Genomic DNA, 72,089 nt, shown 5'->3' on the forward strand with positions numbered 1-72,089 from the left:
GAGGAAAAATACCTATGAGCACAGATAGTTGGAGTTGGGATGGGCAAGAGCAGGAAGCAGGGTGATTTGAGAGCAAGACTCCTTTTCTGTTCTGTATATCCTAATCCTCTATTCAGAGAAATTTCTCAGTGATTTGGCAAGACTGTTATTTGGATTCAGATAGTTTTTATTGTAGGGACGACTCTGTGCATTCCAGGATGTTTTAGCTGTATTCCCTGGTGCTAGTAACACCTCCTCCAACCAAGTCTTGACACCCAAAACATCTCCACGCATCACTAAATGTTCCCTGAAGAGGGTGTGGGGGAACACTGCAAGATGAAAATTACAACAAGCCTTCCCCAAAATGGAGACCCCCACATCTCATCTGCTCTAGTCTTACCTTTAAGTTCCTGATTATCAAACAATTTGTTATTCTTAATGCTTCTACAGAAACCAGGTTGCAGATGCTACCACGACGCCAACCTGACTTCCCTGGGCAGACAACCTCACCAATATGTCCTGGAGCCCCACCTCTCCAGACCCCTGCCCTACTAGGGAAAAAGAGACAAGCTGGGGGTATGGATCGACCTGCCAACACTCATGTCCAGCAGAGAAGCAATTACAGAAGCCAGACCTCCCACCTTCTATACCCCATAAAACTCCTGGGTCCATACTCACAGAGGGATAAAGAATAGGGAAGTTTCCAATGGAGAGGATGTGATACAGAACTCTGGTGGTGGGAATTGTGTGGAAGTCTACCCCTCTTATCCTATGATCTTGTTGATCATTATTAAATCAATAAAAAAAAATGTATGTTTGAGGTAGCAATCTTAGTCATCATGTGAGCAGGCTGGAAAGATACTCTCCTGCACTTTACAGATGGGAGAGATGTAATCCTATGACATTAAATGCTCTGAATTCAAAATTTAAATTCTGCATCACTGTTATGGTATTTTAGGCCAAAACAGAAGAACACAGTCTATTGAGTGCTTTCTTTAAAATATTTTGGTAAAATGAACAGTATGACTTTTGTTCCTTATCTGAGGGATAATCAACCAAATAACCACACAGAGGATGCCTAGAGAAAAGTGAAATGCAGTCATGCAAGCCAGAGTTGATTTCAGGTTTAATTCATTAGCTGTAGGAAGAATGGTTTGAAGGAAAAAGTATCTGCTCCTGTAGGCACAGAGAAACAGGGCAGCATATGACCAAGTGACTCTAATAGCTCTGAGGTCTGCCCACTAAATTGTTATGGGGAGACAAAGGGAAAGTAAAATGGACAAAGGCCGTAGTACCAACCTAAGGAACACTATAAAACCAAAGTCTTAAAAAAAAAAAAAACTACAGGGAGTAGGGCGTTAACGTAGTGGGTTAAGCGCATGTGGCGCCAAGTACAAGGACCAGCAGAAGGATCCCGGTTCAAGCCCTAAGGCATTCAAAGTCGAGCGGTTTCTAGATTCCAGGAAGAGCTGGAATCCTAAAGAGATGGGAGATACTGGGAGGAAATTCACCGAGGTCAGCTGAGTTCTACAAGTGGCACAAACAGAAGCTATTAATTTTCACTTGTCATTTCACTGGCAGTATAGATGTCAATACACAAATACACACACACACACACACACACACACACACACACACACATCCTGTTTCTAGCTTCTGAGGATTTTTACAACCTCAGAACTCAGATCTGTAGACAGTGGAAGCCAAACAACGTTTCACATGTGTAGTAGAATTTGGGGTTAATGAGCTCGAGGCTAGGCTATGCAACCAATTGTGCACTGACCACCACTCAATGCCAGCTTAGATCCAGTTGAGCATTATGAATGAGACGCTTCATTCACTGAAAGAACTACAGACCCACAAAAAGCAAAACTTGCTCAAAAGTGGTCAGTTACCAAACTACATCTCCCCTGTCCCTTCAGCTTCTTACCTCCTAAAGACAAATCTTTTTTTTTTTCCAAGTTACAAAAAAATAGTTTATGGACAAAGTCATCTTTCACAGTAATACATAGAAGAATAAAAATAGCAACCAAAAGATAAAAAATAAGATAGTATATAAGAACTAATACATCCATTAGCTATAACATTAGATTAAAAAAAAGTAATGCTTCTGGGGGCCAGGTGGTGGTGTATCTGGTTAGCACACAGATTAAAGTGTGCAAGGATGCAGGTTCAAGCTCTTGGTTCCCACCTACAGGGTGAAAGCTTCATGAGTGAAGTAATGCTGCAGGTGTGTCTCTCTTTATCTCCCCCCTCTATTTCTGTCTCTATCCAATAATAAATAAAATATTTTAAAAAGTAATGTTTCCAAAGCAAGCAAGCAAACAAACAAAACAAAAAAAAATGTGGGGAACTTGACATACAAATAAATAATAGCAATTGGATCATTTGGGGCAATCATTAGTTAATAGCATTTCTAGAAAAAGTGTTTTTCAAAATTTTAGCCTCCTTAGACTCATCTGGAGAGATTGTTAAAACATTAACTGCTGGGCCCTATCAGAGTTTCTGATTCAACAGTATTGGGGTAGACACCCAAATTTGTATTCCTAATGAGTTCCCATATGAAGTCCAGTAGTACTGTGAGAATCACTCCCACAGGACACTGAACAAAACTTTTAATAATCATTTTCTGAGTGGTGAGCATACACATTATCTTTTTACTTATAAAATGTATGTTTTTCACTTGGACTAGAGTTGGTGTACTGCACCAAAGCAAAAGACTCGAGTGTGAGGGGAGAGTTCTGGTCTTGGAATATGATGGCAGAGGAGGACCTAGTGGGGGGTTGCATTGCCAAGTGGAAAACTGGAAAATGTTATGTATGTACAAACAAAATGTTATGTATGTACAAACCACTGCACTTTACTGTCAACTGTAAACCATCAATCCCCCAATAAAGAAATTTAAAAAGTATGTTTTTTGGCCACTTGGGAAGACAAATCTTTTTTAAAAATTATCTTTGTTTACTTATTGGATACAGACAGCCAGAAAAGGAGAAGGAAGGGATGATAGAGAGGGAGACAGAAAGAGAAAGAGGGACACCTACAGCCCTGCTTCACCACTTATGAAGTTTTCCCCGTTAGGGACTGAGAGCTCAAACCTGGGTCCTTGTGCACCGTAACGTGTGTTTAACCAGGTGTGCCACCACCAGGTCCCCTAAAGACAAAACCTAAATGGCCAGGAGTAATAAGATAATAGGAGGATATAGGATAATAACACAGGCCTATCATAAATTCTTGACAGGTTCCATGTGCAGAAAAAAACACTGTGATTTAAGACATAACAAGAGGTTTTTCTATCAAGGAGCGCCACCTTTATTAGCTGCCATCATAAATCCAAGTTTTGAAAGCCTTGTGAGCTGCGGAAGTATTACTCTGTGGTGCACTAGACTTAGATGCCTGAGGCTCCGGGGACCCTAGGTTCAATCCCAGACACCATCCTCTGTCAGAGGAGGCAGTGCTCTGGTATTTCTCTCTCTCTCCAAAATAATAAATTAATACATAATAAAAAAATTTAAACAAGTCTTTAAAATAACAGATAAAGCCAAGAAGACAGCACCATCAATAGCACAACAGACTTTCATGCATGAGGTCTCAGAAGACCCAAGTTCAATCCTCAGGACCACCATATGTCAGAGCTTAGCATTACACTGGTCAACCTCTCTTTCTCAATGTAGCTCATCCTGAAAAAAATAAATACAACATTTTTTTAAGGAAAAGGTTTGCTCTCCAAATACTACTTATTTGTAACAAGAATGTTTCCTGCAATTCTACCACCCTATCTGTGACCCATAACCACAATATAACCCGTGATATTAAAACTGGCAATTTATCAGGTGAACTATCAAATGACAGAACCCCCAAAGCTATGGAGACAAGGACTGGAGAGTTAATTGAAGAAAGGAAAGAAGTCTGGGAAGGGCATAATGGTTATGCAAAGTGACTCTCATTCCTGAGACTCCAAAGTCCCAGGTTCAATCCCCCACACCACTATAAGCCAGAGCTGAGCAGTGCTCTGTTTGAAAAAAAAAAAAAAAAAAAAAGAAGGAAGGAAGGAAGGAAGGAAGGAAGGAAGGAAGGAAGGAAGGAAGGAAGGAAGGAAAGAATCCATAGACACAAAAGAAGTCAGCCTACTGGGACTGGAGCTGTTGAGGCCCCATAACCAGAACCCCAAGGAGCCAAGGGCAGCAGCTGAATAATAAAACATTGTGTATAAGGCCTAGGCCTTAGAGTTCAGTTTGAAAGCTGTATGTAATGCACATGTAATATAACATATGTAATAAACACATAAGCCCCAGGAGTTATTTATGCCTCAATTCTCATTTCTATGTGTAGACTGACACCTGCCTTCAAAGTAATCGTGTTCACTGAGAGATGGCTACTACCATGCACAAGGACCAGGGTTCAAGCCTCCTTCCCCACAGCTTCAGGGTAGGGGAAGCTTGATGAGCACTGCAGCAGTGCTACAGGTGTCTTTCTTTCTCTCTCCCTCTCTTCCTCCCCCAACCTTCTCAGTTTCTGTCTGGTGAGGAAGTAAGAAAGGGAGGAAGGACTGAAGGGACAGGAAGATGGGGGAGAAGGAAGGAAGGAAGGAAGGAAGGAAGGAAGGAAGGAAGGAAGGAAGGAAGGAAAGAAGATAGAGAAGAAGATGGGCAAACAGAATCAGTGGACTCAGCATGTGGGCATCAAGCCCAGCAGTAACCCTGGTGGAAATATAAACAAACAAATAAATAAATAGATGTCATTGAGAAAGTTGTAACTTAGTAGGTGTCTGGTGCAAATTGGTTTCCTTTCATTACTCATGCTAATATTACCCAAGTTAGCCCTGTGCTGGATCCTCGAGTAAGTACCCTTAACCCTGAGATGATCTAGGGCCAAGCCACTCATAAGTAAATGATTCAAAGAAAAATGGGCAGAGCATGTTTGAATGTTTAGGGATTCAATAGAATGTGGGGACATTCATCCATAGTTTATGTAAAACAGCCAACATGCTAGAGAAAGTCCCAAGTCCATCACTACAGTTTTGGAATGCTGAAATCTTAGACCTAAATGCCTCACTCTGCTCAGAACAGATTAAATTTTTTAAAAAATAGTAAAATCAATAATAATAATAATAATAAAAGCCCAATGAAGAGAACTTCCCAGGGAGATTCTAGTCATAAAGATAGCCACTAGGGGGCGACTGTCTCCCTTCTCAGCAGAGAGCCAAAGTCCCCTAGTTGACTCACCAAACCAGAACATTCCCTGAACAACACAAACTTCCATCACCAATGAGTTGAGCTCTATAGGCAGCAACTGCCACTAATGTACTAGGAAACGAATCCCAAAGTGACAGGTTATTTTTTCCAAAGTCATTCGGAAAGTCTAAAACAGACATGATAAATAAAAAAAAAATTTAAACCTTTTTATTATCTTTATTACTTATTGGATAGAGGCAGCCAGAAATCAAGATGGGAGGGGGTGGGTAGAGAGAGATAGAGAGTCACCTGCAACACTGCTTCACCACTCACAAAGCTTTCCTTTTGCAGGTGGAGACTAGGGGCTCGAACCCGGGTCCTTACATACTGTAACATGTGTGCTCAACCAGTTGTGCCACCACACAGCCCCCAATTTAAAAAAAAAAAAAACTGTAAAGAGCCTTCTTATAACCCACTAATACTGTCAATTATCCAGCAATATGTTTTCATAGTCATAATATTTTATTTTTCATGGTAAAAAGTGGCAGTTAATGGTTAGTCGGTTTTGTTTGTTTAATATTTATTTATTCTCTTTTGTTGCCCCTGTTGTTTTATTGTTGTAGTTACTGATGTTGTTGTTAGATAGGACAGAGAGAAATGGAGAGAGGAAGGGGAGACAGAGGGGGGAGAGAAAGATAGACACCTGCAGACCTGCTTCACCGCCTGTGAAGTGATTGCCCTGCAGGTGGGGAGCCGGGGCCACCAACCCAAATCCTTCTGTTGGTCCTTGTGCTTTGCGCCACATGCACTTAACCCACTGTGCTACCACCCAACTCCTGTTAGTAGTTTTAATAATGATGTACTAGTGGCATTACTCATCAAAGCGATAATATCTTTGTGTACTTTTCTTTCTTTTTTTTTTTTTAAAGTTTCCCAATAATCCGGTGAGAAATTATACTAATCCAGGTTTCTGTTGAGAATGCTAAGGTAGAGAGAGGTTAAATGACTTAAAAAGCAGTGTGGATGCTTTTGAAGGCAAGATAATGTTCTTTAAAACAGGGCATAGTGCTTGCATTTACAAAGACAGTACTTATTAGACGGCATAACGAATACTCCTTAATTATCAGCAAAGATAGAACATGTTGTTTTTCTCATATTGAAAAGATGGAAGATGCCAACAAATCATTAATATTTTACATAAACTTATCTCCAAACTACTGAATTCAAAACAGATTGCCAAAGTCACTGGAGCTTGATGCTTTGGTAGACTTGACCAAACTTTCAAAAAAAAAAAAAAAAGCCTACAACTATAAAGTATAAGCTATCATATTCACTCTTTAAATTACATTAAATGCATATTCAAATAATGTAACTGGGTCAAGTCATTGATTGTATGACTAACAGATTGATTCTTGATTAATTACTTTGCCTTTCTTAAGACAAGTCTTCAGGGGCTGGGTAGTGGCACACCTGGTTGAATGCACATATTACTATGTGCAAGGACCCAGGTTCAAGCCTCCAGTCCCCACCTGCAAAGGTGAAACTTTACAAGTGATGAAACATGGCTTCTGGTGTCTCTCTGTCTCTCCCCCCTCTCAATTTCTGTCAGTCTCTACCCAATAAATTAATAAAGATAATAATAAATTTTTTTTTTTAGAAAAAGCAGTGTAGAATAGTAGCACCGATTACAGAGTTTAAGTCTCAACTTCCTCACTGAATACTCACTCAATATCCATGTGAGAGGTGAAGTAATTCACCTCTCCCATTCTTTTCCTCATGTATAAAGTAATAATAGCACCTACTGCTTGGGCTGTTGTGAGAATTAAATGAGCGAATGCAGGTGAAGTGCATACCAGAGCTTGGCACGCGATTAACACTTAATGCGTATGAGTCATTCTGTGACCCAGTTCCATGCTTATTAATTTCTACAACAATTACTGAACTGCCATTGTGCCAGGCTCCATCTTGGGCAGTTGGGGAAAAAACAGTGATTATACAGTTTATTAGGAAAGACAGACAGTTGTGATCCTAGTAAGATGTGATGAGCTTTCTTTTTTCCTGTGATGGAGTCATGGCTGTATAATTCTACTACTCCCAGAAGACTCTTTAAAAAAAAAAAATGTTTTCCTAGATAGAGGGTAAGAAACAGAGAGGAAGACAGATAAGGAAAGACACCACAGCACTGCTCCACCATTTATGAAGTCTCCCCCATGGCATGGTGCTCTCCTGTGGTGACTGGGGGTTCAAACCCAGGTCCTCACACATGTTAAAGTGTGTGCTCTGGCAGAAAAGCCATCCGCTGGCCCTCAAATGTGGTAAGTCTTATAGTCAAGGAAGTAGGTGCCCCCTAACACTTGGGGAGAAAGGTGAGGGACAGGTAAGTGAGGGGTCATCCCAGAGCCCAGAGCAGAGACACATGTAGCACAGCAACTCTGAAGCTATCTTCAAGATTTTTGGGTAAAGAAGGCTAAGAATTTTAATTCCTTGTCCTAACTCTCAGTTGTTCTAGGGAAATCGTTTAATCTCTGGGTTTTCATTTCCAGACCTATAAAATGGGTGGGGTAGATAGCATAATGGTTATTTAAAGAGACTCTCATTCCTGAGGCTCCAAAATCCCAGGCTCAATCCCCCACATCACCATAAACCAGAGCTGGGCAGTGCTCTGGTAAATAAATAAATAAATAAATAAATAAATAAATAAAATGCCAATCTCTAACAGAGGAGACTCTCTGACTGAGGCTCCCAGGTTCAAGCTGAGCAGTGTACTGGTAAAATAAAAAAATAATAATAAAATGCCAATCTCTTATGGTTGCTCTAGGACATAACAGATGACTTGGCAAACGCTAGAAGAAGAAACAGATGACTCTGTTGGCTTCCACGGTATCTGAAGAGTTTGCAATGGCATGGGTACCTGGGAGAGAATGGCCAGGGGGATAGCTCAGCAGGGGGGGACGCAAGACTTGTATGCTGAGACTCCAGACTTGACACCCTGGCTCTTCTCCCTGTGCTCTATCTGCCCATCTATCTTGCTCTGTCTGTCAAAAAATTATTCAAACCTAGCAGCCTGAAGGGTGGCACAGTGGCTAAAACATTAAACTCAAGTTTGAAGTCCTGAGTTTGACCTCCAGCATCACTATGCCCATGATGTGTTGGTTCTCTCTTACTAATAATATAGGGAAGTTTCCAGTGGAGGAGATGGGACATGGAACTCTGGTGGCAGGAACTGTATGGAATTGTACTCCTGTTAACTTACAACTTTGTTCATCATTATTAAATCACTGATAAAAATTCAAAATAAATAAATAAATAAATATGGCAGTAAGCTTCATCACTTCACGCCTCTTCTTAGAAGAGATCACCCAGGTGGGGGTAGATAGCATAGTGGTTATGCAAAGAGACTGTCATGCCCGAGGCTTCAAAGTCCCAGGTTCAATCCCCTGCACCACCAGAAGCCAGAGCTCAGCAGTGCTCTGGTGTTTCTCTGTGTCTTTCTCTCTCTGCATCTCTCTCAAATATAAAATAAAGAAAAGAAAATAAATATTAGAAGAAGAAGAAGAAGAAGAAGAAGAAGAAGAAGAAGAAGAAGAAGAAGAAGAAGAAGAAGAAGAAGAAGAAGAAGAAGAAGGAGAAGAAGAAGAAGAAGAAGTAGAAGAAGAAGAGATCAACGTAAGGGTGGTAGTGCAGTGGGTTGTACCCACATGGTGCAAAGTGCAAGGACCGCATAAGAAGAGATCACAGATCACGGTAAATGAATGACAGAGAAATAGTAGGGACTTCCGGGTTGGTGAACTAGCTCACTGGGATGCTAGTGAGCTAGCTGCTTTGCTCTTCCTCACACTGAGGTTCAAGGCTGACCCCTACTACAGTGCAGAAAGCTTCAGTGCTATGTCTCTTTCTCCCTTTTTCTTCCTCTTCCTTCCTCCCCCCCCCCACACTTCCTTCTGTTTCTTTAATAAAAATAAAAAACAAAAAAAACTAGAGACTTTCTCCAGAGAATCCTGGAACTATAAATTACCTTCAAACTCTTAGTTAATAGTTTCTGAACTCTACATCACTAAGGACAACTTTCATTTGCCTATCCCAAACTCCATGTTTTCAAAGATGTGATCTACTCCCTTGAATATACTGAATTAAACATGTGTCCATCCCTTTTCTTCTTTCATCAGAGAGCATTTCACACCTGTAGAAGGCAAATGCTACTAGACAGAACTGATAACACACCAACCAAAGGAAATTCAAGCGCCCCATTCCATTCGTGGGAGAGAACTGGAAAGGACACAAATGAGCAAAGGTTTAGGCAAGCCTCACATTATTCCATTCCTACTGTCAAGATTTCAACTCATAATTACACCTCAGCACTGTCAGCTTGGAAACTGTTGTCTAATTAAGTAGTTGAAGCATTTCCCCAGGAGAAATGCTTGCTCACCGGACATTTGCCTGGCACTGAGCAGGGAGTCCCCATCCCTGTCTCCCATATGTGGCAGGGGGGTGATATGAGGGTCATGGGCAGGGGACCAAGAGGCTCACCTGTAGGAGGCTGTGACTTTGGTGGACTCAGGCACAAGAGAATGGGGCAGAGCTGGGAACTTGCTGAGAGTCACGAGGAGCCTGCGCACGATCACAGCTCCTGGTCTGTGTCAGCTGATTCCACGGCCACATCCTGAAAGCAGCAGCCTCCCTGGGGTGGCCCACTCAAGGAGATGAGGAACTGCGCCCCTCTACCACCTGTCGCAGCAATACAGACTCAGGAAGAGGTGCTGGCCACTGCACTGGGCCTGCTCTTCAACCGCCAATGCAAGGCACGCCCCCCACTCCAGGTGCGCCCCCCACCCTGTCTGAGCCCGGAGCCAGCGTGAGGCTGGGTGGGAACACAGGGCCTTCTTGCAGGCAGTGAAGCCACGGGTGTGATCATAGGTAAATTGGTGACAGACAAAAAGTTCCAGGGGCTGAGGAGCTCGGGCAGTGGTGCAGCAGGCTAAGTGCACAAAATACCATGCTCAAGAACCCAGGTTCCAGCAGCCTCTCCCCACGTGCTGAGGAGACACTTCACTAGTGGTGGAGCAGGTTTGTGGTGTGTTTATTTTTAAATTTTAAAATCCCTCCACTAGAAACCTGTAGTTCTCACAAGGTCAAAGATATGGGTTGACTATTATTTCTTTCTTTCTTAAATGTATTGTTTTTTTCACCACTTCCATCACCAAAGGTCTGTGTCCTCATCCCCACCCCCAGATAACCACTATCATTCTCCCAGTCTTGAAAATAGGTTGATGTTTTTTTATACTCATATACTCAATTCTCTATATTCCGCATATGAGTGAAATCATTCTGTAGTTGCTCTTTACCTCCTTACTTGCGTCATCTTCTTCAGTGCCATCCACTTTATCCCAAAGGACACAGTATCATCCCTTTTTATTGCTACATAATACTCTGTTGAGTATATGTTTCATAACTTTTTGATTCAGTCACCTGTCATGATAGGGCATTTTGGTTGTTTCCAGGTTTCTGCTATAATGAACAAAGCCGCTATGAACATGGGGGTGCATATGTCCCTTTAAATCAGTGTTATTATCTCTTTTGGGTATATGCCTAGTAGTGGAGGTGCAGGGTCATGTATATCTTTAAGGATTCTTCGTACTGTTCTCCAGAGTGGCTGCACCAGTTTACATTCCCTCTCAATTTCTCTGTCTTATTCAATAAAATAGAAAGAAAAAAAGACTGCCAGAAGTGACCCTGGTGGTAAAATAAAACAAAAAAGTTCCAGCCAGTTCTCACAAGAAAGCCATACATGACTTTTCAAGACTCACTGTGATGTTTCCTGCAGTGTGTGTTGCACAGGGGAAAGGACCCTAGCTTTGAGTCTAGGTAGCGGGCAGCCCTGTGTGCCTGGGCAGGCTGTTTGTGCACAGTATCCAACAGAGTCATCCTGGGTTGCCCTAGGAGAGAGACCTGGATAACCAGCTCCGGACTCCCCTGCTCAGCCACCAGGACATGGCCTAGGCAGTGCTACTGCATCTACCATCTGGAGGCAAAGACTCTGCAGTTTCTTCTTGTGCTCCCTCTTCAGAGAGGGAAGAGACTGGCTAGAATCTCTGTGAGGTCCAGGGCAGCCCAAGAGCCTCAGCCCATGTGGGTATCTACCTTGTGCTTGCCTGCATGTCGGGGTCCTAAGCAAGCTTTCTCTGACACAACTGGAATGTGGAGTTTTTGCTTTGAACTACTACTATGTGCTTCACAGAGGACACAGGGCTTCCTTGTAAACTCCCAAACACCCTACTTCCCACCCCTCAAGGGGCCCCTCAACTCTCACAGTAAGCCTTCGGTGGTTTACCAACAGCCCTCAGCATCGCATTACCTCTTTGCTGAACACAAATACAGAGGCCAGCTGGTGGTACACCTGGTTGAGTGTACATGTCACCTAGCACAAGGACCCACCCAGGTTCAAGCCTCTGGCTCCCCACCTGCAGGGCAGTCGCTTCACTAGCGGTAAAGCAGGTCTGCAGGTGTCTGTCTCTCTCCCTGTCTTCCCCTCCTCTGTTTCTCTCTGTTCTATCCAACAACAGCAACAAAAATGGGGGGACATGGCCTCTAGGAGCAATGGATTCTCAGTGCAGGGACTAAGCCCCAGCGATAACCCTGGAGGAAAGAAATAAAATGAAGAATCTGATTCATCCAGGAACTTCTCATCCTCACGATGTCACTGTGAAATGTGTCACTTGGTTGTTTCTAAGGCCAAATACATGTGAACAATTACACAGTGTGGCAGGCAGACTAGAATAAGGCCTCCGTGCCACCCCACCCCAAAGGCATAGATAGATATTCTAACATATCCTAATCACCAGCACCTCTAAATATGTGGCAAAAGGGACTGCATGAATGGATCTTGGGACCGAGTAATAATTACCTTGCTTTATATGGTGGTGGGTCAAATGTAACCCCAATGAAACTGCCCCCAACAAAGGCCAGGGTGGGGGGAGGGGAGGGGGCTTGTTAGGAATTACTGAGTAGTACCCTGAAAATCAACAAATTGGGTAGAATTTAACTATCAGTAGTTAGCTAGCATTTAATATGCTAAAAAACTTAGTTTGGAAAACAAAAGGACAGCTGTTAGAGACTCCACCTCCTGAAGGGTTTACTCTGCATGTAATCAAGGATACTTAAGATAACCAGACACTTTGTTTTAGGACGAAATTCACAGAAGGACCTTCATGATCCTGGAAGACAGGAGGAGGGTGGGGGGATGGGCTACAGGAAGATTTGAGGCCTCCCTACTCTGAATCCAGGTCCTGGTTTTTCCAGGCCTCCCTGAGTAAACTTGGTCTCCCCGAGCAGAGGAAGTAAAGGAGGAGGCTGCCTCCTTGGAAATTTCAAATAGCAATATTCGAACATTCCCCCCTCCCCCCCCACTTTTTCTTTTCGAAAGCTGTGACAGTCTTTGGCTTTCTGTCACCAGGACCCTCATTCAGTTTCAGCAGATAACTTTTTTTGGGGGGTGGGGGGCAATGACACAGTGGTTCACTGGTGCATCCTGTAGAACACATATGTTACTATGCATAAGGATATGAGTTCAAACCCCCAGGCCCCACCTGTAGGGGGAAAGTTGCTTGTGTGTCTTTCTCTCCCCACTCCATTCTCAATTTCTGCCAAGGACTATTTGGATATTTATAGCATCAGTCAAAAGCCATACAAAATTATCAACTTAAATACTAATCCAGGGTTGTGTGGTGGCGCATCTGGTTGAGCACACGTTATAGTGTGCAAGGACCAGGGTTCGAGCCCCCAGCCCCCACCTGCAGAGGGAAAGCTTCACAAATGGTGAAGTAGAGCTGCAGGTGTCTCTCTGTCTCTCTCCCTATCACCCCCTTCCCTCTCGGTTTCTGACTGTCTCTATCCAAATAAATAAATAAAGATAATTAAAAAAATAATTTAAAATAAATAAATACTAATCAACCTTCAGAATACTCACCCCAGGTCTATCCAGCTTCAGGCACTGTTCATGAACCCTAGGCAGCCTTAACCACTAGGCTTACCATATGTAGGATTAAAGAAAGATCAGAGTAGTTATTTCTCTGCAGGTAGGCAGGTCGAGTAGATGAGCTCCATGCCCAAATCCTGATCATGAAACTCATCAATCATGCCATTTACTGTTCCTTAGCTATTGAAATGTTGGGTATGTGAAGTCAAATTCCTTTCCTTCCTCTTCAAGTGGAGTTCTTTCCACACTGAAGGGCAGACAGAGGTGAGGAGGGAACAACAGAAATAATGGGCTCTCTATCAGGTCGCGAGGACAAATATCTTTCAATTCCCCTGCCAGATCACTTTCCCAGAAGTTCAAAACATATCACACATGTGGGCCAGTGAACTAGCTCACTTGGACAGTGTGCGGTTTTGCCATGTTGTGGCCCAAGTTCCAGCCTGGCTCACACCTCACTGAAGGAAGCTTCCTTGCTGTGACTCTATCCCTCTCTAAACAAACAAAAGAACATATGACACATGCTCCAAACATCATCTTCTACTGTACTGGTGCAACAGGAGGCATCTGCTGGATGTCAGAGTTCATTTTTGACCTGCATTTGCTTAAGGACTAGGAAGACAGCATCTGTTCATATCCATGTGTTGCAGTAGTTCTGAAGAATGCCTCTCCTAAGTCTATTTTATTATTGCTTCTTTGAATTTATTATGGGTGGAATGGAAGGCTGACACTTGCTTCCTGCCACCTTCCCAAAGCTCATCACACATTTTTCTCAACAAAGAATTGAAAAGAAGAGCATGATTATTCAGGTCAATTAAATGTTTATTGAAAGCAAAACATGTTAGGTAAAGAGAGAGGTAGAGAAAAAGAGAGGAAGGAAGGAAGGAAGGAAGGAAGGAAGGAAGGAAAGAAGGAAGGAAGGAAGGAAGGAATGATTCAATCCTCTCTTCCCCTCCAAGCCACTCATGACAACATAACTACCTCCATGTGTCCCTCTCCTTTTATTTCTCTCTCTGAGTGCTGGTGGAGCTGGAGTACAGAGCCCTCTTCTCTTCATCTTATCACTTTTCTCCCACAGGAGATGAAACACATTTTTATATTGTTGGTTTTTTGTCTTCTTACCAAGTAATATATATTCCCTGTAGACATTTTAAGACTTCAAATAATAAACAAGCAAAGTAAGATCTGTCATAATTCCTTCTCTACCCAACACAGCTTCTTTGATTCAGATTACATGCTTTTAATCTTTTATATGAATTGCATACTATCTAGGTTTTTTAAACTTTTTAAATTATTATTTTTTTTTTTTAACCAGAGCACTGTTCAGCTTTGGTTTATGGTGGTGTGGGGGACTGAACCTGGCACTTTGGAGCCTCAGGCATGAGAGTCTGTTTGCATAACCATTATGCTATCTACCCTCTGCCCACTATCTAGGTTTTTGAATGATTTATTTACTAGTGAGAGAGAGGGAAACTAGAGCAGTACTCTCATGTATTCACTGCTAAGGATTGAACTTGAGACATCATGCTTCTAAGTCAGGAACTGTACCTCCTGTGAAACCTCCCAGGCTGCACTAAAAACTTTTTAAGAATTATCTTCTAGGGGTCAAGCGGTGGCACACCTGGTTGAGTGCACATGTTACCATGATCGAGGATCCCGGTTCAAACCCCTGGGCTCCATTGCTAGAGGGGGTGGGGGGATGCTTCACAAGTGGTGAACTGGTGAACTAGTGGTGCAGGTGTCTCTCTTTCCCTCTCCCTCTGTGTCTTCTCCCTTCTCGATTTCTTTCTGTCTATATATAGTAAATAAAAATAAAACATTAAAAAAATAATTATCTTCTTAGACCAGGAACATTGGTTAGCGTAGAACTTGCATCTTTGAGGGCCCAGAGGCTGCAGGTTCAATTCATGGCACTATTCTCTCTTATTATGCCTCCTAAAATATAAATTCCAAACCACTTACTTTAAAAAGATGAATTATCCTACAAATCCTGTTATACAACTACGTTTGCAATTTAACAATACAATTAGAATATTTTGTCACATGATGGAATAATTTTCTACAACATATTTTTTTTAATTTTTTTCCCTTTTGTTACCCTTGTTGTTTTATTGTTGTAGTTATTATTGTTGTTCTTGATGTCATCGTTGTTGGATAGGACAGAAATGGAGAGAGGAGGAGAAGACAGAGAGGGGTGAGAAAGATACCTATAGACCTGCTTCACCGCTTGTGAAACAACTCCCCTGCAGGTGGGGAGTTGGGGACTCGAACCGGGATCCTTACACCAGGTCCTTGTGCTTTGTGTGTACTTAACCCACTGCACCACCGCCCAACTCCCTCTACAACATATTTTAATAGCACAGAAATAATACAGTGTGCTAATGTACCATTTGTTTTTAAACAAAATCCTATTTTTGGATATCTACTTTGTTCTTAATTTTTTATATTATGAGCACAGGTTGCCCTGATGTTATTTCTTGTTGATTCAACTATATTTTGCACATTGTTAAAGAGATGTCTAATTTTCAAGTATGCTTTTTTAGCATCTAAAAATACCAGCTTAAAATCAAAACAAGGAGAAGAAAATATTCTTTTTTTCTTCTTGGTCACTGCACTTAAGATATACCTGCTACAGATACTACTGTGGAAGAACTGAAAGCCAAGAGATATCTGAGCAGGTAGGGTAAGTGGCTCGTCATACACACAGCCCAGCTCCACATGGGAGTCCTAGAGGTATCCTGATACTGTGGAGCCGTTCCCCTTCCTCTGCCTCTCCCTTTCTACCCCTCTCTGGATGAATGAAAAAGTTGGCCGGAGGCTGGTAAAATCATGTATGTGTGATATCCCAGCTTCACACAGTGAAATAATTAATTTAGAACAGCATTTCTGGAATGAAACTGCTAGGTTTAGAAATTATTTTTTTAAGGTTATTTTCCTTTATTTATTTATTTAATTTATTTTTCCTTTTGTTGCCCTTGTTGTTTTTCATTGTTATGGTAGTTATTATTGTTGTTGTTATTGATGTCGTTGTTAGATAGGATAGAGAAAAATGGAGAGAGGAGGGGAAGACAGAGAGGGGGAGAGAAAGATAGACACCTGCAGACCTGCTTCACCGCCTGTGAAGCGACTTCCCTGAATGTGGGGAGTCAGGGGCTGGAACGGGGATCCTTATGCTGGTCCTTGAGCTTGACGCCAACTGCGCTTAACCTACAGCACTACCATCCAACTCCCTAAATTATGTTTTTTAACCTCCAAATAAAATGAGAAAAAAATTAAATTATGTTTCTGAAGACTGTCACAATTAAGAATTCAGAATTAGGGCTTGGATAGTACACTGCTTTGCCATGTGTGTGACCCAGCTTTGAGTCTGGTTCCCATGGAAACTTCCATTTTCTCTCTTCCTAAACTCCCCCCCCACAAAAAAAAAAAAAGAATTGAAGAATTTTGAAGTTAAAAAAACAAAAGAAAAGGTGAAAGGATCAGAAAGTTCTAAGGAACAAAATATGAGTGAAAGTTCCAGAAAGTATCTATCCATCTATCATCTATCTATCTATGATCTATCTATCCATCTATTTCCCTTTCTCCCTCTCTCTCACACCACTTCTCTTACTCCCACCACCATCTACACCTCCTAGCAGTTCTTTTGGGAAGAGACAGACATAAATCATTAATAGTCCACTTTACTGGACTCTGAAGACAAAGGAATGAAGAGTAGAAAGTCTAAAGGTGGGTAACATTTTTAACATTTTTAAAATGGGTATAGGACACAGCGATTAACACTCACAGAGTGACTATACATCTATAATCTTTCATATATATATATATATATATATATTTTTTTTTGCCTCCAGGGTTATTGCTGGGGCTCGGTGCCTGCACCATAAATCCACTACTCCTGGAGGCCATTTTTCCCCCTTTTGTTGCCCTTGTTGTGGTTATTATTGTTATTGTTGATGTCGTTTGTTGTTGGATAGGACAGAGAGAAATGGAGAGAGGAGGAGAAGACAGAGAGGGGGAGAGAAAGATAGACATCTGCAGACCAGCTTCACAGCCTATGAAGCTACTCCCCTGCAGGGAGAGCCTGGGATCCTTCCGCAGGTCCTTGTGCTTTGCGCCACGTGCGCTTAACCCGCTGCTCTACTGCCCGACCCCCCACATCTATAATCTTAATTGAGCCCAGCTTAACCTACAAGGTGGGTATTATTTATTCTTTCTACTTCACAGTCTGTTACTGAGACTCAAAACAAACGAACAAACAAATGACAGCACCAGGAAGGTACTCCGTGAGTATGGGGGCAGTGAATGGTTCACCCAGGGTGGGCCTCAAACAAGAATCCAGATCTTCTAATTCCCAATTCTCTGCTCTTTACCTGACTTGCTGCTGCCTACTTGGGCAACGCAAGCCCCACCTCGAGAAGGAAATGCAAATGAGTAGATCAGTACTTATTCTTTGCTTTAAGGAGTCCTGTCCTTGGGGAGGAAGGATATTGCTGTGCTTGAGTACATGAATGTGAATTGACCCCATGTCAGATGCTTTTTCGTTACAAAAGAGAAAGACTTACAGAAGCCAGGCCTTCTACCTTCTGCAACCCTCAACGACCCTGGGTCCATGCTCCCAGAGGGTTAGAGAATGGGAAAGCTACCATGGGACGGGGTGGGTTATGGGGATTGGGTGGTGGGAATTGTGTGGAGTTGTACCCCTCCTACCTTATGTTTTTGTTCACTAATCCTTTCTTAAATAAAAAATTAAAAAAAAAAAAAAAAAGAGAAAGACTCTCAGTGCTGGCTTACAGGGTGAGGGACAGCTCTCTAAATAGCCCAGTCCTAGCTGGCCTCTTTAGGCTGACAGCATTTCCATGGGGCTAAAAGAGAAACACATTGCTTTGCAATCAGCTATGAGCTGACTAATGTGAAAACAGCTTTGGATTTTGAAATTTTTACAGGTCTTGATGACCTAGTAACCATTTCACTTTTTTTTTTTTTTTAAATTGCCATCAGGGTTATTACTGGGCCTTGGTGCTGGCACTATGAATCCACTGCTCTCAGTGGCCTTTTTTTTTTTCCTTTCTTTCATTTTTTTCTTTTTCATTTTTATTTGATAGGACAAATAGAAATTGAGAGGGGATGGGAAGATAGAGAAGGAGAAACAAAGAGAGATACCTACAACACTGCTTTACCACTCCTGAAGCTTCCTTCTAACAGGTGGGGGAAGACTTGAACCCGGGTCCTTACATGTGGTAATATATGTGCTCAACCAGATGTACCAATGTCCAGCTCTTAACTATTTCATGTTTTTTAATTTCCTCAAAGTAAGGTATTTATAGACAACAATATTAAGTCCTGACTATAACTCATGTCCTGGTATTAAAATTCAATTGCCTCGGTTCCAGGGTTTCCCAACACTGTTGAGTCTGTGGACTCCAGACTCTTACGTGAAGATCAAGTACGCAGAATGGAGTTGTTCTGAAGGAAGCTGAAGTGGGTGTAGGTAATTAGAGACTAATGGGGACCAGGCAAGTCTACTTCAGTCCTTGGTTCACATCACTTCAAGCCCAGCTAGGAGAACAGAAACTACCTTGGTTGTTCTCATAGAGAAAATAGAATATAAATGGTGTTGGAGCACTGAAAGGCAAATAGGGAATACCAAGATAACACAGAAAGGAGATAACTTCTCCTATTAGTGCAGGGGGGTGAGGATATAAGGGAAAGAGGGTACAGTTTTTGTTTGTTTTCTCCTCCGGGGTTATTGCTGGGACTATTTGCCTGCACTATGAGTCTACTACTCCTGGATGCCATTTTTCCCATTTTGTTGCCCTTGTTGCCATTGCTGTTGTTATAGGACAGAGAGAAACTAAGAGATTAAGAGAGACTGATAGACACCTGCAGACTCTGCTTCACCATTTGTGAAGTGACCCCCCCTGCAGATGGAGAGCCAGGGGCTCAAACCTGCATCCTTATGCCTGTTCTTGTACTTTGAGCCATGTGCACTTATACCGCCCACCGCCTCCGGAGGGTACAATTTTGAAAGTCTGTGAAGTTGGAAGAGTTGGCCTGAGTTCAGGACAGGGAGCACAGGGAACATGATACCTCTGACATGATGATGATGATAAGACTGGTTCTGAGCCAACCAATGAAAATGCCAGAAATTGAGAAGCTAAAGGACCTTTACTGTGGTGCTGTAGGTGTTGACAATGAATACATATGAAGAACCAAGTCCCCCTTTTCTCCTTCTGCTTTCTAGCCTCTCCCTAATGTCCCTAATTCCCTGTTGATGGTTCTCTGTAGGTGCCAGCTGGTGGGGAAAGGTGGTGTATGGCATTGTGGAACAGGGAATCTGAGGGAAGGGTAGAGCAACAACAGCTTCATAACCAGTGTGACACCTCAGACCACAAGAGGGAACAAATATGAGAATAAGGGAGGCTCTGTCTTAAATTGTCATGACTGCTGGCACAATAACTCAGATTCTGTAGTTAGTTGTTGCTCTGTCTTTACCTCAGAAAGACTGACATATATATATATATATGTCACTCTGTCTCTATCTTAAATATATATATATATATATATATATATATATATATATATATATATATTTAAGATAGAGACAGAGTGGCCAAGAGATAGTGAAAGAGATAAGAGATCACAGTACCAAAGCTTCCTTTGATATGGGGGAGCAGGCTTAAACCGGGTCATGCAGATGGCAACATAGCACACCATTCAAGTGAGCTGCTTTGCCAGGCCTATGTGACATCATGTTAAACTGAGCAGAATGCACAAGTTGGTGTGGGTAGCTTGTGAACAGGAAGACCAGGGCAGTGGGCAGAAGAAACAAAGGCTCACCTTTGAAATGTCTCCTTCAGCCATGTATTCTGGACCAGTATAACTGTTAAGTGAAGACTGGTTCTCTTCTTCATGCTTGTTCTTTCTCTTAGGCAAATTTATTTTCTCCTCAGTAACTTACTGAGTAAAGCCCATGCAGAGAACAGATATGCCAAGCAAAACACCTACCGGTACCAAGTATATTAAATGTGTGTATCACTGACCTCATTTCTCAGATGGTAGAAATGAGAATTCTCTTTTTTTTTTTTTAATTTTTTTATATTTATTTTATTTATTTATTCCCTTTTGTTGCCCTTGTTGTTTTTTATTGTTATAGTTGTTGTTGTTGTTGGATAGGACAGAGAGAAATGGAGAGAGGAGGGGAAGACAGAGAGGGAGAGAGAAAGATAGACACCTGCAGACCTGCTTCACCGCCTGTGAAGCGACTCCCCTGCAGGTGGGGAGCCGGGGTTCGAACCGGGGTCCTTATGCCGGTCCTTGTGCTTTGCGCCACCTGCGCTTAACCCGCTGTGCTACAGCCCGACTCCCAAGAATTCTCTTATTAGTATTGTCAGTCATTCATTTGTTCAGCAATATATTTTACAATATTTTGAACATAAAAATTTTTTAACGTATAGGGCTTACATGTACAGCATTACAATCTGACACAATGTGTATATACCGCACTGTGATCCCCACTCAAAGCCTACTTTCATTTATCACTGGACAATTGACCCCATGCATATATTTTCTTTGTTTTGTTTCTTCTTTTTCAATTTCAGTCTATAACTTTATATTTCAACACTGTGGGACCTATACCAGTTACATACAGAGATCCCACACACTCTAAAGACACTAAAATCTCTCATTTCAAACACTGCAAATAAATTAGACATCACCACTTATAAACTTATTTTATTTTTTATCTTTATTTATTTATTGGATAGAGACAGCCAGAAATCAAGAGGGAAGGGGTTGATAGAGATGGAGAGAGAGACAGAGAGACACCTGCAGTCCTGCTTTATCACTCACAAAGCTTTCCCCCTGCAGGTGGGGACCGGGGACTCGAACCCCAGTCCTTGTGCATTGTAACATGTGTGCTCAACCAGATGTACCACCACCCGGCCCCAACTTATTTTATAAGAATAAATATTTTAATGTCTATGATGGGCCAGGTATTGATTTAGAGGCAGGGATTAAAACACTGAACAAAGTGATCAAAGGAATCTTATTTATTAGGAACCTATATGACTAAGTAATAACAAATCTTTACCAAAGTGCCTTTCCCAAAGAGGATTTCTTGATTTTTCACTTCAGAACTCATGAGGGAGGAGCCAGGGCTGGGATGTAGTATGATGTCACCAGGAATCTAGTTTCTCTCTACTTTTTTCCCTCAAACAGCTGTTTTTTCATACTTGCTTCATGATGACAGGACACATTTTCCACTGCCAGGAATTATATCTGCATTCCAAACAAGGAGAAGAAGCAAGAGAGGACAGAAAAGTGTGTGTGTGTTGGGGGGGGGGGGGGGAGTAGGGCAGTAATCACAGCAGGTTAAGCACACATGGCGCAAAGCACAAGGATCCTGGTTCGAGCCCCCAGCTCCCCACCTACAAGGGGGTCACTTCACAGGCAGTGAAACGGGTTTACAGGTGTCTATATTTCTCTCCCCCCCTCTGTCTCCCCTCCTCCTCTCTTGATTTTTCTCTGTCCTGTCCAGCAACAACAATAACAACAACAAGGGTAACAAAATGGAAAAAATGGCCTCCAGGAGCAGTAGATTTGTAGTGCAGGCACCAAGCCCCAGAGATAACCCTAGAGGCAAAAAAAAAAAAAAAAAAAAAGAGGAAGGGGCAATGCCCATGAAATAGAATAGAAATAGAATAGAAATAGAAATAGAAATAGAATAGAAACCCCTAGAAATTCCCAGTAGACTTCTTTTTTTTTCCCTTTTTTTTTATTTAAGAAAGGATTAATGAACAAAAACACAAGGTAGGAGAGGTACAACTCCACACAATTCCCACCACCCAATCTCCATAACCCACCCCCTCCCATGATAGCTTTCCCATTCTCTAGCCCTCTGGGAGCATGGACCCAGGGTCGTTGAGGGTTGCAGAAGGTAGAAGGTCTGGCTTCTGTAATTGCTTCCCCGCTGAACATGGGCGTTGACTGGTCAGTCCATACTCCCAGTCTGCCTCTCTCTTTCCCTAGTAAGGTGTGTCTCTGGGGAAGCTGAGCTCCAGGACATATTGGTGGGCTCTTCAATCCAGGGAAGCCTGGCCAGCATCCTGGTGGCATCTGGAACCTGGTGATTGAAAAGAGAGTTAACATATGAAGCCAAACAATTTGTTGAGCAATCATGGATCCCAAGCTTGGAATAGTGGAGAGGAAGTGTTAGGGAGGTACTCACTGCAAACTCTAGTGTACTACTACTTTCAGGTATATATTTTGCAGTAGTTTATGGATACGTGTGCACATAAGCTCTCTCTCACAGAAACTGGTGTATATCTAGGTTATGGGACTTTGTTAGAAAGTGAACCACCTGAGATGAAATTAGAGTATACTATGAAAGGAAAGGTCTCATCCGAGTAATGAAGCTGAAGGGTTGTCATTCCACACGTGAAGTCTCTGGACACAGTCTGAGGTGAAGCATGTTGAGGTGGCAATCGTTGCGTTGGTTAGGTTGTGATCGGCGGATGCAATATTATTTGGTTTGGATTGGGAGATGCATACAGGAAAGTGGGTCCTATCCAAGGGTTCCAGGACTGGGGGAAGTAGGGGGTCTATAGTGGAGATGTGAGGTTCCTGCTGTCTTAGGGCCCAGTAGACTTCTGCTCACATTAGGGACCAGGTTTATAGCACATGGCTACCCCACCCTACAAACCAGAATATAATAATACTTTTAAGTGGACACCTTTCTTTCTCTCTCTCTCTCTCTCTGCCTTTCTTCCTTCCTTCCTTCCTTCCTTCCTCCCTCCCTCCCATCCTCCATCCTCCCTCCTTCCCTCCTTTCCTTCCTTCCTTCCTTCCTTCCTTCCTTCCTTCCTTCCTTTCTTTCTATCTTTCTTTCTTCCCTTGTCTCCAGGATTATCACTACAAATCCACTGCTTCTGGCAGCCATCTTTTTTCCATTGTCATTGTTGCTGCTGCTGTTATTATTGCTGGATAGGACAAAGAGAAATTGAGAAGGGAAGGTAGATAGAGAGGGGAAGAGACAGATACATGAACACCTGCTTGTGAAGCAAACCCCCTGCAGATGGGGAGCTAGGGGCTCCAACTGGGATCCTTGCACTTCACACTATGTGCGCTTACCCAGGTTCCCTACTGTCTGACCCCCCCCAAATGGACACATTTCTACCCCAATAAAGCCCCTACTTCATAGAGTTTATATTCCACATTTAATGGGCTGTATGTCTAGGGCTCTATGGTTGTAACATCTGGAGAAAAGAGAAAACAAATTTGTTAGAAGACTATAAACCAGTTCACAGGATCAGAGGGTGGGTTGGAAAGCCAGGTTAGGAGCCAGGGTAAATTCTTATTTTGTGGACATCAATCATGTATAGTGTACTACAATTAAAGGACTCTGGGGAAGGAGGCAAAGGATGGGGTAGAGAGGTTCTGGGGTCCTGGTGCATGATGAGAGAAAAGGACTTAGGTTGGGGGAGAGTGTCTCAAAGACACCTATCATGGGAAGATGACAGGTTGTACCTATGTGTCAGTAACTATACTGTAAACTATTACTCCCCCCTCAATAAAGTGGGGAAAAAAAAGAAACATGATGATAATAACAACAATGATAATAATGGTTATTATTATTATTATTTCATAGAGAGAGGTTGAATCCTAACCAGAGAAATGTTGCAGAGTCTTAGAATTTCTTTTTTTTAATAATATTTATTTATTCCCTTTTGTTGCCCTTGTTTTATTGTTGTAGTTATTATTTTTGTTGTTATTGATGTCGTCATTGTTAGATAGGACAGAGAGAAATGGAGAGAGGAGGGGAGACAGAGGGGGAGAGAAAGATAGACACCTGCGGACCTGCTTCACCGCCTGTGAAGCGACTCTTCTGCAGGTGAGGAGCTGGGGGCTCGAACCGGGATCCTTATGCCAGTCCTTGTGCTTCACGCTATGTGTGCTTAACCCACTGCACTACTGCCCAACTCCCAGTCTTAGAATTTCAACCCCTGGGTTGAGTTTTAGCAGACTCAACAAGGAGAGGTGACTGACTCCCCCTTCCCCAAGAGGAAGCCAGGTATTGGGAGGAAGGGAGAGAGAGAGAGAGAGAGAGAGAGAGAGAGAGGCGTGGGGGGGGAGAGGGAGAGAGAGAGAGGATGGAACACTGAAGTGAACCAGGGCATTGACCAAATGGTTGCTATTTATGAAATGATTTAAGTTTTCTGGATGACACATTCTAAATTGCTATTAAGCACTGTGAATGTCTCAATATTATAACTTAAACTTAAAAACACCTCTTTACTTCAATTCATTAGTATCTCAGAAAAATCCAATTTTCACTTTTCTAAACTGAGTCAGATCTGCAAAAAAAAAAAATGTTTAAACTAAAAGAAAAACAGGCAGCAGAAGACAGGATGGTTCTGTTATTAAAACTGTCTTCTGGTTACATTTTATATATAGATTCTTCTGAATGTAGGTTAGGGAGCTATTTAAAAATTAAATAAGAGAAGAGTATCAGTTCTACTGTTTGACTTGAAGATGTGCACAGCAGGGCAACATAAAATCAGATTTTGTATAGCATTACCAAAAAAGAAGAACATTCGCTAAACTGGAAGCCCACAGGCAGATGAGGCCATTAAGGACTATTACCCATGTTATTACTTCTAAAATATTTATATAGCGTAGCTTTGTAATAAGGTATTTCCAAAGCAAATGACAGTTTAAAATGCACATACCAGCTTAGCATTGTTTGAAAGTATCTGCAGAAGCCAAAGCCCCAAACACCAAACAATTATTGTTTAAGTCTGGGTCTTACCCTCTGAATATCTTCCCCCCCGCCCCGTTCCTGACCCTTGAAGATAGTTACAATAAATAAAGACCAACACAATAAAAAGAAGTACAAGAGTAAAATTAGTTAAAACAAGAAGAAAGTATATATAGTTATCAGGTATCATTGTTAAGAACATTCTTTATCTGTGGTAGAATTATGTCAACTTCAGGTTTTTTTCAGGTCTTCATTTGGTTGTTCAAAACTATTTATTGAGCCTGTCTACTAGGCAGACACTCGTATTTGTCTAGTCAATGGTCATTTTTCTTTTGTTTCTTACTAATATAATCTCATCTTTTTCAAGATGCTAAAGTGTACTGCTAAATAGTTACCTACCTCCCAGGTTCACTTGCTTTAGACAAGGAGCTGTAATAGAAATAGGGTCTCTTTTGTTGTTGTTGTTGATTTGTATTTATTTATTTATTTATGTTTATCTATTAGCTTACTGTGGTGCTGGAGAGTGAACCTGGGGCCTCATGTCAGGTTGCATCTTAAGGGATACTTACATGGCAAAAATTTTTTATCGTTGTCTGGAATGCAGATTCATTTCCTGGAACCATGGCAGTCATATGAATTCAAAGCAAAAACAAAACAAAACAAAACCAAAAACAAAGAAAAAAGAAAGAAAGAAAGAAAGAAAGAAAGAAAGAAAGAAAGAAAGAAAGAAAGAGAGAAAAGAAAAAAGAAAGGTGGGGACTGGGTAGTGGCACACCTGGTAGACTGCATGTTATAATATGTAAGGACCTGTGTTCAAGGCCCCAGTTCACACCTGCAAGGGGAATGCTTCACAAGTGGTGAAGCAGTGCTGCAGGTCTGTCTCTGTCTCTGTCTCACTCTCTTCCACCAGTATTATTGCTGGTGCTCTGTGCCAGCACTGTGAATCCACTGCTCCTGGAAGCCATTTTCCCATTTGATTAGATAGAATGGAGAGAAGTTGTGAGGGGAAAAGGAGATAGAGAGAGAGAGAAAAAGATAGACACCTGCAGACCTGCTTCCCTACTTGTTAAGTGACCCTCCCCCCTCCGGGAGCCAGGGACTTGAACCAGGATCCTTAGCAGGTCCTTACACTTTGCCACATATGCTTAACCGGCTGAGCTACCGCCCAGGCCCCCGTTGCTAGCTTTTTCTATCTGTTCCTTCCCTCTCAATTCTCTCTATGCCTCTCTCCATCCAATAAATAAATTATTTTTAAAAATGAAAGGTGTGTTGAGATTGAGTGACATTGTGAAACCATAGCACCAACCCTGGACTGCTTATCTTTGGCCTTTTCCCTATGAAAATGAAAAATAAACCCTAATTTGGTTCAGTTATTGTGATCAGATCCTATTATTTTCAGCCAGATACGCTACTTCTCTATGCCTTATGAGTCCAGCACTCTGTTGAACTCAGGAGATACAAAGTGAACAAGATGTGAACATGCTCTTGGAAGATTACTTTTTTAAAAAAACAAATATTAAAGAAAGAATAAAAATAAATATCTACTTAATTCCAACTGCTCAAAAGGGTAAGTACTGAAGTCTTTATTTGCCATGCAGGCACCACCCAGGTGACATGAACACCAGCGCTTGGTCACCAACCTCCCAGACTCATGGAAAATGTAACTGCTACTTAAAGACACCTGAATGCCACCCTGTTTCATTATGGAGATCCTAATACCTAACCACCTAGCATGGACTGGCAAAATAGCTCACCTGGATAGTATGCTGTTTTTGACATGTATGTTGTCCAGGTTCTATCCCAGTCCCCACTGCATTGAAGGACACTCCGGTGCCATGGTCTCTCAGTCTCTCTGAAAAAATATAATAAAAAAGTAGTTCGTATGGTCCGGGAGGTGGTGTAGTGGATAAAGCACTGGATTCTCAACCTTGAGGTACCGAGTTCAGTCCCTAGCACATGTACCAGAGTGATGTCTGGTTCTTTCTCTCCTCCTCTCCTCCTATCATTCTCATGAATAAATAAACAAATTATAAAAAAGAAAAAAGAAAAACAGCATTTTTTTTAAAGTAGTTCACCTGGATAGTGTGCTGCTTTGCCATGTGTATGACTCAGATTTGAGCTTGGCTCCCACCATTATGGAGGAAGCATCAGTGCTGTGGTGTCTCTCTCTCTCTCTCTCTCACATACACACACACATTCTCTCTCACACATATTTTCTCACACACACACATTCTCTCTAACACACACATACTTTCTCTCTCTCTTACACACACATACACATTCTCTCTCACGCACACACACACATTTCTCTCTCACACACACATTTTCTCTCTCACACACACGCACACGCACACACACACACACACACACACACACACACATTCTCTCTCACACATATTTTCTCACACACACACATTCTCTCTAACACACACATACTTTCTCTCTCTCTTACACACACATACACATTCTCACGCACACACACACATTTCTCTCACACACACATTTTCTCTCTCACACACACACACACGCACACACACACACACACATTCTCTCTCACGTGCTTTCTCTCCCTGTCTTTATCTTTTTTTTTTTTGTCTCTGTCTTTCTCTATCTGAAAAAGACATTCTACAGCAGTGAAGTCCCAGTAATGGCAAAAAATAATAATTAAAGTAATCCTAGATTCCTGAAGAAGACCTGCTAACATTTCCATACTTAAAAATTTATGTTGTGGGGCCAGGTGGTGGCACACCTGGTTGAGCGGAATGTTAAAATGCACAAGGACCCAGGTTCAAGTCCCTGGTCCCCACCTGCAGGAGGAAAGCTTTGTGAATAGTGAAGCAGGGCTGCAGGCATCTGTCTCTCGCCCTCTCTACCTCCCCCTACCCTCTCAATTTCTTTTTTTTTAATTTTTTAAAAATATATTCAACATATCCCAACAACAAAGAAGTTTATTCTTTATCATTATTACATTCTCTTATTTTATTTTATTTATTTTATTTTTGAGAGAGATGAAGGGAAAGAAAGACACAGAGAAACACCAGAGCACTGCTCAGCTCTGGCTTATGGTGGTCTGGGGGATCGAACCTGGGACTTCAGAGCCTCAGGCATTATGCTATCTACCCCCACATTTAAAATTTTTTAAATATTTATTTATTTTTCCTTCTGTTGCCCTTGTTTTTTTTTGTTGTTGTTGTAGTTATTATTGTTGCCCTTGTTATTAGATAGGACAGAGAGAAATGGAGATAGGAGGGGAAGACAGAGAGGGGAAGAGAAAGATAAGATACCAGCAGACCTACTTCACCGCCTGTGAATCAACTCCCCTGCAGGTGGGGAGCCAGGGGCTCGAACCTGGATCCTTACGCAGGTCCTTGTGCTTAGCCCCATGTGCGCTTAACCCACTGCAATACCCCGGACTCCCACCCTCTCAATTTCTGTCTCCATCCACAGTAAATAAAAAAAGTATCTAAAAATTTTATGTTGCTATGATTTTTTGAATCACAAATCATGAAACAATGAACTATACTCCAAAAGTATTTTACATATGAAAACCTTCTAAATATAACTTAAATAAATCCACCTTAATAAAGAAAAAAGCAAAAGTTAAAAGAAATAGAGACTGACATTAATGAAAGTTTTTCTTCTGGTTTGAAAAAAGATGTGTTTTCTACTTTGGTGTAATACTCCAATTCCATTTCAGGTTCGACTTGTGTTTTCTTTTCTAATCTTGTTTTTCAACTTCGGCCTGAGAGTGAGATCATCCCATATTCATCCTTCTGTTTCTGACTTATTTCACTCAACATGATTTTTTCAAGGTCCATCCAAGATCAGCTGAAAACGGTGAAGTCACCATTTTTTACAGCTGAGTAGTATTCCATTGTGTATATATACCACAGCTTGCTCAGCCACTCATCTGTTGTTGGACACCTGGGTTGCTTCCAGGTTTTGGATATTACAAATTGTGCTGCCAAGAACATATGTGTACACAGATCTTTTTGGATGGATGTGTTGGGTTCCTTAGGATATATCCCCAGGAGGGGAATTGCAGGGTCATAGGGTAGGTCCATTTCTAGCCTTCTGAGAGTTCTCCAGACTGTTCTCCACAGAGGTTGGACCAATTGACATTCCCACCAGCAGTGCAGGAGGGTTCCTTTGACCCCACACCCTCTCCAGCATTTGCTGCTGTTACCTTTTCTGATGTGTGACATTCTCACAGGAGTGAAGTGATATCTCATTGTTGTCTTGATTTGCATTTCTCTGACAATCAGAGACTTGGAGCATTTTTTCATGTGTTTCTCGGCCTTTTGGATCTCTTCTGTGGTGAATATTCTGTCCAATTCCTCCCCCCATTTTTGGATGGGGTTATTTGTTGTCTTGTTGTTGAGTCTGGCAAGCTCTTTATATATATTGGTTATTAAACTCTTATCTGATGTATGGCATGTAAAGATCTTCTCCCATTCTGTGAGGGGTCTCTTGGTTTGGGTAGTGGTTTCTTTTGCTGTGAAGAAGCTTTTTAATTTGATGTAGTCCCATAGGTTTATACTTGCCTTAGTCTTCCTTGTAATTGGATTCGTTTCATTGAAAATGTCTTTAAAATTTATGCGGAAAAAAGTTCTTCCAATATTTTCCTCTAAGTATCTAATAGTTTCTGGTCTAACATCCAAGTCCTTGATCCACTTGGAATTTACTTTTGTATTTGGTGAAATACAGTGATTCAGCTTCATTCTTCTGCATGTTTCAACCCATTGTTTCCAACACCATTTGTTGAAGAGACTCTGCTTTCCCCATGTAATAGTCTGGGCCCCTTTGTCAAAGATTAGATGTCCATAGGTGTGGGGCCTCATTTCTGGGCTCTCAATTCTATTCCACTGGTCAGTGTGTCTGTTCATGTTCCAGTACCAAGCAGTTTTGATGACAATGGCCCTATAATATAGTTTGAGATCTGGCAGTGTGATGCCTCCGGTTCTGTTCTTTTTTCTCAAGATTGTTTTGGCAATTCTAGGTCTTTTCTGGTTCCAGATAAACATTTGTAGCATTTGTTCTATTCTCCTAAAAAATGTGCTTGGGATCTTGATGGGGATAGCATTAAATTTGTAGATGGCTCTGGGTAATATATTCATTTTGATGATGTTAATTCTTCCAACCCATGAGCATGGAATATCTTTCCATTTCTTTGTGTCTTTTTCAATTTCTTTGAGTAGTGACTCATAATTTTCAGTATACAAGTCTTTCACTTCTTTGGTTAGGTTTATTCCTAGATATTTTATTGTTTTTCTTGCTATAGAAAAAGGAACTGATTTCTGGATTTCAATTTCTTCTAACTTAGTGTTTGCATAGAGGAATGCCACTGACTTTTGAATGTTAATTTTATAACCTGACACATTACTGTATTGCCTGATGATTTCCAAAAGCTTCTTGCTAGATTCCTTAGGTTTTTCCATGTATACTATCATGTCATCTGCAAATAAGGAGAGTTTGACTTCTTCTCTTCCAATCTGTATTCCTTTAATTCCTTGCTCCTGCCTGATTGCTATGGCAAGAACTTCCAACACTATGTTGAATAGTAATGGTGATAGTGGGCAGCCCTGTCTAGTACCTGATCTGAGGGGAAATGCTTCCAGTTTTTCACCATTGAGTATGATGTTGGCTGTAGGTTTGCTATATATAGACTCCACTATCTTGTGTTTTCTTAGTTGAATAGTAATTAGTATTTATACATTTTTCAAGACGTTTTTCACACAATCACATTTCCCTCAGTACTTCCATGCCATTAAATAATGTCATATTGATCTCACAAAGATAACAAAATAATGGGCTTGTTGCACACAATATATAATTTGTTAAGAACTGTTGCAGAATTCTGGGAGTTAGCTCTGATGAAGTTCATATTCTGTTCTCTTTTAAATAAAATGACTGCATTTCTCTGTCAAAAATCTGGGACATGGCCTGGAACCTCCAGAGCCCTATCCAGCTAGAGAAAGACAGAAACAGGATAGGGGTATGGATTGACCTGTCAATGTCCATGTCCAGCAAAGCAGCAATTATTGAAGCCAGACCTTCCATCTTCTGCACAGCGTAAAAATTTTTGCTCCGTACTCCCAGAGGGGTAGATGTTAGGGAAAGATGAACAGAAAGCTCTAAACTCCAGTTCCATCAGTACATGGAAAGAGAAGAGGGGAAAAAAGAGAAAAAGAAAAGAGAAAACGGAAGGACACTCGGAAGTAGGTGTGGCTTAGAAAAAGAAGGCATGATCATTGGAAAAAAATGGACAAATATATATAAATATAGTTATAGAAATAATAGTCAACTCTTATCTGTGACCTTGGGAGAACAGTTTCCAGTGGAAGGAATGGAGACACAGAACTTCAGTGGTGGGAAAGGTGTGGAATTATACCCCTGTTATATGGGAGTCGGGTGGTAGTGCAGCGGGTTAAAGCGCAGGTGGTGCAAAGCGTAAGGACGGGCATAAGGATTCTGGTTTGAGCCCCCGGCTCCCCACTTGCGGGGGCGGGGGGTCACTTCACAAGTGGTGAAGCAGGTCTGCTGGTGTCTATCTTTCTCTCCCCCTCTCTGTCTTCCCCTCCTGTCTCCATTTCTCTCTGTCCTATCCAATAATGACAACAACAACAATAATTACAATAATAAAAAAGGGCAACAAAAGGGAAAATAAATATAAAAAGATACATATACCCCTGTTATCTTATAATTTTGTAAATCAATATTAAATTACAATAAAAACTGGGGGGGGGAATCTGGGACATGGGGTTTGACAAGTGGATAAAAGGGTTTATAATTGAACAAATAACAACAACAAACAAAAAAAACCCAGAGCTGTAACTCAGACAAATCTCACCCACCTCCTAAAAAAAAGGTCTGGGCTCAAACACAGAAGAAAAAGAAATTCAAAGTCAGGGCAAGTGCTGTGGCCTGACACTTGGAGTCAAACACTTTGACTTGATTCTCTGGATTTTTCGAAGTATTTGACAGGATGGAGACATACTGTGTTTGATGAGACCTCTTACTGCGACTGTGCCACTGCAGGGGGAAGAGGGGGGAAGCAAGTCCTCCAAGCCGTGATAATGCTCAGGATAATGTCTGACCTGTGTTCTTTGGCTTCCCAGCTGTTGTCTTGAGTTTGGAGAGCAGCCGGAGTTTCCCAGTGCGACCTCACAGTTTCTCACTGTTGCGCAACTGTTCCCCACCACAGCACATGCTTGTGTTTTGGGGCTTTGTTTATTTTGTTGGCAAAACATGTTGGAAATTTTCCTTGAACCTTAAGGATAAGACTGCTGCTTTTGGGAGTCATGAGGTAGCACAGCGAGTTAAGCGCAGGTGGTACAAAGCACAAGGACCGGTGTAAGGATCTTGGTTCAAGCCCTGGGCTCCCCACCCGCAGGGGAGTCGCTTCACAGGTGGTGAAGCAGGTCTGCAGGTGTCTGTCTTTCTCTCCACATCTCTGTCTCCCCCTCCTCTCTCCATTTCTCTCTGTCCTATCAGACAACAACAACAACAACTACAACAATAAAACAAGGGCAACAAAAGGGAATATATATATGACTGTTGCTTTTGAGATGCATGCACTGAGAGGTGGGGAGGAAAAATGTCTTGAGGCAGAACGTAGGATTTATGGGCTTCCAGAAATGTGAGCATTGGGGAAGAGGCACATCTCTTCTGGGGATGATTTTAACTCATGAACAGAGTGGGTATTAACAGTTCATTCACATAGGTCCCTTCAAAACTGATAGCTAATTCATTCTTAATTGCTGATTGAAGTTTAGCAACTGTGCATGTGTTGCTTTTTAGTCCTATCTTCTCTGCACACAAAGCAGGACTCTTCCAGCCAAACAGCTAAGATGCAGAAAATGGAGTTTCTTCCTTCCCTCCTGAATCCACCTGCTCAGTATCATAAGCCCAGCTCCAGGTGGGCTAGTGTTTGCAGCAACAGCTGGAGCAGATGAGACATTGGAACAGCCAGACTGAGCAGGGTTTGATTCTCTCATAATTCTACTCACATTGCTGTCTTTGGGAGGCCTGGAAAATGTTTTTCAAATCAAAGTAAAATTCACAAATGTGAAAATGCACAGCTCTATGTGTTTGGAGAAGTTTACAAGGTCATCAAACGAATCCTACAGTCAAGGTAGAGGTAGAGAATATTTTTATCTTAAGAAAAAAAAGAGAAAGAAAAAGAAAACCACCATGGGCCAGTGAAATAGCTCAGTTTTTTGGATATTGTGTTGTTTTGCCATGTGTGCAACCCAGGTTTGAGTCCAGCCCCCACTGCACTCAAGGAAGCTGTGGAGCTATTGGTATTCTCTCTCTCTCTCTCTCTCTCCATTCTCTCTGCCTCTCTATGTAAAAAAAAAGCCTTTATAAATGTATAAGCATAAAAAATGCATAAACATTTCAGTTATGCAACATTTTTGCCAGCATTTTGTGTTGTCAATCTGTAGTTGTTTGAGCCATTCTAGCAGGTGCAGGGGATGTGCAGTTTGCTTTAAACTTACATTTCTTTTTTTTAAAAAATATTTATTTATTCCCTTTTGTTGCCCTTGTTGTTTTTTATTGTTGTAGTTATTTTTGTTGTTGTTATTGCTATCGTCGTTGTTGGATAGGACAGACAGAAATGGAGAGAGGAGGGGAAGACGGGGGGGGGGGGGGGGGGGGCAGAGGAAGATAAGACACCAGCAGACCTGCTTCACTGCTTGTGAAGTGACTCCCCTGCAGGTGGGGAGCTGGGGGATTAATTTACATTTCTATACTGCCCATCAAAGCTGAGTATTTTTCATGTACTCACTTGCCAAATGTAATGTGAGCGCTTAACCCTTAACTGGGAGCATCACCACCTGGCCCGTTACTTTCCATGTTTACCTATCTCTTTTCCGATGAAGCGTCTGAATCTTTTTTTTTAATTTAATTCATTATTGGATAGAGACAGAGAGAAATTGAGAGTGGAGGGGGAGATAGAGAGAGAGAGAGAGAGAGACAGAGCAACACCTGCAGTCCTGCTTTACCACTTGAGAAGCTTTCCCCCTACAGGTGGGAACCAGGGGCTTAAACCCGGGTCCTTGCACACTGTAATGTGAGCACTTAAACAGGTGCACCACTGCCCAGCCCCCTTGAAGTGTCTGAATCTTTTGCCCACTGTAATACTTTGTCACTTTTCTTATTATTCAAGTGTGCTAATCTTATTTACATTCTGGCTACAAGTTCTTTATCAGATGGGTGCTCTACAAATATTTTCTCCTTGTTTGTGGCTTGTCCCTTTATTCTTCTCACAAGGTCACTTGAACAGAAGTTTTTACATTTTGGTGAACTCTAACATAGTATTTTTCATTTATAACTCATATTTTGTGTGCCTTTTCTAAGAAAACTTTGCCTAACCCAATGGCACATGGATTCTCCCCCTCCACCCCCACCCCCGAATACTTTCTCAGAGATTTCATTGAGTTTAAATTTAGTCTTTGAGTAATTTCTTGTTAACTTCTGAACACACTACCAGGCATTATTTTTACATAGGAACATCACTTTGTTGTCACCAGGGATTCACTACTTGGAGCCTGTGTTTTTAGACAGAAAAAGGGGAGGGTGGAACAGACAGCAGGAGGTCATGCACACAGAAAAGCAGGCACCCACCCAGGTGAGCTATCCTGATGGTCCATGAACATGACTTTTTCCAAATGGAGGCCCAACTACTCCAGCACCATTCACTGTACAGCACAATCCCTTGAAGTTTTTGCCAATCTGTTTATATTTGTATGGTCTATCTACTCTGTTCATTTGATCTTTTGCCTTGATTACTATGGCTTTATGCTCTATCTTGAAATCAAATAGGGCTAGCTCAATAGCTTTGTTGTTTCTCAAAACAGTCTAGTCTAGGTCCTAAGCTTCTCAATATGATTTTTTTTTTAATTGCCACCAGGGTTATTGCAGGGGTTCCTTTTTTCTTTTTCTTTCTTTTTTAAATTTTATTTATAAAAAGGAAACATTGACATTTTTCTTATCTTTTCCTGATCAGCTCTGGCTTACAGTGTTGCAGGGTATTGAATCTGGGACTTTGGAGCCTCAGGAACGAGAGTCTTTTTGTATAATCATTATGCTATCTACTCACGCCCTCTTTTCTTTTCTTTTTCTTTCTTCCTAACTTTTATTAGATAGGATAGAGAGAAACTGAGAGAGGACGTGGAGACAGAGAGAGGGAGAGAAAGATACCTGCAGACCTGTTTCACCGCTGCTGAAGTGGACCCCCTTAGGTGGGGAGACAGGTCTTGAACCTGAGTCCTTGCACATGGTAATACGTGCGCTTAACCGGGTGCACCAATTCCTGGCCCTCTCCACGTGATTTTGAAAATTACCTTGTTGATGTGTATTTTTTTAAAAAGCCTCTCAGAATTTTTACTGAATTGTACTCACTTGGACCAGAGAGCTAGCTCCCCAGGCAGGGCACATGTTTTGTCATTGACTTGGCCCAGGTTCCTGCCACAGCAACTTGTGGGAAGAGCGTTGGAGGTAGCGCCCACACTGTAGGGCCCCGCACTCTTCTGTCTCTCTTCTCTATATCTCTGAATAAAATTTTGGGGCAGAGCAGTGAAACGACAAATGAACAAGGGCTATTCATCCAATAAATAAAATATAAGTGGTCCAGGAAGTGGCCCAGTGGATAAAGTGTATGTTCTCAAGCATGAGGTCTTGAGTTTGATCCCCAGCACCACCTGTGCCAGAGTGGTGTCTGGCTCTTACTTTCTCTGTCCTCACATCCCTCTCATTGATAAAAAAAAAAGTTGTACTCGTTAAAAAAAATTGCCTTGGTTTAAAATAAGTAATAAATACGTAATAGAATTCAATTTACTCTAGATACCGATTTGAGATGAACTGACATCTGGACAATAGTGATTCGTTCTGATCCATAAAGACAGTATGCCCCAAAATGGATTGAATGTCGCAAACTTTTTATTTTTTTATTTTTTATTTTTTCCTCCAGGGTTACTGCTGGGCTCGGTGCCTGCACCATGAATCCACCACTCCTGGAGGCCATTTTTCCCCCTTTTGTTGTACTTGTTGTTGTAGCCTCGTTGTGGTTATTATTGTTGCCATTGTTGATATTGTTCATTGTTGGATAGGACAGAGAGAAATGGAGAGAGGAGGGGAAGACAGAGAGGGGGAGAGAAAGACACCTGCAGACCTGCTTCACCGCCTGTGAAGCGGAAGCCGGGGATCCAACCGGGATGCTTACGCGGTCCTTGTGCTTTGCTCCACGTGCGCTTAACCCACTGAGCCATGGCCAGAGCCGTTGCAAACTTTTTGGTGCATAGACCATACTTCTGAGTATACATTCCTCCAATCTAAGCATTTAAGACTTCTTATTTAAAAAAAAATGAAATACCTCCATTAAATTAGGTATTTCATTACTTTTGTCAGCAGTGAATTTAGTTTTTCAGTTTTTAGCATAGAAATTTTACATAACAACAACAAAAAATACAAAACAAAACCTGTTTCCAATTGCCTCTTACTCGAATTTAGATATATAATTGCCCTTTCTTTCTTTCTTTTTTTCTTTCTTTCTTTCTCTCTCTCTTTCTTTCTTTCTTTCTTGTATAGTCTTTGGTATCTTCTAGGTAGAAAATAATGCCATTTGAGAATACAGAGTTTAATTTTCTCCTTTTGAAATTTAAGTCCTTTCCTTATTTTTCTTGTCCTACTGTACTTGCTACAACCCTTAATACAATGGAAAGGCTTCTCTTTCCCAGTCTTAACAGGAAAAAATATGTTGTCATCAAGTTTCTTTGTAGATTTTTTTTCCTGGTAAATGCACCATATCTGGTTCAGGGCATTATCTTCTATTCCCAGCTGTTAAGAGGGTTTTTGTTTGGTTTTTTTTTTTTTTTTTTTTTTTGTTTGTTTGTTTGTATCAAAATTTACCTTCTTTTAATTTTTTAAATTTTTATTTATAAAAAGGAAACATTGACTAAACCATAGCATAAGAGGGGTACAACTCCACACAACTCCCACCACCAGAACTCTGTATCCCATCCCCTCCCCTGATAGCTTTCCTATTCTTTAACCCTCTGGGAGTATGGACCCAGGGTCATTATGGGGTGCAGAAGGTGGAAGGTCTGCCTTCTGTAATTGCTTCCCTGCTGAACATGGGCGTTGTCAGGTCGACCCATACTCCCAGCCTGTCTCTGTCAAGAGTTTTTAATGGAGTTTTTATTATTATTATTATTCCATTGAGGTCTTTTTACATCAATTTAATTGTTTATATGAAGAATAGAAAGTGACAGGGTAAAACTCAGACCTTCTATGATCTAGCAGATTAGAACTAGAGATTCTAGAAGGAAGAGGGAGGAATGGGTTGAGAAGAGTTGGTGATCCAGTGTAAGATGGTGGAGGAAGACAGTATTTGGAACAGATGCATAGACACATACTATTGGAAGATAAAAAATTGGACTTATGTGACAATGATTATTTTATTGCCCCCAATTTGAAAAATAAAATAAAATGTTTGTGTGGATTTTCCTTATTCAAACTATCCATCTACTGAATCAAGTTGATTTTAGATTATTGAGTCAATTTTGTATTCTTGGAATAAACTTCAAGCTTCTTGGTTCCTTGGTCTGTTTGTACACTGCTAAATTTAATTTACAAATACTTTGTTAAGGTCTTTGCATCTGTTTATAAGACTATTGGATGGCTTTCAAGATATCCTGCTCTCACAGATGAGGGAAGAATATTTCCTCCTCTTCAGTTCTGGAAGAGCTTTTAATTGAATTGTTATTATTTTTATGTATTAGGCTGATAAACTTCCTATCTAGCTAAGAAAGCAACTGTCAGTATTATTTTTATTTAGATACTTGATAGAGGCATGGGAGAGATAGCATAATGGTTATGTGAAGAGGCCCTAAAGCCTGACACTCCAAAGTCCCAGGTTCAGTCCCCTGCAACAACATAAACCAGAGCTGAGCAATGCTCTGGAAAAATAATAATAGCAATAATAATAATAAATGCTTGATAGAATTCATCAGTAAAATCATCTAGACCTAGAGCTTTTTGGTTTTTATTTTGCTGTAGTTTTAATGATGGGCTTAATTTAATAGACACAGAACTATTTCATTATTTTTTCTCTACTAAACTTTTTTTTTATCTTGTATTTTCTTTTTTTTTCTGCCTCCAGGGTTATTGCTGGGGCTCGGTGCCTGCTGCTCCTGTAGGGCATTTTCCCCCATTTTTTGTTGCCCTTGTTACAACCCTTGTTGTCACTATTGTTATTGTTGCCATTGATGTTGTTGGATAGAACAGAGAAATCGAGAGAGGAGAGAAGACAGTGAGGGGAAGAGAAAGATAATTGCAGAACTGCTTCACCTCCTGTGAAGGGACCCTCCACTGCAGGTGGGTAGCCAGGGGCTTGAACGGGGATCCTTACACCAGTCCTTGCACTTAGCACCATATGTGCTTAACCTGTTGAGTGCTACCCCCTATCTTGTATTTTTAAAAAATATATTAGTTAACTTTTTTTAATAGATTTTTTTAAAGAACATGTTGATTTGTGGGGGGAGTAGATAGCATAATGATTATGCAAGAGACTTTCATGCCTGAGGCTCTAAAGTCCCAGGTTCAGTCCACCCACACCACCATAAGCCAGAGCTGAGCAGTGCTCTGGGGGAAAAAAATTATAAAAAAGAACATGTTGAGTTTTAACAGGTAAACTAAGAAAATTTGATTCTCTTATTTCACCAGAGTAATTTCTTTGAGAAAATTGAGCTTTTGAAAAGCCCTTCCCTGTCCTCAGAGTTAGTTTATATGTTTTAGTAAGACAAAATAAAAACTAATTACAAAATTAAAAAAAATTAAAAGTAGTTACATCAGGGGGTTGGGCAATAGCACTATGGTTAAGCGCACATGGCAAGAAGTTCAAGGGTCCACTCCCCACCTGCAGGGGGGTCACTTCACAGGGGATGAAGCAGGTCTACAGGTACCTATCTTTCTCTCCCCCCTGTCTTCCCCTCCTTTCTCGATTTCTCTCTGTCCTATCCCATCCAACAACAATAACAATGACAACAATAATAACAACAACAATAAACAAGGGTAACAAAGGAGAAAAATTGGCCTCCAGAAGCAGTGGATTCATGGTGCAGGCACCAAGCCCTAGTGATTAACCCTGGAGGAAGAAAATAAAAAAACTAGTTCCAGTATAGCTTCTTAAAATGATTCCTTCTACCTTTACTTTTAAAAGTCTTTCAGAAGATTGAAGACACTGGAATACTCCCTTCCAGCTTCTATGAAGCCAACATCACTCTGATACCAAAAGCAGACAGGGACACAACCAAAAAAGAAAACTACAGACCAATATCTCTGATGAACATAGATGCGAAAATATTGAACAAAATTCTAGCCAAATGGATACAGCAGTATATTTAAAAAATTGTCCATTATGACCAAGTGGGGTTTATCTCAGGCATGCAAGGTTGGTTTAATATATGTAAATCAGTCAATGTGATCCACCACATCAACAAAGGCAAGACCAAAAACCACATGGTCATATAAATAGATGCAGAGAAAGCCTTTGACAAAATACAACATCCCTTTATGATCAAAACACTACCAAAAAATGGGAATAGATGGAAAATTCCTGAAGACAGTGGAGTCTATAGATAGCAAACCTACAGCCAACATCATACTCAATGGTGAAAAACTGGAAGCATTTCCCCCTCAGATCAGGTACTAGACAAGGATGCCCACCATCACCATTACTATTCAACATAGTGTTGGAAGTTCTTGCCATAGCAATCAGGCAGGAGCAAGGAATTAAAGGCATACAGATTGGAAGAGAAGAAGTCAAACTCTCCCTATTTGCAGATGGCATGATAGTATACACAGAAAAACTTAAGGTATCCAGCAAGAAGCTTTTGGAAATTATCAGGCAATATAGTAAGGTGTCAAACTACAAAATTAACATTCAAAAGTCAGTGGCATTCCTCGATGCAAACACTAAGAAGAAGATGAAATCTAGAAATCAATTCCTTTTACTACAGCAACAAAAACCATAAAATATCTAGGAATAAACCTAACCAAAGAAGTGAAACACTTATATACTGAAAATTATGAGTCACTACTCAAGGAAATTGAAAAAGGCACAAAGAAGTGGAAAGATAGTCCATGTTCATGGGCTGAAAGAATTAACATCATCAAAATGAATATACTACCCAGAGCCATCTACAAATTTAATGCTATCTCCATCAAGAACCCAACCACATTTTTTAGGAGAATAGAACAAATGCTACAAATGTTTATCTGGGACTAGAAAAGACCTAGAATTGCCAAAACAATCTTGAAAAGAAAGAACAGAACTGGAGGCATCACACTCCCAGATCTCAAATTGTATTATGGAGCCACTGTCATCAAAACTACTTGGTACATGAATAGACACACTGACCAGTGGAATAGAACTGAGAGCCCAGAAATAATCCCCCACACCTATGGACATTTAATCTTTGACAAAGGTGCCCAGACTATTAAATGGGGAAAGCAGAGTCTCTTCAACAAATGGTGTTGGAAAAAAAAAAATGGGTTGAAACATGCAGAAAAATGAAACTGAACCACCCACATATATTTCACCAAATACAAAAGTAAGTTCCAAGTGGATCAAGGATTTGAATGTTAGACCAGAAACTATCAGATACTTAGAGGAAAATATTGGCAGAACTCTTTCCACATAAATTTTAAAGACATCGGGAGTCGAGCAGTAGCACAGTGGGTTAAGTGCACATGGCGTGAAGTGCAAGGACTGGCATAAGGATCCCAGTTAGAGCCCCAGGCTCCCCACCTGCAGGGGAGTCACTTCACAGGCAGTGAAGCAGGTCTGCAGGTGTCTATCTTTCTCTCCCCCTCTGCCTTCCCCTCCTCTCTCCATTTCTCTCTGTCCTATCCAACAATGATGACAACAACAGCAATAACTACAACAATAAAAAAGGGCAACAAAAGGGAAAATAAATAAATATAAAACATAAAAATAAGATAAAAAAATAAAATTTTAGAGACATCATCAATGAAATTAATCCAAATACAGAGAAGACTAAGGCAAGCATAAACCTATGGGACTATATCAAATTAAAAAGCTTCTGCCCAGCAAAAGAAACCACTACCCAAACCAAGAGACCCCTCACAGAATGGGAGAAGATCTTTACATGCCATACATCAGACAAGAGTTTAATAACCAACATATATAAAGAGCTTGCCAAACTCAACCACAAGACAACAAATAACCCCATCCAGCAATGGGGAAAGGGCATGGACAGAAATATCCACCACAGAAGAGATCCAATAGGCCAAGAAACACATGAAAAAAATGTTCCAAGTCTTTGATTGTCAGAAAAATGCAAATAAAGACAACAATGAGATACCACTTCACTCCTGTGAGAATGTCATACACCAGAAAAGGTAACAGCAGCAAATGCTGGAGAGGGTGTGGGGTCAAAGGAACCCTCCTACACTGCTGGTGGGAATGTCAATTGGTCCAACCTCTGTGGAGAACAGTCTGGAGAACTCTCAGGCTAGAAATGGACCTACCCTATGACCCTGCAATCCCCCTCCTGGGGATATATCCTAAGGAACCCAACACATCCATCCAAAAAGATCTGTGTGCACATATGTTCTTGGCAGCACAATTTGTAATAGCCAAAACCTGGAAGCAACCCAAAAGTTGAAAAACAAGATCAGAAGAGAAAAACACAAGTAGAACCTGAACTGGAATTGGCAAATTGCACCAAAGTAAAAGACTCTGGGGTGGGTGGGGGTGTTGGGGGGGAGAATACAGGTCCAAGAAGGATGACAGAGGATCTAGTGGGGGTTGTATTGTTATATGGAAAACAGGGAAAAATATTTTATTTTATTATGTATCAACAAACTATAGTACTTACTGTCGAATGTAAAACATTAATTTCCCAATAAAGAAATTATAAAAAATCACTATGCATGGGTTTTTGAAGTCAGGTTTGATTGACTGCAATAATATTATATTTATTAAAAAAAAAAAAAACTATTCCTGTAGTCTGGGAGGTGACACAGTGATAGGGCTTTGGACTCTCAAGCATGAAGTCCTGAGTTCGATTCCTGGCAGCACATGTGCCAGAGTGATGTCTGGTTCTTTCTCTCTCATCCTATCTTTCTCATAAATAAAATCTTAAAAAAAAAAAAAAAAACCAAACAATTCTTTCTTTTCTGTTTAAAATTATCTCAACTATGGCTTGACAAATATAATCAGAATAACTTCTACTTCCTTGGCAAGATGAATGAATTATGGAACTCAACAATGTTTAAATACAACAACTCTGCTTGCCCACTTTGTACAAGGCACATTGCGGCATAGGAAGCAAGGATTCCCCCTTCAGGTTATCAACTGGCAAATACAAAGCCAGGTATCATCAAGCACAGGGCAGAATAGTAAACTTTGAAATGCTGAAAGAACTATAAGGGGTGTATTGGGAAACTTGGCTGGATTTTCAGGAAAAGGGGCTTAGATGGCAAAAAGAAGTAGGTAGAGATGGTATTTCTGCCAGAGACACTGGTTGACAGACAAAACTGTTGTTTAGAGGTCTTAAGAAAAGATGAAATAAGAAAGTGCAATGTGATGGAAGCAGGAGGTGGTGTAAGCAATTGAAAGCATATATTATCATGCCCAAGGACCTGTGTTCAAGCCCCTTGTCCCTACTTAAAGGGAGGAAGCTACATAAGCAGTGAAGTAATGCTACAGATACCTCTCTGTATGTGTGTGTGTCTTCTTCTCCTCAGCTTCTCTCAGTCCTACCAGATAAAAAGGAACAATAAGAAAGGAAGAAAAGGGGAATTTCCGGAGGCAGGGCCCAAGGAGCAGCAGCACCTGTGTTTATCTCCTCTCCTCTCCCGGGGCAACTAGGAATACCAAAGGAGACCACCTGGGACCGCAACAAGACAGGACTAGAATGACTTCAGGAACCCACCAAATCACTGGTGAGTGCAAATGCATGTGGCTCATGGACAGAGAGGAGTTTAGGGAGATATTAAGTGGCTGGTAACAGTCCGGCAGTTTACCAGTTGAGATACCACCTCCAGTCTGTTTCACAAACAAGGGGACAGCTGAAGGGAGGAGAGGACTCCCCTAAGAATCACCGAATGCAACTGTGAGTCTCCATTGCTACTGCCCTCAGAAACTGGAGCAGCGAAGGGGAAACCCTGTGCTGACACTAGGGGACAGAGAATTTACCAGTAAACTCAGGAGAAGGTCTCTGGTCAGTGGCCTAGCAGTGAGGCTGTGAGAGTCTCTTTACATAACCTCTGGATTATCTCTACCCACCCTGCTTTATCTCTTGGTCAGGAGTCAGTGATTAAACTAAGAAACCTACTTATAGTTTAAAAGCCCTCAGGCTCTCATTGCCTAAGGGAAAAAAAAAAGAACAAAAGAGGCTTTTAAGAAAGGAAGAAAACGGAGTTGGGCTTGGGAGTCGGGCTGTAGCGCAGCGGGTTAAGCGCAGGTGGCGCAAAACACAAGGACCGGCATAAGGATCCTGGTTCGAACCCCGGCTCCCCACCTGCAGGGGAGTCGCTTCACAGGCGGTGAAGCAGGTCTGCAGGTGTCTGTCTTTCTCTCCCCCTCTCTGTCTTCCCCCCCCCTCTCCGTTTCTCTCTGTCCTATCCAACAATGACGACAATAATAACTACAACAATAAAACAACAAGGGCAACAAAAGGGAATAAATAAATAAATAATAAAATATTAAAAAAAAAAAAAAAAGAAAACGGAGTTGGGCAATAGCGCCAGTTAAGCGCATGTGGCGCCAAACACAAGGACCAGCTCAAGTATCAACTTAAGGATCCTGGTTCGAGCCTCTGGCTCCCCACCTTCAGGGGAGTTGCTTCACAAGTGGTGAAGCAGGTCTGCAGGTGTCTATCTTTCTCTCCCTCTCTGTCTTTCCCTCCTCTCTCCATTTCTCTCTGTCCTATCCAACAATGACGACATCATCAATAACAACAATAATAACTACAACAATAAACAAAAAATAAAAGAAGAAAAAAGGAATGAAGGGAGGGAAGGAGGGGAGGAGGAAGGAAGGAGAAAGTACAAGATGGTGAGTCTATGGCAGGAAAACTCTGAGTGAATAAAAACCTAAGGAAGAGAGCTAACTTCATGTAACTTGATCTCCAGGTCCTTGGAGATCATTTTTCTTCCCATTTCATCTGAGTCAGAGCCCTGCTTTCTCACACTGATTCCCACAGTTGGCCCGCTGGAAGAGTGTAGCAATGCCTGGTCAGGGGCTCTCTCCATTGCATTGTTGTAATCAACAACAAAGTGAACTACGAGCAATTTGTCACTGGTAATATACACTCATCCATTTTTCAGGTCAATATGTATTGACTGCCTTGTTCTGCACCAGGCGCTGTGCTAAGGTGCCCCAGACAACAATGAAGAAAATCAACACTCCTGCCTGTCATCATGAAGTTTATTTTCTAATGATGAAAACAAATGCTGTGCAAGTCGATATAAGTGTGACTGATGGGTGTTTTAAAAGAAGCCTTTAGAAAAAGGGAGACCTGTCCCAGTTTCAAAATGTCTGTAAAGAAGTGACAGTTACATTGAAATATGCAGTAATAAACAAGGCTGAAAGGGAGGAGAAGGGCAGAAGGAGGGTGCCCCAGCAGCAGGAACTATATGAAAGTTCAGACTTTAGGCAGCCAGCAAAGGAACTCACCTGGGAACCTGCTTTGCCACGTGAGTCACCCATTTTCAAGCACTGAGCACTATAGCACCGGAAAGCATTTTATACTATGGTGTCTCTCCTCTATCTCCTACCTCCCCCCTTTCTCTCTCCCTCTCTCTCCTCTCTCTCTCTCTTTCTCTCTCTTTCCCTACTCTGCCTTATGGTAGTGCCAACTCTGGCTTATGGTAGTGCGGAGGATTAAACTTGGGACTTTGGAGCCTCAGGCATGAGAATCTCTTTTCATAACCATTATGCTATCTAACCCTGCCCATCTCTCTCTTTCTATGGGAAAAAGTTGGCCCAGAATAGTGAAAATCCCAATGATTACAAAAAAAAAACAACAACAAGATTCTCAGACTCAATTTAAACAGGAATGGTAAATAATCACAGGGTTCCTAGCAAGGAGACACAGGTACAGATTATTAGAAGTTCATCCTGATCGCATTATGCAGAGCAGATTCAAAAGTGTGTGATTCTAAAGATCACTTCGAAGGGACTGCAATATTGCAGTGAGAGAAATGGGAAGTGAGCATAGAGATCTAGCTTGAACTGGACAGGAAAGCTGAGGGAAAAGGATGAACCTAGGGCAACTCAAAGACTCCTGACATCTGTAGTCAGGTACCTGTAGTCAGGTAGATGGTGCTATACCGCTTACCCACATGAGGAACAAGGCAGAAAGAGCAGATGTAGCATTAGGTGGTAAGCAAATTACATGCTCAACTCCAGAATGCTAAATAGTATGTGAGAAATTGAGAGCAGCCTATGCATCAGAAGACTTGGATTCAAATCCCAGTTCTACTATCTAACAGCTATATGGCCATGACAAATAGTTCATCCTGCCTGTATCTCAGTTTCTGTGTCTTTGAAATGGGGGGTAGTCATAGTATCGATCATAACACATCATCATCATTGTTTCATCAAAGCACTGCTCGATTCCAGCTTATGGTGATGCTGGATATTGAACCTGGGATTTTTGGTGCATCAGACATGAAAGTCTTTATTTTATTTTATAACCACTATATTCTAATGCAGACCAGCACATTATAATTAAGATTAAAATTGGCTAAAAGCTCTTACTACCATATCTGGGTTTGGTATGCCCTAGTAGATCTGAACTATTATTGTGTGACTGTGAGGTATTCCACATGAAGGTGAATATATTGTCAAATCAGAAAAAGGATATCATCACAGTACAAGTAAACTTCCTAACTCCCTAGTGTTAGAGTGAAAAAAACGCAACTGAGTCAGAAGCACTGAGTGGGTAGTGCCAGACTGCAGGAGCTTTCTTGCCCTGTGGTATAGAGGCTGGCAGAGTTTGAGAAGAAGAGTATTCCATCCTGGCTTCCTGAGTAATCACAAAAAGCAGAGTCTCATGTCCCACCTTACACAGATAGATAACATAACTGAGAAATAAATCTTGATATTTTAAGACACTGAAATTTGAGACTACAGGTCAACAACATAGCTCATCTGAGGTCAAGTGTGTGACCCAGGTGCAAGTCCACTCCCACTACACTGGAGGAAACTTTGAAGCAACAGTGTCTTTCTCTCTCTCTCTCTCTCTCTCTCTCTCTCTCTCCCTCTCTCTCTCTGTCTCTCTCTCATTCTCCTTCTATCTCTCTGTCTCTGTCTGAAAAAGTCAGACAGTCATGGTGAACCCTTAGTGATGACCAAAAGAAACAAGTAAAAACAAAAGCAAAAATATCTTCAGGATGATTTGTTACTGCAGCAAAACCTGGTCTACATTATCAGACGCCTCGATGAGTTAATTCAATAAATGACAAGGAAACTTTGAGAACTTGTGGATATGAGGTAAGAGATTTTTACCTGTTTAAAGCAGACTCGCAGTTTGTAAATTAACCCCTCCAGAGATGGGACGCCTTCTGAATGTGGATCTAGAATACACCCTGCAATTTAAAAAGGCTGTTCACCTTAGATATATGGGCTGCTGGTTGAGTAGTTGCATTTGGGGCCCTAGAAGCTGAGACCACAGGAAGAGTATGCAGGCACAACTTTTATTTCATACTGGAAAAAAAAAATACCACAAACATAAACTGAAATAGATCGACAGGATGAATAGCTCACTCAGGAGGAAGGTGCCTCTTTGCATGTGATAACCCAGGTTTGAGACTGGTCCACACTGCTCTGTGGTCACACTTTCTCCCTCTGTCTCTCTGCCTTTCTCTTCCTATCTGAAAAAGTTGGTCTTGAGCAATAAAGGATTGACAACAATGAAATAGATCTGGCAAAATTCAATTTGCCTAATGTTACTTAAAACTACTCAGCCAGGGGTCAGGTAGTGAGTGACACACATGGCTAAATGTGTCATGTATAAGGACTTGGATTCAAGCCTCTAGTTCTCACCTGTAGGGAAGCTTCATGAGTAATTAAACTCTCTTTCTCCCCTTTCCCTCTCAATTTCTCTTTATCTTGTCAGATTAAAAAATAATAAGTAATAGATAAAAATAAAATGCTATTAAAATTGATAAACTATTCTTAAAAATAAACGATTCTGCTGGACCACTGAAATAGCTCACTTGGATAGTATGCTGCTTTGCCATGGGCACGACCCAGGTTCAAACCCAACCCCCACCATATTGAAGGAAGCTTTAGTACTATAGTCTATTCCCCTCCCCAAATAAAATAAAATAAAATAATAAAAATAAAGCAAAACTACTCAGCCAAAATATTGAAGAATTAGAAAGGAAGGTGCTTTCCTTTCTTTTATCACATGGAAGACAGAAACATAAGGAAGTGGCCTCAGGCATCCATTTCTGTGAAGCTAGGCAGTTGGGTTCTGCTACAGTCTTTTAAGGCAAGGCCCTCATTTTAGTTAAGTAAGGAATCTGTTTATGGCAGAGGGCTTTTTCCCTTTGTAGTCTTCTAGGGGAGAGGCAGACCTAGGAAAACTAGAGCTGAGCTTTCAACGATGTGCTGATGAATGCCATACCCTGGGTTTAGAAGGTTGGGAGGAACTCAAGAAAGAGATCTCTGTCTGTGCATAGTCCAGGGAGTACCCTGAATTGGCAGGGCAGAAAAGCACAAACTATTGGTCAGCACAAGGATGAACAGCCTGAAAATGAGAAACAGTTGGCACAAGCAAAAGGTTCGGAACCCATGTGAAACATCTGAGAAAAATGGGAGAAAGTTCTCAGGCAGGTAGAAATTATCATCAAGAGACATGAGCATAGATTGTGGCCTGACCTGATTTGCATTTATAAGACTAGAAGGAAAGGAGTTAGAAACATAGCTCAGCAAGTTGGACTGTGATGCTCCTGGGAATTTGTCAAGTGAAACCACAGGGATGTCTGTTGGGTAAGAAAGATGGACTCTCTGCTCTCAGCGGGGGGGGGGGGGGGGGGGAGTGGGGGTGAGGCAGCTCTGCAGGACATTAAAGAAACAGATTTTAATTTTTGCAATTTTCTAATATCATCACAGTGAACAGAGGCTTGTTTTCCAATAACTGTGCTGTTAAGAAAGCTATAAATATTGTCAAGGAGGCATGTTTTGAGTTTTAATGAGATGGTAAATCAAATTTGAAAGTTGCAGACTGCGTGAAGTGGGATGTAGGGGAAACAAAGTCTCGGTAAATCAAGAGATCCAACCTTAATGTAAGCAGTTCATTAATTAAAGAGCACAGCCAAGTGCAAGATTTACACAATTCTGAAGTGATAACACAAAAATAGCATCTGCTTCCAAACATCTGCTTCCTAAGAAACTCTGTTCTTCTGACTGAGCGATGGGATAAAATCATGGCCCTCCCGGTATTCTTTCAGAATCACGAGTCCTGCCCGTCATGTTTTTCCAGTGGCCTGGGCATGTTCATCTCACCACAGTTGCAAGACCCACAGTTCTTCTGAGATTGGTTTATAGCTTTGAAGCAACAAGTATGCAAATCTCAGGCTAAAGATATTTAGGAAAGATTCCAGTTGAAGGGTGGGAGTGCACTTAGGAAATTAAGAAAGAGAAGACAAAAAGAATAGAATGTGAGAACACCCAGGTGTTGAGTAACATGAGGAAAAGAGACATCCAGCAAAAGCTAGAAATGAAACGAAGGAAAGATCTGATGAGGAAAGCAGTGTGCTTACAGTGGTGCTGCATTACATATGCAAGTTCATAGACATTCAGCTGCCTGTGATAAAGACAGCCACAGGCACAGGTAAAGGGGAAAAACTTAAGTAGGGGTGGCTGATTTTGCACAAGTTTCCCACTGGGTGAACCACGTTCTGTAGTGAGATGGAGAAGTACAGCAAGAATCAGGTTTTGAACTAGTTTCTCTGTGCCTCTCACTATGTGGGGATATAACCACACTGAGGATGAATTTAAACCTTAGAGATAGGATATATATATATATATATGTTAATAACATGGCTCCTAAACTCAAGCCAACTACTCATTCAGATGCACAGTGAGGTGGGTGGTGGAGCTGAGTGGCAGGAGGCAGGGAAATCCTGTTGCTGGATTAACTAAAAGATGTCTGTTAATAAAAACAAAAATAAATATTAAAAAAAGCTAGAAAGAAAAAGATGTCTGCTGTATTGGTTAGGTTCAGACAGAGACGTAGAACTATGAGTAGCATGGAATAAGGATCATAAATTTGGTTTAAAAGAGGGCTACAGATAGCTGTTGTCTCAGCATCTGGTAGTGGGTCAGAAGTTACGGCAAACCAGCATATGATATGAGAAGAAAAGCTGGTATGAAGTGGAAAAGGACAAAGACAAAAAACGGAGCCCAAAGAGCAAAATGGAGTCCACAAAGTCTCTTTCCACTGCCAGACCTGATTGCTGAAGAGAGAGTCAGTGCCTTTTACGTCGATGCTACACATGCACTTGATCTAGAACCTTGGGAGGATAAAGGAGGGGATCCCCAGGAGCAAAAGGGGTCACATGCTCAACTGTAGGCCCCTAGCAGACAGGAGAGCCAGTAGATAAGCAATGAATGGCACCACACACAAGCTTCTTGGCTCCTAGGACCTTAGGCCACTTTTCCAAGCATCCTGGATATCACATCTGTCCTGCTTTTCTAATCACATGCAAACTTCTCTTGGGGCCACACCTAATCCAGAACTACACACAGGAAGGAATTCTAGGAAACCTAATTCCAATCTGGAGAAGTTGACACCACCGAAGGAAGAAGCCATTATAGTCTCCAAAGGGAGGCTTCTCCCTAAGGGATTACCAACATTAGATGTTGATGAAATGTTTACCTTGTGTTCTTTCTTTAGAACTCAAGCCTCGTGTAAGACATAACTCAGCAATTCACATCAATATGTGCTTACATTATTGGGAACACTGTATGGAATTGTATGGAGAAATTACCGCTCTTTCAGTACCAGCAAGCCGGCTGGAGCATTCTCCTCTTGCCCATCATTAAGGCAAATTATGGTCTCCGCACCGAGAATACAATTGAATCTGCAATATGGTGTTAGTGGCATTCTTCCCAGCATTTTCCGAGTTTGAAAAAGTGATTATTAAAAGCAAACTTTTCTCCAAAATGTTATATGTTCTGACTTGAAAAAAGAAAAACTGCTTACAAGAACCAGGGAGAAAGTCACAGGGTGGAGAGTGTTTGATTCCAGCACTAAACAGAAGCACCAAGAATAGAGACAAATGGATGGAAGTCCATGGATGATGGTGGAGTGGTGGCTTACTGTCCCTTCCTGTCCTCTCTCTCATTAAAATACTTTAAATTAAAATTAAATTAAAAAATTAAACATTTGAAAAGTCCTTCCTTAGCTGTTGCAACTGAAGTGCCAACCTGACATTTGACCATAAAAATAAAAAAAGAAAAAGAAAAAACCATCTTTGGTGTGGACTTATACACTGTAATCTTACAATCTTGTAAACCACTATTAATCACAAATTTAAAAAATTTTTAAAACACCATGTTTCTTTTTTAAGCTTGTGTAACACTAAAGCCATATATTTTCTACTTCTTTTTCTTGCTTACAAAAGTGCTTATATTGGTAAAACTTTCAGTATTCATAATTGAGATTTGATGCTTTTTCTGGAAAACAATCCCATTATGGAGAAATATTACAGCATATTACTTCCTTTAAGTAATGGTTTACACAAATATATGTTCTGCCCCCAGCATTTTCTCAGAGTGCCCAAGAGCTTAGGGATAGCTATATTCTGAGTAAAACCATAAGCTTAGATGACTACTAGCTAACAACAGCTGCCAAGTGCTGTTTAGTGATTGGAGAGCTAGCTCATTGAGGTTAGAGGCATCTCTCATTCATTGTTGTAGTCAAAGCATGTGATCCACACTAGGCGCACAATAAATATTTGTAAACAGAATGAGTAGGGTTTTGTATGACTTTAAATGTTTGGCTTTAAAAATTGGACTTAAGGGTCTGGCAGTGGCACAACTGATTAAGTGCACACATTATAGTGCCCAAGAACCTGGGTTCAATCCCCTGATCCCCTCCTCTCTTCCTCTCCCTCTCTCACTCCCCTTTTTCTCTCAATTTCTCTCTTTCTCCAATAAATAAAATAAAATATTAAGTAAAAAATCCAACTTGAGGGCTAGGGAAATAGCATAATGGCTATGGTGTTTTTAGATATTCTATGCCTGAGGCACCAAAGATCCCAAGTTCAGATCTGATCAGGGCTCTGGTAAAAAAAATAATAACAACAGGGGGCCGGGCAGTAGTGCAGCAGGTTAAGCACACGTGGCACAAAGCACAAGGACTGGCATAAGGATCCCGGTTCGAGCCCCCGGCTCCCCACCTGCAGGGGAGTCGCTTCACAGGCAGTGAAGCAGGTCTGCAGGTGTCTGTCTTTCTCTCCCCCTCTCTGTCTTCCTCTCCTCTCTCCATTTCTCTCTGTCCTATCCAACAACAATGACAACAATAATAGTAACAACAACACCTATAAACAACAAGGGCAACTAAGGGGGAAAAATGGCCTCCAGGAGCAGTGGATTTATAGTGCAGGCACCGAGCCCCAGAAATAACCCTGGAGGCAAAAAAAAAAAAAAACACACACAACAAAATTAGTTAATTTTCAAAAGGCTACCTTTAGATCCAGAACTGTAATAAGTATAAATAGAAAATGAACAAAAGTCTTCTAGTGGACAGAGAAAGGTAGATATGCTCAATCATTTCACCCTTATTCTTTTCCATCAACAATTGTTTCTTGATTATATACAACATCAAGCACTGCATCAGTTAAGTATAAAATTAAGACAGAGTCCTCCCCCTCAAGTGCTGCTCTTAAGACACAGAAGGGAATAACTAATTGTAGACTAAATGCTTTTAATAGAGTTATCTCTCAGGGCAAGGAAGAAACAAAGCTGTCCTCTTATTTATTTATTTTTTTTTATAGGACAGAGTGAAATTGAGAGAGGATGGGGAGATAGAGGGAGGGAGACAGAGAGACACCTGCAATACTTGCTTCATCACTCTGAGGCAGGTGGAGAGACTGGGGGGTTGAACTTGGTTCCTTGTGCTCATTCAGGTGCACCACTGCCTAGCTCCCAAACTAATCAGCCTTTCAAACTACTTAAAAGACATGGCCAGAGTTCTAGGACAGAGCAGTGCATGAACAATATGGTTTCGGGGTTTTTACTTTTGTTTTTTCCTTTGTTTGTTTGTTTTTGCTGCCTAGATTCATCCGCCCATGAGGTTGGTGGGGGTGTTTTACTAGGCTGTACCTTATTTCAAGCCACACCCACAGTTTAAGGAAATTAGTGCTGAGCTGAGTAACACTCCGAGGCTGCAGAACCAGAAAAACCACTTAGTTATGGTTTTCCAAACCCACCTCAGTAAAGCGATCATTTGTCCCAGGAAGGGCCTTCTCAGATGCACACAGTAGAATACTATATAAGTTCACGGCATCTAGCACTATTATTTTTTAAGATAATAACAGAAAAGAAGAAAAAGAGATAGAAATAGAGATGGGGGTGCAGGACTGAAGTGTCCTTCAATGTGATGGGAGCTGGGCTTGAACCTGAATCACACACATGGTAAAGCAGTGCACTATCCAGCTGAACTATTTTGCTGAGTAGAGAGCAGGGTTTGCATACATAAGGTTCCAAGTTCTATTTCCAACATTGCACAGACTTGATTGGTACTCTGGTTCTCTCTCTCTCTCTCTCTCTCTCTCTCTCTCTCTCTCAATCTCTTCAAAACAAAATAATTGTGTTAGAGTGTATATAGTAACCCACTTACTGGACTACTCTCTATAGCCCACCTGTGAGGGCAATACTGCTGGTTTACTGACTCAGTGCCAGGTATGAAGCCAAGGACCAGAAATCACTCATGTCCAGATGAGTCTCAAGGAGCTTGAGTCAGATGGCAAATAACTTCAAAACAAGGTATGATCTAAGAAGACAATCATGGCAACATCTATGCCAGGAGCTGCCATTTTAATGAGACAGTGTGGAAGAGTCATTCAAATTTGCTTTGAGGGGATTTTGGGAAAACTTCAGAAAGGAGGTTATTCCCACTGAATTTTGAAAAACTGAGAGGAGCCCATCGATGGAGAAAAGCAAGAGCTCTCACAAAGATAGGACAACTCAGCTGAGGGGGCCTGCAGTATAGCTCATTTAGATAGTGCGCTACTTTGCTACTGAGTGACCCAGCTTCAAGCCTGGCCCCCACCACATGAAGGAAGCTTTGGTACTATGGTCTCTCTCTCTCTCTCTCTCTCTCTCTCTCTCTCTGAAAGAGTAGTGATCCTCAAGCAGCTACAACAAAACAAAACAAATAACCAAGTCAGCTCAGCTCATTAAGTACAATGTAGGGGCCATTAGTTGTTTCTGTCATTTAACTTTTTGTTTCCATTCAAACTACCATTAACTTTTTTCCATCAGCATTTCTACTATCAGTTGAAATCAGTTGAAAAAAAACTTTGCTTGTAGCTGATCAAGCAATTAAACAATTAGTCAAACAATTTTTGTTCTTGTTTTTTTCAGTGTTGGTTCTTAAACTATTTTCTACTCTCTAATCATTTCATAGGTGAGTAACTTTCTTTTTTCTTTTTCCACTGCTCAGCTCTGGTTTATGGTAGTGCAAGGGATGGAACCTGGAACTCTGGAGCCTCAGGCATGAGAGTCTCTTTGCATAACCATTATGCTATCTACCCCTCACCCCAGGAGAGTAACTTTCTACCAAAAGTTTGTAAAAGTGACTTTCGTGGGAGCTAGGCAGTAGCGCAGTGGGTTAGGCACACGTGGCATGAAGCTCCAGGACTGGCCTAAGAATCCTGGTTTGAGCCCCCCCCCCCCCCCCCCCGCCTCCCCACCTGCAGGGGAGTCGCTTCACAGGTGGTGAAGCAGGTCTGCAGGTGTCTGTCTTTCTCTCCTCCTCTCTGTCTTCCCCTCCTCTCTCCATTTCCTTCTGACCTATCCAATAACAACAACAATAATAACTACAACAACAAAACAACAAGGGCAACAAAAGGGAATTAAAAAAAAACTTTTAAAAAAGTAACTTTCATAAAGATCACGCTTTATAAAAAGGCCAGGTTTTCTTTTTAAATATTTTATTAGTGGATAAAGATAGAAATCAAGAGGGGCATGGGGAGACAGGGATAAATAGAGATACCTGTAGACCTCTTTCACCACTTCAGGTGGTGACTGAGGGCTTGAACCCTGGTCGTTGCACAGTGTAACATGTGCACTCAACTGGGTGCACCACCACTTTGCCCTTAAACAGGCTGGGTTTCTTTCTTCTTTTTTTTTTTTTTTTAGCATTTATTTATTTATTCCCTTTTGTTGCCCTTGTTGTTTTTTTATTGTAGTTATTGCTGTTGTTATTGATGTCGTCATTGTTGGATAGGACAGAGAGAAATGGAGAGAGGAGGGAAGACAGAGAGCGGGAGAGAAAGATAGACCTACAACAGGCTGGGTTTCTAAACACATTGACCATATCCTTCAGCACCATCAATCCTCCCTTCCTTTCTTCTTCCCTTCCTTTCTTTCTCCGTTCCTTCCTTCCTTGCCCTTCCTTCCCTCCTTTCTTCCTTTCCTTTCTTCACTTTCATTTCTTTCTTTCTTTCTTTCTATCATTTTGTTGAGAAGTTAATGGTTAATGATTTCCAGTACACTTGTTGACGCATGGGTAGTTTCTCATCTCCCTATGACAGGTGTCTGCAAAACACCCTCACCTGCAAGTTGGGTCCTTTTCCACCATCATGCTCCAGGACCCCAAAGCTCCCTCCCATTCCCCTCCCTCCTTTCCAGTCCCTATGGACACAGTCCTCTCGGCTATTTCTATCTAGGCATAGGTTCAGCAGCACCAAGACACATAACAGAAGGCAGATAAATTTGGCATCACTTAGAATTTGTATAAATGTCCATTTAAGAACAGACATGTGGAAATTACAGGAGTTATTATTTACATGATATCTATCAAAAGTTGAATAGTATTTTAGAGACTCATTCAGTCCTAGAAATGTTCCTACTAGCAAAGGAAATGTATTTTACTAATTCTGGCCTTGTGGACAGAGCTCTCACTACCAGAGACAGAACTATGAGATTCTTGTTCTTGATAGCAGAGAATATTCTCCTTGCCTACATTATAACAGCAAAATAGGAGAGAATAGCAGGACCTTCTTCATCTTTTTTGAAAGGTCTTTCGGGAAAACTACTCTAATTGTGACAATAATACAAATTAAGAGCTAAAATGGGGAACTAGGAAATGGCTCAGCCAATACAGTACACACTTCACCATGTGCAAGAACCAGGGTTCAAGCCCCTGGCCACCACATAGGAGCACCTGAATGGGAGAGAGGCTTCATGAGCAGTGGAATGATGCTGTATTATGTCTCCTTCCTCCTCTATCTCTCTCCCTCTTTCTCTCTCTTACCCTCTATTGGGAAAAAGAAAAAATAGTCCAGGAGGAATAGTGGAATCATGAAAACTCAGTCGGGAGTCAGGCAGTAGCGCAACAGGTTAAGCGCACATGATGCAAAGTGCAAGGACTGGTGTAAGGATCCTGGTTTGAGCCCACGGCTCCCCACCTGCAGGGGAGTCGCTTCACAGGCGGTGAAGCAGGTCTGCAGATGTCTGTCTTTCTCTCCTCCTCTCTGTCTTCCCCTCCTCTCTCCATTTCTCTCTGTCCTATCCAGCAATGACGACATCAATAACAACAGTAATAACTACAACAATAAAACAACAAGGGCAACAAAAAGGAAAGTAAATAAATAGATATAAAAATTAAAAAAAAGAAAACTCATAGTCCCAGTGCTTCACTGGAAGAAAAAAAATAATAAAAGAACCGAAACATATTCAACTATTATCATGGTGCAAATATTATCATATTTAATCCTAAGAACAAGCTTCTAGCATGGGTAGTAATTCTCATTTTGCAAGTGAGCTCATTAAGGTGAAAGGCACTTAGGTAATTTGCAAAAAAAAAAAAAAAAAGACCCACATCTGGAACTTGTTGGGAGCAAAATACAAAATTGTTCTCTTATCTGACTCATAAACTCTCGTTCCCAGAATGACTGTAACCCAAAGGGCCTGGCATTTCAGAGGCAGGCATCACTCATCTCCAGCACAAGCCTTCAGTCAGGTACCTGAAGTCTCGAGACCCTCGTCCTCTGGCGTCACCTGTCAAAGTCCACATGTGTCATGGTGCAACTTCTTCTTCCCACCTAGCGGTGCCCAGCACTGAGGCCTCCAGGGACCCCAAAAATAAAACCCACAAGTTCCACTCAGGAGGCTTAGAACCAGTTTTGAAGACACACTAAGGAAATGGCCAAGATGACAGCCACCAGGACTACATCAGAAGACTGGGCTCAAATATGTGATCAGATCACCATCTCACTTCAGTTCGTTGACTCATTTCACCTCTGAAGTTCTATTTAAAAAGTGGACCTGGAGTGGTGAAGGTCAAGTGACAACAAGATGATTATAACATTAATTACATTTTTAAAAATGAGCCAGCTGGTGGCACACTCAGTAGAATGTACATATCACCATGTGCAAGGAAGGATCCAGGCTCAAGTCTCCAGGGGGGGCTTTACAAATGATGATGCAATACTGCAGGTGCCTCTCTGTCTCTCCTCTATCCCCCTTCCTTCTCTCAACTTCTCTATCAAAAAGAAAAAAGTGAGAGAGAGAGAGATAACTAGGAGCAGTGGATTTATCATATAGGCATGGAGCCGCATTGATAACCCTGGTAGAAATAATAATAATAGGGGTCGGGCGGTGGTGCAGTGGGTTAAGCATGTGGTGCAAAGCGCAAGGACCGGCGTAAGGATCCTAGTTCGAGCCCCGGCTCCCCACCTGCAGGGGAGTCGCTTCACAGGCGGTGAAGCAGGTCTGCAGATGTCTATCTTTCTCTCCCCCTCTGTCTTCCCCTCCTCTCTCCATTTCTCTCTGTCCTATCCAACAACGAACAACATCAACAATGGCAATAATAACCACAATGAGGCTACAACAAGGGCAACAAAAGGGGAAAAAATGGCCTCCAGGAGTGGTGGATTCATGGATAGTGACAGCCAGAATCGGGAAGGGAGGAGGAGAAGAGAGAGAGAGAGAGAGAGAGAGAGAGAGAGAGAGACCTGCAGGTGGGGAGCTGGGGCTTGAACCTGGGTACTTGCACCTTGTAACATGTGTGCTCAATCAGGTTCCCCACCACCTGGCCCCCTTACATATCATTGTTAATATCAAAGGAAAGATTGTTGCTCACGACTAGCCTTGTTCCTAAGAAGGGAAATAGGTGGTTTGAGGCACACCCAGGGCTTCCCAGGGTGTTCATGAAACCAGGATGTCTCTGTGGCGAGTGTGCCACAAATGGAGATCTGATGTCAGAGGAGCTGGTGACTCTGCTCTGAGAAAGGGAATGTCCCTCTCTCCAAGCAGAGAGGCCCACAGCGTTCAGCCTGACAAGAACTGAATTTAAGAAAGGTTTTCCTCCCCACAAATAAACATGTGCCATGCTTATGAGGACTTTTGCCTTCAATGGACCCAACTCAACTCTATATAAGAAAAAGAAAAAGTACACTTTAGAAAATTTATGTATTGGGACAATGTTTAAGAATTTTTACTGTTTCCTCCTGTGAGCACCCCAGGTCATGTCCTAGCATCCCTGTCTTTTCTCTTACTTAGTGAGCAGCACTTATTTTCTTGGGGAAGAAAAGATTCAACCACCATCCAAGGCTTCTGAGTTTCAGGTGATTCATTTTATTGTGAACTGGATAAACTTTTAAAAAATATTTATTTATTTCCTTTTGTTGCCATTGTTGTTTTATTGTTGTAGTTATTGTTGTTGTTGTTGTTGATGTCGTCCTTGTTGGATAGGACAGAGAGAAATGGAGAGAGGAGGGGAGACAGAGAGGGGGAGAGAAAGAGAGACACCTGCAGACCTGCTTCACCGCTTGTGAAGCAACTCCCCTGCAGGTGGGGAGCTGGGGGCTCGAACCAGGATCCTTACACTGGTCCTTGCACTTTGTGCCACCTGTGCTACCTGTGCCACCTCCTGACTCCCCTGGATAAACTTTTGTCCTAAGTCAACTCAGGATATAAGACAAAAGAACTGGAAGGCTGGGCTGGGCAGTAGCGCAGCAGGTTAAGCGCATATGGCGCAAAGCTCAAGGACCCACGGAAAAATCCTAGTTTGAGCCCCTGGCTCCCCACCTACAGGGGAGTCGCTTCACAAGCGGTGAAGCAGGTCTGTAGGTGTCTCTCTTTCTCTCCCCCTCTCTGTCTTCCCCTCCTCTCTCCATTTCTCTCTGTCCTGTCCAACAACAATGACAGCAAGAACAATAATGATAACCACAACAATGATAAAAACAAGGGCAACAAAAGGGAGAAAAAAAAAGCCTACAGGAACAGTGGATTCATGGTGCAGGCACCGAGTTCCAGTGATAATCATGGAGGGAAAAAAAAAAAAAAAAACCTGGAAGACTGAAGACTGACTAAGTAAGACTAAAGACTGGGAAGAGAGTTTGGAAAGAACAACAGGACAGGGGCAGAGGTGGGGGCATCAACAGTAGAGAAGTTGAAACAATTCCATTCCTAAGAATAAGGTCCTAAGACCCAACCATGCTCCCTCCTTCCACTTTCCTGGGCCCAGACATTGAGAATGGAAAGGGCAGGGAGGAGGGGCACATGACAGTGATCTGAGTTCCAGACAGACTCTGGGATTCCAAGCACCCCTCTCCCTCAAGGGAACCTAGAAGTTTACTTGCTCACAACTAAGAAGACAGTCAAGGAAAGGTCTATGCTCCAGATGACAAAGCAGGAGCAGCTATAAGAGCCTGAGAATGTTTCCAGGCACCCCAGAGCAGTGAAGACACGGTCAGGAGGCTGCCACCTTGACCTCCAGGACCCATTCTGCACTCCAAAAGCAATGAGGACATGGGCCTGAGGAGTAAGGATGGGATCATACCTAAATATCACACTCAGTAACCAGCTGATGTTTCAGACCAAGAGGCCCTGAGAGAGAAGGGTTGCGTGCTGCCATGACACTTAGGTTGTGCTACAGAGAACGCTGAACATTTCACTCCTCTACACCTAAGTGAATAATCTGGAGAGCCAACTCACTTGAGAAGCAGTAACAGTGTAGAACATCCATTGTGTCAAATAAGCTGAAGAAGCATGGTCAAGAAAAGCCTGCATGGGGCCCTGTCTTAGGAAGCACGTGTCAACAAGCACACAAGGTTCAAGGGCAGTTTTCTGTATATCATATTGATTTCACTCTTCATTTAAACAAACTCACACAATGGAGATTTGCCTTCATCTCTTTCAGAGCTGAAATTCCATCTTCCAGCTTCCTTGAATTGCCTAGCCCTGTAAATTACCCAGGCTTAGTCCAATGTCCCTTAGAGCCTCCACATGTAGTCTTTCATGTCGAATATATTTTTTTCATGGCAATAAGAAAACAACTCTCGATGTGTTTAACACAGCAGCCAAGGTGCACCCAAGGGGTATAATTAGCACTTGCCATGATAGAAAGAAAAAGCAAGACGTAATACTGCACCACGCCTCTGACAGAACCTGGTGTGCTACCCAGGGGTGTGGGGATTGCTTCAAAATTATCTTTCTTCCATAGGTACTCGGAACTAGTATTTACCACAGTTCTGTTAATTGTGGGCTAAAACAGGGAGTTACTTGGCATACAGCAGGCTTGCCCTCTCTGACCAAGGGGGTAAAAAATGCTGCCTGCAGCTGCCAGAGCCATTCACAGGACCAGAGCGGCTGAGGATTTCAAGACACCCAGTCAGGTGCAGGGGACTGATGACAACTGATACTATTAACAGCACTTAGCCTTTCTTTCTTTTAAATAAGTGTGTGTGTGTGTGTGTGTGTGTGTGTGTGTGTGTGTGTGTGTGTGTGTGTGTGTGTGTAGAGGTATTACAGACTCCTGGCTCTATTTCAGTTTCACCCACTCCTACTGTGAGAGCAGTTGAATAACTGGCTGTTTGCCTTTACAATAAAGGCTTCCAAAGGCTCTGCGTTGCTCTGTTTTGTCTTGTTTTCCTTCTTCAAATTATGTTTTTAAAAGTGCTATGACTCATATGCACAGTGTTTCTAATTTTGCCTAACTGGTGGCACCTCTCTATCACTTGAGTCCTACTCCTGGGTTTAAGTTATTGTACATAAATATTATGCTGTCTTAACATAACTTTCCTTTTCAATATTTTTATTTATTCATTTATAGAGACAGAGAGAACTTGAGAGGAGAGAGGAAGATAGAGGGAAAGAGACAGAGAGACACCTACAGCGCTGCTTCACCTTTCATGAAGCTTTCCCCCTGCAGGTGGGGACCAGAGGCTTGAACCTGGATCCTTGTGTACTGCAATGTGAGCACTTAAGCAGGTGCACCACCACTTGGCCCCCTTAACATAACTCTCAAATCTATAGAAGACTAATTATGTTGACCAGGGGTTTAAAAGGCCACAGAATGACAGGTTTTGGGGTCCTCTTGAACTCAAAGGCTCAGTTTTTTCTTTAATCATTACACATTTTAATGATTTTATTAAAGTCCATGGGTTTGGAAAGTGTGTGTGGGGGGGAACTTAAAGATCAAAATGAATTGGTTTAATGGAATTTACTTATTAATTTGCAGCAGCTGGGAAGAGGGGTGGGCATTTTCTTTGCATCTTAAGAAAGACAGGGAAAGCATTAACAGGGACGGATTAGGACCTAATGCTCTAAATATTAAATGGCATGCTATTTAGTAAGGGTTTAAATCACTCCCAGGATGGTTCTACCAGTAGAAGCCACAGTTTTGCCTTAAAAAACCCAGTTACTAAGATGTCTCCAAGAGTACAAGAATCAAAGTAGAATCAACAAGCATTAAAAAAATTAAAGAACAAGGTCAGAGAATCAAAAGAATTCAGTTCTGTCTTGAGCTAAAATATGAGGACTTAAAAGTTAAAAGTTTAACTTAAAAGTTAAAGAAGATGATACTACTGGAAAAAGTAAATATGATCTTTTTTCTCTCTCTGAGGTCAATTTTATTCTACAGTAAATATACTATATACTTTAGCACTCAGACAAGATATGATGCACTGAAGAAAGAAACAGCTAAAGATAGCGAAAAAGTGTTGGGGAGAAATGACTGAAGAACAATCATAGTAGGGGAGACTGGAGAGGTAGTGCATTGGGTAGAGTCATGCCTTCACATTCATGAGGTTTAGGTTTGAGTCCCAACATCACATGGGAGTGCCCTATGTCATGTGGGCAAATGCTGGTGCTGTATCAGCGCTTCTCTCTCTCTCTCCCTCTCCCTTTCCTTCTCCCTCTCTCTCTTTCCTGGTGAAAAAAATTGACCCCTTTGGGACCAGCCAGTAATGCATCCAATAGAGTACACATGTGCTCTATTGCTCAAGAAATAGGGTCCAAGCTCCAGATCCCCACCTGCAACCAAGATACCTCACAAGTGGTGAAACAGGGTGTCCATCCTTCTCCTTCCATCTCTCTCCCTCTCTGTTTCTATCAGGAAAAAATATATACAGTGTGGTTGTAGTACAAGCAGAAATCCCCAGGGATAACCCCGCCCAGTGACAAAATAAATAAATTAATGAATGGAAGTAAAAATAAAAACTCAACCCTTGCATTCATCAGTAGTGTTGAAATTATGCATGTTTAAGACCCAGGCTTGACAGAAAAAACAAACAAACAAACAAACCCCAGACAAACTCTATCCATAGTAGTAATGGAAAAGGGTGGGGGTATAGCATAATGGTTATACAAAGAGACTCTCATGCCTGAGGATCTAAAGTCTCAGGTTCAATCCCCCACACACCAAGCCAGAACTGAGTAGTGCTCTGGTCAAAAAAAAGAAAGAAAGAAGGAAGGAAGGAAAGAAAGAAAGGAAGAAAGGAAGGAAGGAAGGAAAGTATTCTTTCTAGATTCCTTTAAAAACAACTTGTTAAATGTTTTCAGTTTCTACTATTAGATATTTTAACTGTAAATAGTTAATTATACCAAATGTTAATAGAAAAAAAAACCCTGACACTTGAAAATCATCCAGAAATTTTCCTAGAAAACACCAGGAAAATAATGAGGGTAACTATTTTTGTTGAAGCTAACATTTATTTTCCCCACAATTATCTCTGAGACTATAATGTGTCTGACAGTCAGTGGTGTTTCACAATGAAAACTGATGAAACTGGAACTTACCAGGTCAGGTGTGTCCATGGCAAAGCAGGAGAGCTATTTTGCCCACACAAATTGATGGTATCTTCCATTCTACAAAATGTGCAATTTGGGGTCATGAGTATTCTTACAAGCAAAGTGATGCACGACTTCCTGGCTACCATATTGGACAATGTGGATATACAGAATATCTTCATTGTTGTATTCTTTTAGTCATTGTCAGTCTAGAGTGCTGACTTGATCTCATCTGTTCTTTAGATTTGAGCAATAGCACAGAAAGGTCACAGAAATGCTCCTGTCTGTCTCAGGAGCAGCCTTTTGGCAATAGTTCAAGCAAATACTTTGAAAGCAAGCTGATTGAGGTTTGTATCTTGGATGTCAAAGTTACTTCTAGTTACTGTGGCTACAGTCGGGTTGCTTGACCTCTCAAAGGCCTAGCTTTTCATCTGTAAAATAATGGCTAATTTTTTGGTACCTACCTCACAGGGCTATTTATAGAAAACAACATGCTCTCCAGAATGCACAGAGCAAGCATGCAAAATAAAGGAGTTTTCATAGGCTAGGATTTGAGTGACCACTTGTGGTCAAGTTGGAGTATGAGGGGGTGTGATAAGTATTAAATTCCAATCACAAATAAAGTGGTTGTAAAACAAAGAAAAGCAAACTTACAGGTCTGGGGAGACAGAATAATGGTTGTGCAAAAAGAATCTCACACCTGAGGCTCCAAAGTTGCAGGTTCAATCCTCAGCACCATTCTTCTTCTTCTAGCGTTTGTCCTTCTTCTGTAGCCAGTCAACAGCATCAGGTTGAGCCTGATGTAAAGTTTCGAGACCTCCTTAGAATCTGGAGAGGTGGCAGTCGTTGACTATGTGGGTCATAGTCTGTCTGTAGCCGCAGGGGCAGTTCGATTATAGGCCAGAGCTCAGCAGTGCTCTGGCATATCTCTCTCTCTCTCTCTCTGTCTCTGAATAAAATATATAAAAGTGAGGGGGTGGTGGTGCACCTGGTTGAGCACACATGTTACAGTGCACAAGGACCCAGGTTCAAGCTCCCATTCCCACCTGCAAAGGGAAAGCTTCATGAGTGTGAAGCAGCACTGCAGATATCTCTCTGTCTCTCTCCTTCTCTATCTCCCTCTTCCCTCTCAATTTCTGGTGGTTTCTATCTAATAAATAAAGATAATAAAAATTAAATATTAAAAAGAAGTGATAAAAAACTTAATATTTTTACAAAGGAAGGAAGGAAGGAAGGAAGAAAGGAAGGAAGGAAGGAAACTTGCTCAGCCAACCAGGGGAGTGAAGGCAGACAGCTCAAGGAGGTGACACACTTCAACTGTACCTTAAAAGTATAATTGGGAAGTCATAGTGCTGGATGAAAGGACCAAAGGCTCAGCAGGTGTGTGTGTGTGTGTGTGTGTGTGTGTGTGTGTGTGTGTGTGTGTGTGTGTTTGTGTGTGTGTGCACTGAACCTGACACCAAGACAGAATTCGGCAAAGGGACAATTTGCTAGGGGCACTCACTGAGCTTGGGGCCTGGTGTGTATTCAGGTATAGATTACAGTCACCAATTGGACTTACTTCCCAAATCCACATCTTTCCATCATGTATTAGTCAGACCATGGCCTCTTTAGGCCAAGTCACAGGCATTCCCTGAGTGACAGGCTACAGTGCACACCTGGGCAGAGCCCTAGCCTCTGTGCTTGTCTTCTCCTACAAAGAGCAGAGTAAACATCTACAAGACTTGCCCTACAATTATTTGACATCCTGTGTGGGAAGGACTCTGCTGCCCAGATGAAAGGTGCTACAGGACTACAAAGCAAATCCTGTCGACTCAGAGAGAAGCCTGGTGCCCTAGTCACCAGAACCCTGATGAGCTTGACCCTCATCATGTATATCTGGGCACTTTCATAGTCCTTTCTGAAGCCAGCCTAGTCCTTCCATAACCTCCCAGAGAGAGGAAATGCCATAAAAGGGAAACAGAAATGTTCACTGAGTGCTAGAGAGATAGCATAATGGTTGTGCAAAAAAGCTTTCATACTTGAGGCACCAAAGGTCCTAGGTTCAACCCCCAGTGCTACTATAAACTGGACCTGAGCAGTGCTCTGGTTAAAAAAATAAAAATAAGAATGAGATACCATTTACCCCTATCAGAATGCAATATATTAGAAAGAATAGGAGCATCAAGTGTTGGCAAAGATGTGAAGGAAACAGAACCCCTTCTACACTGCTGGTGGGAATGCAACTTATGCCAAGCCTTGTGGAAGACAGTCTGGAGACTTCTTAGAACACTAGAAAGATATCCATCAAAGTTCCACCAAACTTCTTTAAAAGAATATAATAAAAACTACAATCATTTATCTGGAACCAGAAAACACCTAGAATTGCCAAAACCATCTTGAGGAAAAGAAACAGAAATGGAGGCATCACGCTCCCAGATCTCAAACTATATTATAAGGCTATCATCATCAAAACAGCCTGATACTGGAACAAAAATAGGCACACAGACCAGTGGAACAGAATTGAAAGCTGAGAACTAAATCCCCACAACTATGGACATCTAATCTTTGATAAGGGGGCCCAAAGTATTAAATGGAGAAAGGAGGCTCTCTTCAATAAATAGTGCTGGGAAAACTGGGTTGAAACATGCAGAAGAATGAAATTGAACCACCTTATCTCACCAGAAACAAAAATCAACTCCAGATGGATCAAGGACCTGGATGTTAGACCAGAAACTATCAAATACTTAGAGGAAAACATTGGTGGAACACTTTCCCACCTAAACCTCAAGGACATCTTTGATGAAACAAACCCAATTGTAAGGAAGACTAAAGCAGAAACAAACCAATGGGACTACATCAAATTGAAAAGCTTCTGTACAGCCAAAGAAACTATCACACAAAGAGACCCCTCACAGAATGGGAGAAGATCTTCGCATGCCATACATCAGACAAGAGACTAATCACTAAAATATACAAAGAGCTCAGCAAACTTAGCGCCAAAAAAGCAAATGACCCCATCCAGAAATGGGCAGAGGATATGAACAAAACATTCACCTCAGAGGAGATCCAAAAGGCTAACAAACATATGAAAAACTGCTCCAGGTCGCTGATTGTTAGAGAAATGCAAATAAAGACAACATTGAGATACCAACTCACCCGTGTGAGAATGGCCTACATCAAAAAGGACAACAGCAACAAATGTTGGAGAGGCTGTGGGGACAGAGGAACCTTTATGCACTGCTGGTGGGAATGTAAATTGGTCCAGCCTCTCTGGAGAGCAGTCTGGAGAACTCTCACAAGGCTAGACATGGACCTTCCATACAACCCAGTAATTCCTCTCCTGGGGATATACCCCAAGGATTTCATAACACCCAACCAAAAAGATATGTGTACACCTATGTTCATAGCAGCACAATTTATAATAGCTAAAACATGGAAGCAACCCAGGTACCCAACAACAGATGAGTGGTTGAGAAAGCTATGGTATATATACACAATGGAATACTATACAGCTATCAAGAACAAAGAACCCACCTTCTCGGACCCATCTTGGATGGAGCTAGAAGGAATTATGTTAAGTGAACTAAGTCAGAAAGATAAAGATGAGTGTGGGATGTCCCCACTCATCAACAGAAGTTGAGAAAGAAGAACAGAAAGGGAAACTAAAAAGCAGGATATGACTAAATCTAGAGTAGGGGACCAAAGTAAAAACCCTGTGGTGAGGGGGAGGGTGGACATTCAGTTTCCCGGGGTGATGGGTGGTGGGAGGGAACACAGTTTTTTGGTGGTGGGAATGGTGTCTATGTACACTCCTATTAAACTGTAGTCATATAAATCACTATTTAATTAATATGAGAGGGGAAAATTGATTGTGTGTCTCGAACTTTTTAAAACACAGACTGAGTCTTTTTAATACATAAGCTGAGTCTTTGATATGTTGACTCTCTCAAAAGCCCAGACCAGGGAGAAAAGAAGCAACCAGTGGCACAGCTATATACAAGATGATGGGTATTATACAGCAAATCCTAACAAAGGGACTTTTCAAAGTTAACCCAATTACCAAATAATGTGATGATAACAATAACTATTGTCTTCTTGAACCCTAAGACAGCAGGAACCTCACATTTCCACTATAGAGCCTATATTTCCCCCCAGTCCTGGAACCTTAGGGTGGGGCCCACTTTCCTGCATGCTTCTCTCAATTCATATCAAATAATATTGTATCCGCTGATCACAACCTAATCAATGCAACGAGTGCCACCTCAGCATGCTTCACTTCAGACTGTGTCCAGACTTCAGGTGTGGAATGACAACCCTTCAGCTTCATCACTCGGGTGAGACCATTCTCTAATTCCATTCCAGGTGGTTCACTTCCTAACAAAGTCCCAAAACCTAGATATAGACTAGGTTATATAGATATATACCCTAAGATAGAGCATATGTTCACATGTATCCATAAACTAGGGCAAAATATATACCTGAAAGCAAAAGTACACAATAGTCTGCAGTGAGTACAGCCCAACACTTTGTTTGCACTATTCCAACCTTTAGGTCCATAATTGTTCAACAATTTGTTTGGCTTTGTATGTTCACTCTCTTCAGCCACCAGGTTCCAGATGCCAGCAGGATGCCGACCAGACTTCCCTGGACAGACGACCCCACCAGTGTGTCCTGGAGCCCTGCTTCCCCAGAGACCCACCCTACTAGGGAAAGAGAGAGACAGACTGGGAGTATGGATCCATCAGTCAATGCCCATGTTCAGCCGGGAAGCAACTACAGAAGCCAGACCTTCCACCTTCTGCAACCCACAATGACCTTGGGTCCATACTCCCAGAGGGATAAAGAATAGGAAAGCTATCAGGGGAGGGGATGGGATATAGAGATCTGGTGGTGGGAATTGTGTGGAGTTGTACCCCTCCTATCCTATTGTTTTGTTAATTTCTCCTTTTTAAAATAAAAAAAAAGAACGCTAGAAAGAGACGTACCCTATGGCCCAGCAGTTTCACTCTGGCAGATATAACCAAAGGAAATGAGCAAACCCATCTAAAGAGATCTGTGTAGACCTATGTTCATAGCAGCACAATTTGTAATACCCAGTCTCGGAAACAACCCAGCCATCCAACAACAGATGTATGTCTAGGAAAATTGTAGTATATAAACATAGTGGAATACTATTCTGCTCTCAAAAATGAAGAAGTTATCTCCTTTGCTTCATCCTGGATGAAACTTGAAGGCATGATGCTAAGCAAGCTAAGTCAAAAAGAGAAAACCAAATAGTAGCTGACTTCATTATAAGTATAACTTAAGAAACAAACCTGAAAAGGAAAACACAAAGCAAACTTTGGACTGGGCAGGGTGTACTGCACCAAAGCAGAGTTCTCTGGGGAGAGAAGGGTTGGGAGGGAGTGAAACGGGTCATAGGGTAGTGATGTGCCCACCTATCAACAACCATATTATAAACTACTAACCCCCCCAAGTAAATAAATAATCAAAACTTGATCTAAATAAAGCTTTTAGTGAAGAGTTAGCATGTGATATACCCCAGGAAGGAAAGTCACTTCAAATAGATTAGTCAAGAGAAGAAAATTGTGTGTATACATGAAGATGAATGTGTCTATGCACATATATATAGAGACACAACTACATATTTTCACAGATACCATATAAACATATCTCTACACACACAGAGATGATTTCCAGTAATGCAGACTTCAGAGACAAGGGCAGGCAAGGAAGCCTGCTTCCTCCCACTCCAGCAGACACAGTGGCTACAATAGTCTGCACAGAAGACAAAGGATAATTTGTCAGCAGAGGGCTTACCTAGTCTAAGAATTGTCTGCCAGGAGCAGATACAAAAGAAATTAGTGGATTGGGTAATCTTTGCTGACAAAGAAAGACTGTAACTTTGAGGTTATGTTTTCCAGAACTGGAAGGCAATTTGCAACATGAAAGTATACTTGGGAGGAGGTAGGGAATGGAAGGCAGGTAGGGGAAGTCCAAGGTATCTAGATTCTGGTACCCTCTGTTAAAGCTTGTTTTCCTTGTCTGTGTCATTTGTTTCCTGTGTCTTGACAGTATTCATAATTCAGTTCCAGTATGCCTGCAAATGTCAAATGTCTGGGTTCTCTCCTTATCTTTCAAGGCAATATAAGGCTGAGATGAGTGTATTGAAAGAAATTTGTGGCAGAGCCCACACAAACATGCATGTTGGCAGAGGGCGAGGACATGACTTACTCATCTGCATTGTCCTCAATACTGCATTAGACTCATACAAAGAAGGCCCTCATACGTCAGAAAAGGTAGCAGCAACAAATGCTGGAGAGAGTGTGGAGTCAAAGGAACCCTCCTACACTGCTGGCGGGAATGTCAATTGGTCCAACCTCTGTGGAGAGCAGTCTGGAGAACTCTCAGAAGGCTAGAAATGGACCTATCCTATGATCCTGCAATTCCTCTCCTGGGAATCCTCAGGAAACCAACACACCTACTCAAAAATATTTGTGTATACCTGTGTTCATAGCAGCACAATTTGTAATATAGCCAAAACCTGGAAGCAACCCAGGTGTCCAATAACAGATGAGTGGCTGAGCAAGTTGTGGTATATATACACAATGGAATACCACTCAGCTATTAAAAATGGTGACTTCACTGTTTTCAGCCTATCTTGGTCGGAGCTTGATGAAATCCTGTTAAGTGAAATAAATCAGAAACAGAAGGATGAATATGGGATGATCTCACTCTCAAGCAGAAGTTGAAAAGCAAGATCAGAAGAGAAAGCACAGTTAGAACCTGAACTGGAGTTGGTGTATTGCATCAAAGTAAAAGACTCTGGGGTGGGTGGGTGGAGAGTACAGGTCCTAGAAAAGGATGGCAGAGGACCTAGTGGGGGTTGTATTGTTATGTGGAAAACTGAGAAATGTTATGCATGTACAAACTATTGTATTTATTGTTAAATGTAAAACAATAATCCCCCCAATAAAGGGGAAAAAAAGGAGAGAGACAAGAAACACCTGCAACACTGTTTTATCACTCACAAAGCCTTCCCCCCTGCAAGTTTTTACTGGGGACTTCAGTCCAAGTCCCTGTGGGAAAAAAAATAGTTATTGGCACACCTATTTGAGTGCATATGTTACAATGTGTAAGGACCTGGGTTCAAGCATCCCCAGCCCCCACTTGCAGAGGGAAAGCTTTGCGAGTGGTGAAGCAGTGCTGCAGATATTTCTCTGTCTCTCTTTCTCTCTATCTCCCCCTTCCTGCTTGATGTCTGACTGTCTCTATCCAATAAATAAATTATATATATATATATATATATATATATATATATATATATATATATATATATAACACGAAGTGTGTACCTCCTGATAGAAAGTTTTCCTATTTCCACTAGACACCACAAGCATCACTGACTGGTCTGCAGCTCTGAGTCCTGTTTGGGGAGGTAAAAACAAGACAGCATGATTGGAAAGCCCATCCAGATGATTCTGACACAGATGCTTCCCGTCCTATCCCTTCCCACCCCTGTACTCACTGAATTAAAGAGTAGAAACCAAGCTCTATTGCCTATAGGAAAATGTATTTGGGAATAACCTTAGTAACTAAACCTCATTCACTAAATGGAATGGCCAATGGTTTTCCTTAGTGAATTTTTGTCTAGCAGTGTCTTAAACCTACATGAAGTAGCCCAGATAGATTTCACTTTTATGAGTGCTAAGGTCAGCAGTGCTTTATATTACATTATCACACTATAGGGAGGCATTAAGTTCTCTTAAATGAAAGGCAGCTAGGCTAGAGCAGCAGAGAAGTGGGTTAGTTTAGGTCCTTATACAAGTGGGGCTCCATGAACCCCTTGAAAGTCTGTGAAATTGTGTTTTGTCCAAAGACAGATGAATGGTTAAAGAAATTGTGGTGTGTATATACACGGTGGAATATGACTCAGTTATAAGAAATGATGGAATCTTCTCTTTTGCTATATTGTGGATAGAACTAAAGGGAATCGTGTTGAGTGAAGTAAACCAGGAGAAGGAGGCATATAAGACGCTCTCACCCATAGGTGGGCCCAGAGGAACCCATCAAAGGACAATGCAAAGTGAAATTTCAATAGGCTCAGGTCTGCTGCAGCTGATCCAGGGACTCAAGAGGCGGGGAGAGGGGAGTGCAAAGGGGAAGAATCGGGCATCAGGGCAGGGGCTGAGGATTCAGTGTGTGGTGGCAGAGGACAGGTTGGTGGAGCATGAGATATATTGACACCTATTTTGAGGCACTTTGGAAGTGTACCTTCTTATAATACGAAAGGTGAAGGAACAAAGTCTGAAACATTGTAGGTACATTCATACAGTAAACAACTAATTAAGGGGGAGTCAGGTGGTACTGCAGTGGGTTAAGCTCTTGCAAGGACTGGCGTAAGGATCCTGGTTCGAGTTCTCAGTCACCTTCTGGGAGGTCGCTTCACAGGCGGTGAAGCAGGTCTGCAGGTGTCTATCTTTCTCTCCCCCTCCTCTCTTTATTTCTCTCTGTCTTACCTAACAATGACAACATTAACAACAACAACAACAACAATAATAATAACTACAACAATTAAATACAAAAAGGGCAACAAAAGGGAAAATAAATAGGTAAAAAAATTTTAAAAAAGTAATTAAGATCAATCATTTTTATCAAAAGTTTCTCAAATACAGAATCTGCTAAAATTAAGAAACCCTGGGATTATTTACTTCCACTTTATTGTGGGGTTAATGGTTTGCAGTACAAATGTTAACACATAGTACAACCCCTCAACTCTCCATGATTGGTGTCTGTAAGGCACTCTCTCCCTAATGTAGGTCCTTTCCCATCATTTCCACTAGGACTTCAGAGCTCCTCCATGCCTCCCCCCTTTCCCTCCTTCCCCAGAGTCCTTTGCTTTGGTGCAATATACCACACCCAGTCCACGTTTCACCTTATGTTTTCTTTTACTGTTCTTGCTAAAAAAGAAAGAAAGAAAGAAAGAAAGAAAGAAAGAAAGAAAGAAAGAAAGAAAGAAAGAGAGAGAGAGAAAGGAAGAAAGAAAGAAAGAAAGAAAGAAAGAAAGAAAGAAAGAAAGAAAGAAAGGGAAAGAGAGAAAGAGATAAGAGAAAGAAAGTCCTAGTTAAGGGGACTGGGTTCATTACAAGCTCAACACAGGCCACTTGTCTCCAGGTGAAACAAATTTTGACTTTACCTTGATCAATAGAAGTTTTTGTTTCTCCCTCTTTTGGAAGAGCCTTGAAAAGACCTGCACATCTGCCTTCACCCGGCATCACCAATTCCAAGCAGATGGCCTGAGATGACATACGGCAGTCCAGGGAGGCCTGGGCCTGGGTGACACCTGCTGCCCCTGGCCACTGGCCCACCAGCACCCACCACAGATGCCGGCAGCCTCCAGAGAGAGCAGCTGGGCACAACAAGAAAACAAAGCCACTTTTATGGTTTAAGAAAATTTGCTGATATATATATATGGAAAAGCTGTCTAAAGTTTATACTAGGGCTCCTCCCCACACCCGTTAAGAAAGAAAATATGTTACATTTTAATATACCTTTTAACAGTGCTGAGCCCAAATATTTTTACTGCGTAAAACTGAAATGCTCAGTTTTTACCAATAAAGGAGCCTCTAGTGCCTCTAGGAATGTATCTTCCTAGAATGTGGTCAGAGCTATTTTTTCTATCTTAGAGCATCAAGAAAAAACACCTTCCTGCTATTTAGCAGGAAAGATGTCCAATATATCACCCTCTATGGCCAGAAAAGCAAGAGGTTGAATTTCAGACAACTCAGAATTCAGAGGCAGAAGGCTGAAAACAACTATTAGATATATTACTCCCTTAAAGGTCTGAGCAGGCTCTCTCCCTTTTTTAAGCATCTAGTTCAGAATTGTGTTGAATATAAAACAGGGCTTTGGAAGGATGCTTATCTGAGTCCTGAC

Source organism: Erinaceus europaeus, chromosome 5 (assembly GCF_950295315.1).
Source record: "Erinaceus europaeus chromosome 5, mEriEur2.1, whole genome shotgun sequence".
In the NCBI taxonomy this organism is placed as follows: domain Eukaryota; kingdom Metazoa; phylum Chordata; class Mammalia; order Eulipotyphla; family Erinaceidae; genus Erinaceus; species Erinaceus europaeus.